The sequence below is a fragment of the Clarias gariepinus genome, chromosome 16 (assembly GCF_024256425.1).
Source record: "Clarias gariepinus isolate MV-2021 ecotype Netherlands chromosome 16, CGAR_prim_01v2, whole genome shotgun sequence".
In the NCBI taxonomy this organism is placed as follows: Eukaryota; Metazoa; Chordata; class Actinopteri; order Siluriformes; family Clariidae; genus Clarias; species Clarias gariepinus.
Genome location: NC_071115.1, coordinates 13,398,090 through 13,448,594, shown reverse-complemented (window position 1 = coordinate 13,448,594; position 50,505 = coordinate 13,398,090). Strand labels below are relative to the sequence as shown.

The 50,505-nt window shown below is 40.2% G+C and overlaps 1 protein-coding gene across 1 annotated transcript; it reads right to left on the bottom strand.

The window, feature by feature from the left end:
• Positions 1–1,171: 1,171 nt before the first annotated feature.
• rapgefl1 (Rap guanine nucleotide exchange factor (GEF)-like 1) lies at positions 1,172–49,437 on the bottom strand. Its single transcript, XM_053515386.1, has 15 exons — positions 48,348–49,437; positions 24,682–24,760; positions 20,760–20,910; positions 20,356–20,453; positions 17,143–17,255; positions 16,536–16,703; positions 16,058–16,155; positions 15,454–15,576; positions 15,146–15,324; positions 14,861–14,951; positions 14,349–14,399; positions 12,621–12,708; positions 9,783–9,847; positions 9,600–9,654; positions 1,172–2,901 (listed from the first exon to the last, which is right to left on the bottom strand). The coding sequence occupies exons 1-15, from the start codon at positions 48,739–48,741 to the stop codon at positions 2,777–2,779; spliced, it is 1,878 nt and encodes a 625-aa protein (XP_053371361.1). The 5' UTR covers positions 48,742–49,437; the 3' UTR covers positions 1,172–2,776.
• Positions 49,438–50,505: the final 1,068 nt, after the last annotated feature.

The window sequence follows — 50,505 nt, the reverse complement described above, 5'->3', positions numbered from 1 at the left end:
TTTACTGTCATTAACAATAAATGCAAAAAAACTGTGTTGAATAACATGAAGAGATGAGAGGGTTTTTTTGTAGTATTATTATTTTGTATGAAGTCACTTGAACAAGTGAAATGGTGGTGTAGTGGTTAGCACTGTCGCCTTGCACCTCCAGGGTCTGGGTTCGAATCCCGTCTCTGTGTGCATGGAGGTTGCATGTTCTCCCTGTGCTTGGTGGGTTTTCATCTGGGTATTCCGGTTTCCTCCCCCAAAAACCGGCAGGTTAGGCAAATTGGTGTTTCCAAAATTGCCCATAGTGTGTGTGTACCCTGTGATGGATTGGCACCCTGTCCAGGGTGTACCCCGCTTCATGCCCTACTGTAAGTCTCGCCCCCATCCACCAGTGAGTGATGAGTAAGTGAAGTCGTTTGCTTGCGAAGGCTAGCAGCGTTCTATTTTGGGGAAAATTTACACATCAGTGAGTCATTGCTGCCACTAATTAAGCGATCTTGGCCTTAAAATCTTTATAAACCTGTTGATATTGTGTTATTCAAATCAGAACCTGTGATGTGTAGGAAAATTTATTTCAGCAAATAATATTGTTTTTATTAAAAGTTATAAAATAGCATGAAATCCAAAACGCATGGCTGTGTGCATAGAGTTTGCATGTTCTCCCCATGCTTGCTAGGTTTCCTCCCACAGTCCAAAAACATGCAGATTAGGTTAATAAGTGTTCCAAAATTGCCCGTAGTGTGTGAATAAGTGTGTTTGAGTGTGTGCATACATGCTCTGAGACTGACTGACACCCAGTTTGACACTGATTGTCCTGCCTCCTGCCCAAAGTATCCTGGTATAGGCTGGAGAGTCACCCTGTACTGGATTAGCAGTATAGATGAATAAAAAAATGAAATCTATAACCACTGCTAAAAGGTACAGTATGTCTAAAAAACACACACAGGTTGACTCATGAGGTCATCAGAAGAGGCTTTATTTAGGATTTGAGGGGTGGATGGGTGGAGGCAGAGCAGCGCCTCCTCCTGGCCCGCCTTTCTCTTGCCTCACATGACACGTCTGAGTTTCAGAGGAGCGCACTGTAAACACGGACTTCTGTACAAAAAACAAAACCAAAAAAAAAAATAATAATAATAAAATAAAATAAAACACCCAGAGATTGTAGATTACCCGCTTTAAAAAAAAAAAACTATAAAAATCCAACTGAAGCAAACACATGCTGTACAATTCCAGTAAATCGCAAAAAATATAAAACAAACGACCAAAAAAAAAAATCAAAAATACAACTGAAGATAGTCAACAAAACTATAAACAAAACTATAAACAAAACTTTAATATATATACACATCATCTACTACAGCTAGGAACCAAATAAAAACTGCAATTCATCATGAACATTAGACTCTCGATCTGTTTTTAAAATGTACACGTATCTTTTTTTTTAACCTCCTCAGATATACAAAACAAATATTCTCATTGAACATCCATCTTATTTCTCATACATAAAATAGAGTCTTCATATTTATTTCGCTATTTACATCGACGTTATGTACACGGAGGCTTTTCAGACAGGCCTCTGCGAAAAAAACAAAGGTTCTCAGCAGGAAGGAAATCCTGAGAGACTCTCGCGCCCGAGACGAGTAAAAGCAGCCAGCAGCGGTTAGACGTTTTCCCTGCGGCCCGTCTGAGAGCAGGTTTGCTTTTATAGCTTATGATGGCTCCTTTAGGATTTGGCAAGAGATGATGAAGTGTGATTGAGGGCTGATTAATGGCCACGGTGTCGAACACACAATGGGGGAGTGCAAAAGGAGAATCGGGTGAGAGCTTCATTCGTTAATCAAGCTATGAATTCCTGCTTTTGCGAGAAAGTAGGAGAACCCAGGCGAATTGTACTGCAAGAGAAGCGAAGAAAACCGATATAAATACAAACATATTGAAAAATTGAACACTTCCGGCTGGATAACAACCTTAGCATTGTCTATATGGAGATGATGTTCTGACGTGCTCGCCATGATGAGACCCGGGACCGGAGCGTCCCGATAAAAAAAAAACCACAGCGAAGCTTTCAACGCAGAGACGTTCGACTCTCGTAGGCGTCGTCTCCGTGTTACGGTATGCATGCTGAAGGCTTTACCGATCGAAGGAGCTGGTCTTGGCGGCTCATGGTAGCGAAGGTGTGTGTTTAACACAGAGCTGAGTTAGTAAGTGCCAAGTGCCTTTAGTTGGCTTGCGTAGGAGGAAAGGGAGGACGAAGCGGAGACGTCAAAGTCCATGAGATCGGATTGTCTCATGATTTAGTGGGGGATTGTTTTGTTTTTGTTTGTTTTTTGTTTTAGTGTGAGGTAAAAGAGGTGAATAGAAGTCTGTACGCATCCAGAGGAAATGTAGTGTGATCCCATCACATAGGCTTCAGTTCCACTGACGGCAGTGCAAACTACACACAGCTCACAGGAAATAAAATAAAAACATTGCAATATATATATATATTTATATATATTTAGAGAAAATCTGAATGGACCGATGAAAGGATTCCACGGATTGAAGAAAACAATAATACAAATCAAATAAAAACAGGAGGTGTTGCAGAAATGTTGTGTGTGAATGAATAAGCGTGCTGTATAACATTTAACTCTGTCCCGAAGTCCAGACTCGAGAAAGCAGGAGTTCCTGCTGTGTATCCTGACAGACTTCACTACTCTTCCAGCAGTCCAGCTGAGATGGAGAAGCAGAAAGGTTTGTTATAAAGAGGGAGGGGTCTGAATGGCAGGGTGGGAGATGATAAGCCCTGTTACATATCTTTGGGCTCGAGCTTGCAGGACATTTCAAAAAGCAGGTTCTGATTGTCGATGACCTGCAACTGGCGCACGTACGCCTTGGTCTGGAGGTGCGAGGGAGATGGCTCGGCTTCCATCGCTGTCAGGAGAGAGAGAGAGAGAGAGAGAGAGAGAGAGAGAGAACGGTAAGTCAGATAAAAATGAGAAATTACATGTAAATAATGCATTTCAATTTTAATTACTTATAACATTTTGTGTTTGAGTGCATCTGAAAATTAAAGAGGCAAAAATTTTCGACGAAAAAAAAATGAAACCACAGGAGATGAAGATTGTGGTAATTAAATGAAGCAGGAAAAATCATTATGTTATTAAATTTTATGTTTCATGCTCACTGGTGTGTATTCAGTACAAAAATGCTTTTTACATGTATTTCCATGACACATAGAGAAGCCATTCTTACATTAAACCACAAACATATTTAATCAATGCCAGGATTTGTGAGTTTACACTCACTCACTCAGCAGGTATACCACTTTATCCTGTATTCAGGGTCACAGGGACTTAGGGCACGAGGCCGGGGTACACCCTGGTCAGGGTGCCAATCCATTGCAGGGCACACACACAAATTATGTATCTGCACTAGGTACAGTTTACTGCATGTTCTCAAACAGAAATATAAAAAAACCTTGACATTTATTTCCAAACCCTAACCTGGCCTAAGTTTGGTTTTGATTCGGACATCGCCGTTACGACAGCGGTGCTCTGAGCTACAATGTTGGTTGTCATGAGCTTATTAATTGGAAAATACCAATCCATCATTACTTGAATGCCACAGCCTCTCACCCTGTGTATCCCTTCATGGACACAATTTTACGCATCAGCCAATGGCTACTTCCAGCACGACAATGCACGATGTCACAGAGCAAAATCATATCATGCTGGTCTCAGTTACCAGAGCTCTATTCACTTTTGGAAGGTTGTAGAACAGGAGATTCGCTGTATAAAAGTGCAACTGAAAAATCTGCAGTCAGTGCATGATGCAATCTTGTCAACATGGACCAGGATCTTAAAGGAATGTTTCTAACATCTTGTGGACTCCATGCCATGAGAAGCTTGAGGCTGCTTGAGTCAAGCCCTAGCCAGTATTAGTGAAGTGTTCCTAATAAAGTGTTCAGTGAGTGAATGTGAAAATAATGCATAAGGCATAATGCAACATTCGGCCAAAATATAAAAATGCACAAATAACATTTTAAAAAATAATATTCTAATCAGTCTAAAAGTAATCCTACATGTACACCCGACTGAGCCTGACCCCAGAACACTGACAGAGGAGATAACTAGTAACCAGAATATTAGATAATTAGACTGAGATCATCAGCAGTGACAATACGTCATTCTGAACTAATGCGTCTTCAACTGTACACAATACTCGATCTCACCACAAGGTGGCCCCATTGATATAAAATCTCTTCTCCCCTTGCACCAACACTCACAGGTCCATTTGACTGCAGGAGTTCAGCATCCGTTGCTAAGACACACGTAGAGAAAGAGCAAGTAGGAGAAAAAGAGAGAGAGAGAGAGAGAGAGAGAGAATGTGTTGTGGCACAGAGGAAAGGAGAGCTATGAATAGCTTTGCGTTGTCCTTTCTGCTCTCCAAAAAACTCCTGCAATTCCCCTGTTCAGTCACAGCCAGAGTTTTAGTCTTCTGTTTTACACTGATCCAGGACCAGTGTTCCTCAAACAGATCCTAACCAAAAATAAATAAATAAACGAGAGAGAGAGACAGAAGCTCTCGTGCTTCTTCGTTTTGGACAGCAAGTGCGCATTAGATGTGATTATGGTGCTGTTATCTCCATCTGACTCACGTTTGAAAGTTCAAACCCACTGAGAATGATGTGGAACTCAGATGTGCTGCAGTTTGCTTGAAATGCCAGTGGCCATGATGGCAGGCTTTGACCACAGTAACCGATGCCCTTTGACATCCTTGAATAAATGAATAATGTCATCAAAGGGGGGCGGAAAATGTCAGTACAGTTACGTTAACATGCCGTTTCGATCTCAGAGAACGGCTACAAACGCACTGCTCTGCACGGTCCCTGCTTCCCTCGGGGTGCATCACAGTCTCACAGTTATTTAGCATATTCTAATGCTTATGGTCTTTAATGCAATTAAAACACCGAGGCCAAATTTCATCCATTATCCATCCATACCACCTAATCTGTGTTGGATCATGCGGACATACCTGTATCTCAGGCCACACCCTGGATGAGGTGCCAGACCACTGTAGGGCACAAGCATAGACACCCCCCAGGACACACACAGTCATATGAGCAGTTTGAAAACACTAGTCAGCCTACATTGCATGCTTTTGGCTTCAAATGGAAATCTGGAGTACCTGGAGGAAACACTCCAAACATATACAGCTTCAAACCCAACAGCATTAAGAACTAAGCCACGGTCTTCTTCTTCTTTGTCTTTCGGCTGTTCCCTTTCAGGGGTCGCCACAGCGAATCATCTGCCTCCATCTAACCCTATCCTCTGCATCCTCTTATCTTACACCAACTACAGTAACTTCATGTCCTCCCTCACTGTATCCATAAATCTCCTCTTTGGTCTTCCTCTAGACCTCCTGCCTGGCAGTTTAAACCTCAGCATCCTTCTACCGATATATTCACCATCTCTCCTCTGAACATGTCCAAACCACCTCAATCTGGCCTCTCTGACTTTATCTCCAAAACATCTAACATGGGTTGTCCCTCTGATGAACTCATTCTTCATCCTATCTATACTTGTCACTCCCAAAGAGAACCTCAACATCTTCAGCTCTGCTACCTCCAACTCTGCCTCCTGTCTTTTCTTCAGTGCCACTGGCTCTAAGCCGTAGAGCATCACTGGTCTCACCACTGTCCTGTACACCTTTCCTTTCATTCTCGCTGATACTCTTTTATCGCACAACACACCTGAAACTTTTCTCCACCCATTCCAACCTGTCGTACCCGCCTCTTCACCTCCTTTCCACACTCTCCGTTGCTCTGGATCGTTGACCCTAAGTACTTAAAGTCCTGCACCTTCTTTACCTCTGCTCCCTGTATCCTCACCGTTCCTCTTGAGTTCCTCTCATTTACACAAATGTATTCTGTCTTACTGCGGCTAACCTTCATTCCTCTGCTTTCCAGAGCATACCTCCACCTCTCCAAATTTTCTTCCACCTGTTCCCTGCTCTCGCTACAAAGCACAAAGTCATCTGCAAACATCATAGTCCATGGAGACTCCTGTCTAACCTCATCTGTCATCCTGTCCATCACCAGAGCAAACAAAAAGGGGCTTAAAGCCGATCCTTGATGCAGACCCACCTCCACCTTGAACTCTTCTGTCACACCTACAGCACATCTAAGAACTAAGCCACGGTGCCACCTTCATATTTTATACTACAAATTTTTCACTCCACTTTGGACTCCTGTGGTCCACATTCAATCAATTCAGTTTTTTTGAGTACATAACTTTTGACGTGATAAATAAATATTGTCAAGCATCTTTTTAATATTATGCATTAACATGTTGTGCCATTATTTTCGACTGAACACAAAATGGTACATTTAACAGCTATTTAGTTTAAGTTTAAATGCAATCGATATACTGTATGTCTCAAAATAATTGCAATGTTTTCTTTTTTTTTTATTAAATCCTGCAGCCCTGTTTATTATCTACACCCAGTAGGATGCTTGTAGTTATATCAAACAATGGGTACCAAACCACATTGCTGATCATCACTAACATATTAGCTATTTTTGGCTGAGTTAGATTTTTAGCTTAGTGTGCCAACTTTCCACTTTAGAAGTTTAATGTGATATACAGTACACAGACAGTCAATTTTTTTTGCCTCAATATTCAAGTATTTATGAGTTGCAGCAGAAATACTGAGAGCACGAAAGAACCGGCCATGAGGAGAACTAACATGATGCGTGTACACTAACATGTAAGGTAATACTTCTTTACTTCTAGGTAATATAAGACTAATAATATGAAATGTATTAAGAGAGAGAACAAACAGTCTTGATTTCTACACCAGACTGTAAGCGACTGTCTGACTAATTCAGCGGCAATCCCCTTAACGTAAACCAATAAGTGTAATCCACTCAAGGGGATGAAGTGGGGAAAGCACTCCGATGATTAGGCTACAAGAACATGCTTCAGTCAGAGAGACAAGATTCTGATAAATGTCAGATACATTCCGCTTCCCAGACAAAGGTGAAATAGTCTTTACAGGAAAAATAAATAAATAAATAAAATGTACATATTTACAAATGGATTAATAAAGTACTATATTTCAACTGTTCGGGGAAAAAAGATTTTGGCATGAAAAAAAAGCATGTTATATAAAATAAATATTTACACATACTATAATGAGAAACTGATCCAGTTCAGTACAAAACAAGCAGTAAGTCTTTATCATATGCTGTTTACTACCACACTGGACCTATTTACTTCTCTGCCAGACTCATACTGGTGTGTTTCATTAAACCGAGCAGATGCAATAACTGTAATCCACAATTATGATTTGCGAACATTTCATTGTACGCCTCTGATTAACTGACTGTGTGACTTAGAACGTTACACTGGTGTAAACTCTAAACAAACCACCCCGAACGAACGAAATCATCTCGGACATCTGAATCAGACGTGTGATTTTGAAATATGTGATCTTTTCATTCGGAACACTTATTATTATATAAGATTATAAGATTATTATTATTATATAAGATTATTATTATTATATAAGATTATAAATTAAAGATATTTAAATAAATAAATAATTTTTTTTGTTCCTTTTTTTCAATGTTGATTTTTTTTACATACATTTTAAATTATAAATAATACATTCAGAATTCAGAATCTTTTGCACGGTATCACTACAGCTATTGTCATACACATTGTGTATCATAGAACTCTATTTGAGAATCCGCTACCTTATACCACAGCTCCTTTTTTTTAATTTAAAACATGATATAAACATACAGTAACTTGTCTGTGCTGATGCTGGAGTGTCATTACTCTGTAATTTATTACTACAGAAAGGATAGTCGATGAACTATTCTAGACATGATAATATGACCACTTGAACATCCTCGTTGTTACAGAAGAAGGTCTACCCCTTCAGATGCTTGAGAGACTTCAGACAGCCCTCCAGGGTGTTCAGGAATTTCTACTCCTGCATCATAGAGAGCATCCTGACGGCAAACATCCTGACCTGGTTCGGAACCAGCACGATGCAGGACAGACGAGCTCTACAAGAGGGTTGTGCGATCAGCTGAGCGTATCATCTGCACTGAGCTCCCTGACCTGCACTCAATCTACAGCGAGTGGTGCTGGACCAAGGCCAGGAAGATAGTAGAGGACCTCAGCCAGCGGCCTGTTCTCTCTGTTGCGGTCAGGAAAGCGATTCCGCTCCCTGAAGGCCAACACAGAGAGACTGAAGAGGAGGAGCGAGTTTTCCCGGAGTCGATAAGGTCTCTCAACCAAAACACCACACAGGACTAATACTATTTTTGAACATGCAAAATTATGACATTGTCTCTTTGCACTCATCCTGGACATTCATGGACACCTGTACATTTATGCACACTTACATATTTATATTTCATTTCTTGGATCACTGCACAAAAGTCACGTTAATAAGACACTTTTATGCATATTTGGTCAGTTTTTTTATTTACACTTAAGTTTCTATATTTTCTATACTGTACAGAATATTTTTATTTTTATCCTAGCTAAATTTAATTTCTATTGTATTTCTTTTTCATTCATATTAATTTTCTATTAATAAGCTTTTATTTTTAAGGTCACGGGCGGTCGTATAAGCATTTCACTGCATATCGTACTGTGTATAACTGTGTATGTGACAAATAACATTTCAATTCAAATTTAAAATGAATCAGGACCTTCTGACCAATCAGAATGCAGAATTGAACTGCTTAATAGTAAAGAGGTGACAGTAAAAATTGACAGACTTTTAACCAAGGATGTGTTAAAGTTTATATTCTACTTGTGCATAAAAAAATTAAACCACATCATTAATACATTTTGTTCCCTTTTGTGTCGCGTAATCTTGTTTATCTGCTTCATTTGTGACCGGAAATAAAGCCCAGCTCTGTTGAGTAAAAGGAAATACTGACTGGGTGTGGAGCTATAAAGTGTGATTAGACCATATCAAGCTGAATTCGGCTGTGCTTTAGCAGCAAGCCACGAGTTTCAACATTATTGCCCGAGGTGATGTCATGGTTGCCATGGCGCCTTGGCTATTGTTTGTCTGATTGGTTTGATTTTAAATGAAAATATGCGAGCGGGAAGCGAAGGTGCTGGGAGCCACACAGCTGCTGCGCACACACACGCACTGGGGCTTTCAGGCTTATCAGGGAGGGGCCGCGTATTACTGAAACCCTACAGTAACGTTACACAATAAACTGTCAATTGTTTTGAGATCAGGATCTCACACACAGACAAACCAGACACGTGCACTAAAACAACTGCTTCTATTATGTCAGATGTATGTAATATGGGTGGGTGTGCTTGTGCATGTGTGTGTGTGTGTGTGCTTGCTGTTTTGCTGGCCCTCAGGGCTGTGCTGTTCTAAACAGATGGGATGTGGCAGGGTGGAGCGAAGCTCCCCCAAAACTAATCCACTCAGACAGGTGTGTGTCCGAGCATGTGTGCTTGTTGTGGGTGGAGCTGCATTCTGCTTTTTACAGTAATCTTTTTTGACAGGTTGGTTTCTGTTTCAGAAAGTGTGTGTGTATGTACTGTAATGTGTGTGTGTGTGTGAGAGAGAGAGAGACCTACCTAGCTGAGTACTCCTGTACCGCCTGATGCTCCTCACCATTTCTGCAACTTTATGCTGAAAAAAAAGAAAAAAAAAGAAAAACAGATCAATTTAGAACAAAATTCCTGAAAATAGCCATGAAACATGACTCACTACACATCTCCCGGCAATCCAACAGCGTGGTCACATGCATTGTCACTCACCATCTTTTCGAAATTAACCAATTCCCCATGGAACGTCTTACAGCTCTCATGTAGGAAAGTCAGATCTAAAGAGAAAAATGGACAAAGAGACACAATTAAAGCATGCTTTCACAATGGCAGCTCAGCGGTGCTTAGACAGGCGCCTGCTCTCCTACAGAGTATCAGCATGGTGTGCACACATCAGATGAAAAAGTAAAGACACACGACATGCCACGCTCGACTCTGTCTCTTCAGCTTGGCTGTATTACTTTGCGGAGGTGGGAAAAAAAGAAAAAAAAAAACGAAGGCCAGATGAACGCGCTCAGACACGCCAACGCATACCACCAGGAGTGAATATCTGAATACAGGTGATTCATTAAACAGAGGGATACAGAGACAGACAGAGGGGTTGTTTAGGTCATCCTCGGATAACCTCATCACCCTGGACGGCTTCTAGAGTCTGGAGCTGGTAAACAGGCATTAAAAATGCAACGCTGATGCATAACATAACCTCCGCAAGCTCCCGAAGGGCCAGAATATCTGGAACAGCCACTAATAATTTATCGGCTGAATAGACTGAAGTGAGAAAAGTGAAAGGTAACAAAATATTTTCAGTGTGATTGTCTGGGATCACAATGACTTACTGGGAACTACTAAATGATATTAATTAACATAAACAGGTTGGTGTTTTGAGCTATTGTCACGATGATCTACAAGTCTTTTAACACTGTTAGGAAATGAATACGTACACAGATAAAAACGTTTGTTTCCTTCTTTTCATATCGGATCCTATTATCTTTCATCAAGCCTAGAAGTGACAATTTTAAAGTAATTTCTGATTTCATTTTATTGGTCAGTACCAGGGTGGACTATTTCAGAGAGACAGCCGTGTTCCTTTATTCCACTAACAGAATTAAAAAAACAGTGTAAAGAAAAAAGCAACACATCAACGGCATGCTGGCCTGCTCAACCTGGGCCTTCTGACAGAAAATTTCACACTGTTTAAAGATCTTCTTATCCTATGCTTATGTGAGTAAGAAACAACGTACTAAAAATATATAATGGGCATTTAAGTCAAACCGTGATTTTAGAAAAACAGCAGAGTAAAAACTACCTTTATATCTCCAAATCACCCCCTGCTACACTAATGCACTGTTTCACTAGTGGTTAGATCATCCACCGTCAAGTCTTCTTTGAAACCTTTGCACCATTTAAATGCTTTACTGCAGCTAAGAGTCTCATCACGAGACTACTGTATGCTTGAAGTCTTCTGTGCATGTCGATCAGTTTTTATCTTAATTTATTAGAAATTTCTTAATTGTCTTAAATTACGAGCTAAACCTTAGTGGCTCAAAAATCTAATAAACTATTATCTTTACACAGTGCGTTTGTGTCTGTTTAAACCATTACCACCACTAGATTTACATTTGGATTAATATTTACTGTGTCGGGTTATAAATCACAGCACTGAGCCTCTCTATATAATGTCTATCTTTGCTGAAGACCTGCGCAAATCCATCGTATCCTCCTGCATTACAAAAAAAATATATCAATACATGTAATGTCTATTTCACACATGTATCTGCCTGTACCCCTGAAGTCTGTCTATAACATTAACCTGGAGTTTAATCACGCTTTCGATTGGGAAGGCAATCGTTGGAATAATTCCTGGCAACAGTCAGAAATCAATTGCTACTGATTATAATTACTTATGAATTAATTATTATAAAAAATAATAAGGGACAACTTTTTTTTGTATTGTTCTGATGTTTAAATAGACTAGGAAAGCAAATTGTTTATAATTCATAATTTTAATTATTCCCTTCTCTAGGTCATCATTAGCAAATTGATATTGAATCATTAAGACTCTAAATACTGTATCATGTAGAAGTGGTTTGCAATCCTAATTTAGGAGTGGTAGCGTAAACGTGTGAATGAAGTGTGAATTCAGAGTTAAAACAAAAAAGAAAAGTTCAGAGAACTGATCGAGATGGCTCACGTGTGAACAAATTCATTACAGCAAGAATTTGATTGTCAAAAAATTAGACCAAAAGGGAATCTCCAGCACTCTCTTGGTGGAAATAAAATGAGTGGCATGTGAAAAAAAAAAAATCCCTTTTTAAGAGCGACAAGACTAAAAACTCAGACGCAACTTGGAGACTTAAAGGCAGACTAAGACTTATAAGGTTACTTGAAAGTAACAATAACATGGTGAAGGAAAGCGACATCCAAACAATAATATTTAGATAATAACAGATGCAAGAATGATTTTAACTACTGTTATGTCTGTGCCGCTTCTGTCATATTACAGTCTGATGGTAAAGTTGAGCTGACAGGGTTGTGGAGGAGAGTCAGAAGGAGCTACAGGGGAGGTGAAACGAGTAAGAGACGGAGCAGCGGTCAGACTGGACACAGAAGAGGAATAAGCAGGAAGGGTGCTGCTCAGCGTATGAGCTCCTAGAGCTGTGACTGCTGAGTATTCCAGATTTTCCAGAAGTAAAAAAATATGTGTGTTAGAAAGCAAACAGGGACTGTGCATACTGTATGCTGTATATGTGTGTAGCACTAGTAAGAGCCGGTCTTAGGCCCAGCAGGGAGTGTGCTCTGAGTCAGGTTTGCACAGTGCATGGAGAAATTAAAGGTGTTAATTAGCCTTGCTTGGGTCCTTGGGTTGCTTTTTAATCAGGCAGTAGCAGGGCTGCCTCAGCAGGACTGAGCTTTAAATAAGCACATCTGGACAACAGCTGTTTATGCATTATGTGGATAGATAATGAGTTTCTGCGGTGCACACCATGTAGAGTAGTGTTTATGAGGTGTAGATGCAGATGTGTGAGATGTGCGTACAGATGTGCATCTCACCTTTGAGCAGTAGTGGGGTGAAGGGGATGAGTGGAGCCCTCAGACTGGCTAATAGGTCCCTGTATGACTTGTGGTTCCTGGAAGGATCCTGAAAAACACACAGACACACACCAAGTTTATAAAGTGAGCTTGAAGTCTAACCTAACGTTTTGTGAATTCAATACGCTACATAGAGTAACTATTACCCTATTACCACTTCTGCTATATAAATACTATAAAAATCTACATTTAAATCTTTTAGATATAGGTGCATTTTAGTCGACGCCTATGAACCAATAAACCTTAACAAAGACATTTGTTGCTTGATGAAAACAAGGAGGAAATGCATGTCATATTTTGTTTCCAGATGTGCATGATAGTCTTGGAAAACCAGTCGGCTGTTGCTGTGGCTGGATTCAAACACTGGCCACGTTTCCTTCTGTTTGTGAGAAACTTTGACTTCTTAAGTTTAAGAAACGTTCTACCAAAATTAGGCAGGTTTTTAAACGTTTAAATCTGTCCACTGAATATTCATCCTGATTGCCTATATTTGCACAAATTCATCTTATTTTTTTTTATATATTTATGCATTTTTCTGTATTATACTATATTATGTTTTTCTCTTAGTCATTTCTGTGGAAGCATAGATCATCTCTCACATGTGTACATTTTTTTGTTACTATCCTTGCTACTGGATGTTGATGATGAACATTTCATTTAGGATCAATGAAGTAAGTATGTATGTATGTATGTATGTATGTATGTAGGTATGAATGTATGTATGTATCTATCTATCTATCTATTGGGCATCTATCTGCAAATACCATGATTTGTTAAGAGCCACTTTATCAAAACCTTGTTTACATATCTAAATCATCGCTAATTGAATATCTTTTTTATCATACAGTGATGAAAAACATGCTTTGATCAGGTTGATAAACAGTTATGTGCCTTAGGGAAACAGGAACAAGCATAATCCATTCAGTTTGTACTCGGATACAGATTGTGAAAATGCCGGAGATGCTCCTGCACTGCAGTCAAAAGGGAATTTTCTTTTCTTTTTCATTTTCAAAACCAGGCAATGTTAAGATACACTTACTGTATAAGGGCAGAAATCTGTGAGACCATCATACGCATGTGACCCTTCCCTCAGTCTATTGGCTTTAATTTGGAGGCACACAATTGCATAGAATGTGTTTGTACTGTATGCTGTAGCATTACAGTTTCCCTTCAGTGGAATTCAGGCAGCCAAATCTTTTCTAGCATTACAATACCCCTGCACACAGCGAGGTCCGTAAAGACACGGTCCGACGAGTTTGGTGTTAAGGAACTCGAGTGGTGTGCACAGAGCCCTGAGCTTAACCACCTTTAGGATGAACTGAAACATCGGTTTCTAAGCCTTGTACGATATCAGTGCCTACTTTCACATTTACCTTGTTGAATGTATACACGTAAATTCCTAAACAAGCTCTTGTGGAAACTCTGTATTATTACCCATTACTTTGGAACGGGATGTCCAACTAGATCATATACTGTACAGTAGGTGTAACAGTCAGGTGTCTACATACTTTTGTCCAAATATTGGCGCTCCTTTGGTTTAAAGCGCTGACTACACAGAAATATATAGGCGATAAATACTGAGAGGGAATTATGCAAGTGTAATTAAGGCACTAAAATATAAAAGCATTTTAAAAGACTTACTATGGTATGACGGATTAAGTGAGGTATGTAAGTAATATGATGGCTCACCGCAATGCTCTCAAACTGCTGGAACTGCTTCCTGAACTTTCCAGGCAAGCCCTGTGGAACAAGCACAAAGAACATGGATGTTTCATAAACACTCGTCCCTTCCAACCAGGAGCTATACTACAGCGAATGGAAAAGGTTGAAGTGAAGGATTAATTAAAAGGTCACTGCATTGAAATTGCAAGGTGTGTTTGAGAATTGTTTTCTTAAAAAAAAAAAGAAAAAAAGTGCTGCTTAGTCAGTTCAGTTGCCATGACTACAGCTAACAGGCCTGGGCCAGGAATAACACTTGGCGCTTGGCAAATGAAAGGAGGCAAAAAAAAACAAAAAAAACCCACAGTGTACGTACAAGGGTGTCTGACTGTAATTGTGTGCTTGCATCTGTCTAGTCCAGCAAGTAAGAGAGGGAGAGAGAAAGTGTATCCGTGCCAGTGAGAAAGAGGGAAACTCAGTGAGAAAGTGAGGATCAGAAACAGAACAAAAATGGAGGAAGGGAATGGAAAGGTGATGCTCACCTCCCAGGTAAGGCGCAGACGGCTAACTGCAGGGTTGTCCAGCCCCAGAACTACAGCGAGGAACGACAGCAGGTCCTGCTGCTGCTTACACCTGAAACAAACCCAGCCAGACTGTTAGGACATGCTCAGAAAACCTGAAATCCAATAACAATTATTAGATAATTAGGTGATAATTAAACAAGTACTACTGGCTAATTCCTATGGCTTTTCTTTTTCTTTCTGGAATGAGCCTCTAATAACAAGTCAGACACAAGCGCATACACAAGCATGCACCAGTTTACTCACAGAGCTGCAATCTTGATAAACTTGCGCAACAGCTGCACCCTCTTAGGCAGCGACTGGCACTGCAGGATTTCAGTAGCAACCCAGTGCTGCACTTCGCTGCACCGCTGCAGTACCAGCTCGAGGTTGAGAGGGCGCCATCGAGCCTCCTCTCCATGGAACACATAACACACAAACTCCACCTGTTTAAACACAAAACCCTGGTTTGGCACATGCAGTGATTTTTTATTTATTTATATATATAGTATTAACACAGAAGGGTGAGGCAGCTGTAGAAAACTAGAAATGTGTGTATGTGAGCTTTGTCTGACCTCATGCACACAGCTGAAAAGCTCCCAGTCAAACACAACCAGCTGGTTGGCGACTTCCTCTGCACTCATGTCATGCAGTTTGCTGTCACCCGGGGACCAGTGGATCTCCTCAGGCAGGGGCATCTAATGTACACACACACACACAAACACAGACACACACTGTGAGCACTCTCCACACGTACTGTAGTGAATGAAACACGTGTTCTGGCTCTAAGCTTATCTGATTCTTGTCAACCAAGCAATAGCTCACGGTTAGATTTGTAGAATCACAGCACACCCTGTTCATATGGAAACAAAATGTATTGCGATATTGACTTGGTAAAACTGAACAGTTGAAATCTGTGAAATCTCTTTCTCTCCCATCTCCTAATAAAGAGGATGGTGTGTATACAAAAAGGAAAAAAGAAAATGAACTACCGCGTTAACACTGATGCAGTGCGGCTCAACAGTAAAAGTTAAACCGCAAAGCAAACATGGCTAACGCGAAGTCAAATACGGCAATTAGCACAGCGTCAGCTGCATAATTAATTAAAGCCTGCTGGTATTTACTCATTCGGATTTATTCTGTTTTCGCATGCAGGTGACTCAGTGCAATGTTTCTCACCAGGCTCTCGAGCTCGGAGGGTTCGCAAGCGAACAGGTGCGTGTTGACGCCCAGAGTGGTGAAGACAGCCTCGTCACTGGGACGGAACACGGCCTTCTCTGCGTAAGGAGACAGCAGCACAGATTGCGGCAGGGTGTTAAGGTTACACATGTGAACCCAACCTACACTGATAAGCACACCCAAATGTCAACACATATCGCACACAGCGCACTGCCCGCAGTGCCGCCACATTGATGTCAGCCATGTTCCTGTTTGTCACTTACAGGTCACATTCATAGGGGTTTCTTACAATCATCTGTTTACTAGTAAATTACATGTGTTTGTTTACTCTTTATGACTTTTTATTACCTGGATGTAGAAAAATAAATGACGTTTTGTTCTGCTTTTTATTATAAGCTTTTTATACTTGTTTCTTAACAATTTCTTATTCCGTAGATCCAAATGAATATGAACTTTTAAGCTGTTTTATGACACTTACCTCCAGATGAAGTGACAGCCACTAGGATAAGGTTGCCTGGTTGAGTCGGTTGTTCCTCACTGTACTGGAGCTTTTCTCGCACCAGAGCCAAAATCTCTCCGACGCGGCAGGACAGACGGCTGCGGATGGTCACGTACGAGTGGTCGGGTGTGTACACCCTACAAAAAACTAAAGAAGCAAAGAAAAGAAATGCATTTCCCACACTATTTTATTTGCATGTTTTAAGTTCTAAGTTTTCACTACTAAAAGGTAAAAAGCTCAAAAGTAACTGTTTCTTGATCAATATATTGGTTAGCTGTCTGCTTCCTGGTCTGGTCATACATCTTCACTACAAATAGGCCTCAGAGGGCCAGGGAGGTCAGCAGCTATTTCCTCTTTAGAATTGCTTATTGACTAATTGCTTAGTAAGTCTGGAAAGCACTTGGCTTGAATCACGTCTCAGATAACGTCAGACTAACTAATGAAGTTCTACAATTATTTAAAACAATAAAAGAATAGTGTAACCCCATGACCTCACTTCTCCCATTAGCAAAAAGCTGGAGTAACTGTTTTTTCAGTCATTTTGAGCCGTAAATGTCATACTGTTAATTAAACAGTCTGAACTCACTTTCGTCTGAACCGCGGAAAGCCTCACGCGGCTGCAGGCAGGCGTCGATGCGTCTGAAGTGGCGGAAGAGCGGACGCACCTGCTTCTTCCGACTCTCCTTGTCTTCCTCTGCCCTACAAACAGAGAATGAAGAGAATGTCAGTAAAACCTAATATAAAGAAATTGAACAGAATTTTATCAGTAACAGAGTCTTGCCAGGGAGCACAAAAACATCAGCATTCTGTGCACTATTTATATCAAAAGTGTAACCCGCGGCTCGTTTGCTAATTGGAAAGACATTGACACGACTGATCATCTCCTCCCTCCAGCATTCTTTGCCTATGAAGTATGACCCAATCCCATCAGTGTTGAAAAGCATCGGTTCCCCCGGGAAGCTTTATTAAATCTCTACACTCTCAGAACGCAATAAGGACACTGCACTGAGCTCAAATTTCCTTTATGCAACTATCCTCCAGGAATTAAACTACACAACACATTTAACATAACCTAGTGGTTTAGGTGTCATGTAGCCAGCTGACTCACAACTCACCACAATTAACAGCTGAACAAAAAAAAAAAAAAAAAAGAGTGTATGCATTAAGAAAAACATATCCTGATACAGTTTGGCAATAAAGGCTGATGAAAAAGTTTCTGATCAGCCTTTATTGCTAAACTGAGTAAAAGGTCATAAAAATGTAAATTTTTAATGCAAACACTAGGAAGCTTGTGCACTCAGTACAGAACCGGTTATATATGAGCCTGATATGCCGATCACCAGTCATGGCCGATCAAGCTGAAAGACTGCAAATTCTAGCCAATCAACTGGTGCATCTCTTTTATAAAAAAAATTTATAGAACTTTGGTGCTAAAGTTTTTCCATGCATTTTTTGTTAGTTCAAGTTGTTAATTAATTTTTTAAAAAGATGTGACTTATACTGTATATAACTGTGTTATACTGTTCTATAATTTCCCATTATTGAAAATCACTATGCTTAACCAAAAAAACAAACTACATCTTTTATAGTTAGCGATTTTCTTATTTTAATCAACATAACTTGGTAATATAAAATAGTTTCTTTCCCCTGGCCCAGGACCACTGCACCATGAAAACAATATTCTCGGCCTAGTACTTTGCCTAATTAAAATCCATATTTAAAATCGACATTTATTATTGCCAGTAATCTCTAAGTTTCCTGCATTAATAAACAAATACTCAAAAAAAAAACTGAAATAAACACTATAGGAGGGCTGCATTTAACAGTTTTTTTTTTTTTTAATCGGCTAATCTATCCTTTATTTTTCCTGCCAGTTGGTTTAACGATTATTTTGTCATGGTTAAGCTATCGAAAATCTTTTAATCTTTTATTTAAGCATTTTCTCATAAAAATTTATTTTACAAAAAAAAAAAAAAAAAAAAAAAAACATCGGATCCAAAAAACCCACAAAATAAATTCAATGACATTTTACTATATAAATCAAGGAATATTATCAACTGCATTCCTCTCAGAAATGCTCATGTTACGTAGTTAATTTACTTAGTTCACCATCTATCTAGGACGGAACCACCTTTATCTTTAACTATCTTGCTTCGTCTCTATGCACATAGACAAATTGGCGTTGCCAGACTGGCCGTTTTGCGCTGGAGAATCTTCTTTTAAGTTCTCTCCGAAATGTAGCTGGTAAGAGCGCAACGACTCCCAGGCACTGACATCCACCTGCACTCAGACTAAACTCACTCTAATACACACTTAGGCTGCTGCCCTGTCGATTTGAGGTCAGAGATAACCGGAGTGTTTTCTTTTGAGATGTTCATGCTGTGTGTGAGCCATTTCACTTTGACAGAGCACCATTTTATTAGGGTTACCACACTCCAGACAAATCGGGTTGAGAAGTCTCATATTCCGCCACTCGCCGACAAAAAAAGTGGATGAAAGTAAACATTGTGATGCATCAAAACCCTCTGCAGAAGTCAACGGGTTTACATAATCGACGGAATTACATCAACATGTTGCCACAGCATTTTAAACTAAAACACACTGAATCTCTTATAAGAGAAGAGTCCTTCACTGGTCATGTTTAATAATGACTCAAGATAATAATCTAAATTGCTAATCGTTTCTCTCTGTATGCTTCTCCTGATGTCTTTGGAAGATATATAACTATGGTTTTTGTCTGGTGTGTATCCATATAGACTTGACAATGGACATCTGTCCTTGTCGGAACTGGATACTGCAGTTGCCGTATCAACATTTCTTTTCTATTAATGTATTCATAATGAATAATCATAATGCATTTATTCTGCATATTATATCACACAAGGACAGACAAACCCCGAAGTTAAGCATATTTTGGATATAGTTTTAGAAATTGGATATTGGATATTTTGGAGACTTTTCACATGGTTCTAAAAACAGCTCTGCTCCCTGCACTCTTTCACACTTTTTTTCACAAAACGTGCTTTACTTTTCTCACAAAAGTAAAGCACTTTTTGTAATTTACTTTTGTGAGCTGCACAGAACCACAATGCAATAAGTTAGCACATGGGATTGACAGACCGAGCAGTACACTTAAGGTGAAAAAAGATTATTTGTTATTTATTGGTATACTTTTTAATTTATTGTGTTTTGGTTGGTGGTGCTAATTTGTTTGCATGCGTTTATCCAGACAGAAATTTCTTAAAAACTAATTGGGTTCAAGTTTGATAATGGAAAAGAAAGATGGACAGATGAAGGAATGGATAGTTGGATGGATATATAAAAGGATGGATGTCCCTAATTATAAATAAGCAATCTGCCAATAGTAAATGAATATAAAAATTTTCAATTGTTAACTCAAATAAAAAGTGAGGGGCTTTAAAGGCTTCATTAAGTGGTAAAGGGATTTAAGATCACATAAGGAACCCATCAGTAACCAGATCCAACCCCATTGCCAATTAGCATCTTCACAGAACCATGGCCGTGTGGTTTATAACAGGCTACAGTACGTCTCCTGTTAGTATTTAACAGCTTGCTACTGTATAATAATAAAACGAGCCAGACATGCGGGGGGTCACGTCAGATCTTTTTGTAATTTCCTTTCGAACCTTCTGTGGAAGTTTAAAGCTGGATTTGGGGTTTAGGCACAAAATGTGGATTTGGATTTTAATCAAAACCATGTTGTGTTGTTCCTCATTGTGGTAACGACATCCTGTACAATTGACTCTGCACAGAAAAGCTCAACAGTGAATTGACTTACGGGTTGTGAAGGATCTCAGTCCAGCGCTGAAGCTTCAGAACGTCCTCCACTAGCTCGGGGAAACGGCTGAGCTCTTGCACGGCACAAAGGTACAGGTCCTATATCAAAAGGACATAAGAGTGAGAGAGTACCCCAGGAGAGCCACCATGAGTTTTGAGGCTGTCTTTTCCTCGAGAGAAACAAAAATGATCTGTGTGTTGGTTGGAGGAAGAACTGTTTGCTGGAGGAAAGATCAACCAAAACAATTATGACCTCAGATACACGGTGCTGAGTCAGTTTTGTTGCCATGGAGACTCTGATAGACTCCTGCAAGGAATAACACTTCAATAACCCTCTGGAGTGTTTTCGTCTCGAATGTGAGAGTGGATATGGGTGTGAGTGTGTGTGATTGCTGAAATTTTTACCTTAGGAAAGCTGTTGGACCTGTCCCCCTCCTCCTGTAGCAGCTCTCTGTATGTGTCCAGGTAGCGGAAGGCCACACTCAGCACAGCCTGCTTCCTTTCTGCTCCATCCCAGGTGGGCCAGCCTTCACCCTGCTTGGGTTCAGCTCCAAATCTGAGCACAACGTCAAGGAGACATCGCAACCTGTGTGCTGTAGCTGCCGTGTGCTAAAGGACCTCTCGGATGAACAGGAATCCGAAATTCACAAAGACGCACAAACACACGTACATAAACACTGCAATCTATCTTTTATCATTTAATTGTGAGAGACTTAAAACGTATGTTTTATGAAAACTGAATTATTCTTCTTTGTAATTCAGCTGTTCCCTTTCAGGGGTCTCCACAGCAAATCATCTGCCTCCACCTAACCCTCTCCGCTGCTTCCTCTTCTCTCACCTCAACTAACTTCATGTCCTCTCTCACTGCATCCATAAATCTCCTCTTTGGTCTTCCTCTAGACCTCCTGCCTCACAGTTGCAACCTCAGCATCCTTCTACCGATATATTCACAATCTCTCCTCTGAACATGTCCAAATGACTTTATCTCCAAAACATCTAAAATGGGTTGTCCCTCTGATGAACTCATTCTTGATCCTATCTATCCTTGTCACTCCCAAAGAGAACCTCAACATCTTCATTTTTGCTACCTCCAACTCTGCCTTCTGTCTTTTCTCCACTGTCTCTAAGCCGTAGAGCATCGCTGGTCTCACCACTGTCTTGAACACCTTTCACTCTCGCTGATTCTCTTTTATCGTACGACACATCTGACTCTTTTCTTCACCCATTGCCTGTACCCGCCTCTTCCCTCCATTCCACACTCTCCGTTGCTCTAGACTGTTGACCCTAAGTACTTAAAGTCCTGCTCCCTCTTTACCTTTCCTTCCAGTAGCCTTACCTTTCCACTCTCATTCACACACATGTATTCTGTCTTGCTACAGCTAACCTTCATTCCTCTGCTTTCCAGAGCGTTCCTCCATCTCTCTAGATTTTCCTCCACTTGTTCCCTGCTCTCGCTACAAAGCACAATGGCATCTGCAAACATCATTGTCCAGGGAGACTCCTGTCTAACCTCATCTGTCATCCTGTACATCACCATAGCAAACAAGAAGGGGCTCATAGCCGATCCTTGATGCAGACCCACCTCCACCTTATACACACCTACAGCACATCTCAAAATTATTACAATAATTCTGGAACATGACTACATTTTTGTAACTTGGACTTCCATAACTATAAGTATAGACTAATGTGTTTGTTCTAACACTTTTTTTGTTTTTGTGGTCACAACTTTATTGAACATTTAGAATTTTTACGTTTTCTGTGAGGAAACATTTTTCGTTTTTGGAAGGAGTCTCCACTTTCAGTGCTTGGTAACATTCGGAGGTTAAACCTCAAATATATTTTCTGCCAGGAGATGTTACTGAACTGCATAAATCACAGCTTTTCACTTGGGTTAAACATCCTAAAAAGACATTTTCTTGCGGTATTTAAAATATTAAACTATTATTTGTATTAATGTACTAGATTACCTTTTACTGTAGCTTCTAATAAACTAAATTTTTGTCAGTAACAATGAAGGCACTTGATACCTGCTCTTCAATAATGTGACATTAGACAGTATATAATGATATCGATAACCTGTTTTATTGCCCTGCTGTAAAGCACACGGACAAGAGTGTGATTTTTTCGTATCTCATCATCTAACAGACAGACACAAGCATGGAAAAAACACAAAGAATAGCATGTGGCCATCCAGGCAGCATAATTACAACCTCAGAGAAGTGGTGAAGGCAAAGGAACACACCCATCGCGTTTACACGCGCGCACACAAAGACAAACACACACAAGTTTCTTTTCTCATCTCGAGCAGTTTGTTATTAACAGGGCTGAACAGGAAGTGCAAACTTTTATTCGCAGACAGTCAAAACAGTCAGGCATCTTAGTCATAGAGACAAAATACTGCTTAGAGGGTCAAAAAAAAAACAAGCAGTCCTGTCTGTGCAGTTGTGAGTACGATTCAAACGTAATATATTGATTAGCGGTTTGTTTTTTTTCTCTTTCAAGCTTGCATTTAGGTCAGTCTGAAGTTGTCCTGGTTATATCTGCGGCTCTGCTCTTCAGTGCTATTTAAAGTGTGACTCCCTAACACCCTGTCCACATTTAAACTACTATTTCTGTTCGAAATGGCCAAATGGCCAAGCAGGAGCGTATGCGCAAGCTGCCTTTGATGGCAGTCCAGATATAGTAACTGTATTGATGTTCACTCCTTGCCAAAGGTCCAAACATCGCTCGGAGTTCACTGGTTCACTGGTTCTTAGTGAAGCAAACAAGCTTGGCGTTACAAAGCGCTCTATGGGCTTTCATCACTCGCTCGCTCACTCAGTTTGTGTGTGTTCGCGTGCTAAGTAAAAGACAGTGGCTCTATTTTAAAATCTAATCCAATCAGGAATGGCAAGAGGGAAGAATGCCAAGGGGTTTTCCCTTTGTCTTCAGGTTGAGCAGGAAGCAGACATGTTTCTACAACAAAAGATTTGATTAGGCCTGGATTTCCAGACCTGAAGAGGGATCTCAATGAGGTGAGATAATCAGGAGAGGGAAAGAGAGATGCACAGAGACAGAGGGAAAACTGGGTGCTGACGATGGGCATTAGGAGCAGTAAGGCATGCAGGTTTTCCGGCTTTAAGCTCGGGGAGCAGACGAGTCCCAACGGTACTTTAGCTACTGTAGTTGAGAGGACAGACAGACTCTTTAAACTGGGAATCTGGGTCATACAAGGAGATTGGGGGCAATGGATGTCCTCTATTCACATGCACAAATAACCCCAGACAACAACCACAATCAGGCATGAGCGGATGTTAAGCACCGAAAGGTTTCTTTTTTCCTAGTTTAGTTATTTTTCTCTATATAAAAGCTAAGTAATTTAACTCTGTTTAAAGTCTTTCTTTTTCGATGACCAATGTTGGTACCATCAATACCAAGACAAGAGCAATTAACTCCAATGTTACTCCAATGTTACTTTCCCTCTTGTTCCATTTATCTGAGTTTTTTTTTTTTTTTTTTTGTTTACTTCAGAATAAAAACAACACAATTCTCGATGTAATCCCTGGCTACACTGAAGCACCTACCCCAGTGTTTTTCTAGTGCTTGGATACGAAAGTTTTCTCAGTACGTCGGAGCCACTGATGGCCCAAATGGCTTAAACATGGGGAAATGGCTTAGAGCAAGGTCAGGACTGTCCTGTAATGTGCAAGTGGGATGTTTAGCCTAAATGAATAAGTTCAAGAGTTTAAATCGAAATCGCGATGTGTCAAAACAACGTGCTCCTTTATGATCGAACACGCTTTATTTACACTAATGCAGTCGCTGCTCGTGACGATTTATGTTTGTTTCTTGTGGGTGTGTAGTAGCGGTTACTGTTATCACTTGTAGGTGTGTACTGTCCACACACACTTTTATTTAGTTACAATGAGAAATGGCAGCCTACTATGCGATTTATACATACCACTTTTTCTTCTGAAATGTCTTTAACTTTGATTTACATACTAACTTTAAACAATGTAGTCTAAAACAAATATTTTGGATGTCAAAACCTTAGTAACTAGCGTGCAACCTACTAGACCTTTTTTTTGCTTTATTGGGCTCCTACAGACAACTTCTCCCTGATAATATAAATAAACAAAACGTGTTGCTACAGGTGTAAAACAAAAATACCCGAGATTGTACATAGTGTGCTTTTGCCATTAAAAAAAAAGGGGTAAAAAAAGCATGGGTGTGGAGGGGTTGATATAAAGATTTTCGAAGAGATTTTCCATTTTCTTTACTTCCATGGTTTGAAAGACATGCTCCTTGAATGCGCGTGAATGATGCGATATTGTGCGAAGGATACTGCTGAAGCAGGACCTGTTGAAACTTGTCGGATGCCAGGAAGATTGGGTGTGTCAACATGAAGTCGTCCAGGAGTATTTCTGCGGAACGAGAGAGGGGGAGAATTAGTACATTCAGAACATACTTTACAAAAGCCGTTAGCCGTGGAAACGGGAGGCTACCACTAAGAGCGTTTCAGTCAAAAAATAACATCAATCATGCGCCATGTACACAGCTCCACACAGTGCCAGACTTGCTTGACCGGTCATGAAACCCAAACATGTCTGTGTGAAATGAAGTTTTTTTTGTTTGTTTGTTTTTTTACCTTCTCAACCGTCACTACATTTTTTTTTTCTTTTTTTTTTTATATTACAGACAAAGGACGGTCGAGTAAACACGTTCATGTTCCTTTAAACGTCGCCATCATGTAGTCTCTGATATGTACAGGATAACTTAAGCGGCTCAGACGTCTTATAACTCACACTAGTTCTCAGGATCCCGATTTAAAATTCATTGATAAAAAAACAAAAAAAGGGAAACTCTAACATTCTTGATTGTAACTGGGCAGAATGATTAAAAATTGGATTTAAATTTATTTTATTGTAAATGTAAACTGGTTCAAAAGTCGTGAACAACAATCGTGTCATTATCGATTTTTGGAAGGACTCTCCAGCGTTTGTTCTAGCTTCTTAACCTTAAGTTTTCAGACACATAAAAGAGAATGGAGGGCTTCACTTTTGATATGTAACAAAATAAGCTTATTTTTGTCTTAAAGAGAGAGGGGTATAAAAAAAAACGGCGAGGGATGACAACTGCTTTCGAGTACATTCCTCTATTTAAGCGTGCGTGTCATTCTTTAACCCAGAACACTGACGCCTCATTCCACCGGCAGGATGCAAATCGGCTTATCGGACATCTTCAATCAGTATAACTGAATCGATTTTATTGCTGTGAGTCTGTTATAAGATTAGCCAACACACTGTTGGGTTCCTGTGTGTAGAGGTAGCCCCGTTCACACAGCTTGTTCAAGTCGCACTCCTATTAAACCAAAAAGGCATTGAGATAGAACGGAGGGTTGTTGATGTTGCGCCTTTATGCCACAGAAGAAAGGAGAACTGTGTAAAAGTGAGAACAGTTCTGTGATGAGCTGAGTGATATATATATATATATATATATATATATATATATATATATACACACATGTACAAAAGTCCTAGGCACCATATTATATGCTGTACCAATTTTGTTATGTACGTTTATCATGTCTGCATAATTATGTACAAAATTCAGTATTTCCATGTATAAATAAATAACATTACAGGAGAATATATCCATGGCTGTAAAGAAAAAATATATAGTACGAGACAGACCAGTTTTGAGATGGAAACAAAAAACCTAATGTACGCTCCTGGGACTTACATAAAAATAGAAAGGAGCGAGTGTGACAAAGTTACCAGAAGAACTTATATTCTCCAGCAAGCTCAGTAAAACCTAACTAAAGGTTTTTTGTTTCCATCCGAAAACTGGTCTGTCTTGTACTATATAGTAGCTCTATATATATATATAGCTAGCAAAAGTATCTCAGCACCCATTTGTAACATGTGGTTAATGCTTTGAAAGCGTTATTTATTTAGCATCGCTTTTAAAACAGAATAAAACTGAATTTTATTTAAGTAATAAAACTAATGTACGCAATAACATTAGTACAGAGATAACACTGGACAGCACAACTAAAGTGTTTTATAGTAAAACACCTTATACAACTACAATACCGTGATAAGATTTAGTAGCAGGCTACATAAAAAAAAATAATACTTAAGGTAAAACTGTAAATTGTTAAAGCCCTGAGAGTCTACTTTAATATGAGCACCACTTCTGCAGTCACGGCACAAATTAAACGATGAACACAAGCACACCTAAAAAAGGCTGAAATTTCTTTTATAAGAAAACTTAATAAAAAAAAAAAAACGCGGTACACACTAACAGACTTACACAAGCAGTAAAACACTGGAGAATGGATGTAATGTTATAAAAAAAAATTAGCTTCAGGGTGATAATGATGCTGATTATTTTCCAACAGCAGCACACCCCTATCCTAATTTAATCCTTGCATGACCTGGGGTAACCTTCTATCAGGTTCGGCACGTATCCTGTTCCCTGCCTGTACTGCTTGTTATACTTATGTGTTATTGTTCGCCATGAGCTGATCACGGTGGCTTTTTAAATGCATCTCACAAGACACAATTAAAAATCATATACGCTCAATTAGCTATTTTTTTTTTTTTCACTTCTCAAAATAAGCCATCTGTATCTAGGTTACGTCAGTCTGTATCTGCATATTAATCATTGATTAAAACAGCATGTGCTGCCACTTTAAAAATGATCCAAAAGTCTAACCTCGAAATGAACACAGCCCTAAAATAAAAAAGTAGGCCACATCCTTCACATAGTATGCAAAAAGCTCATGCAAACAACTACGAGACAAACCCCAGGCTATTACCCAAAGAGGAAAGCACAATGAAGTCGCAGAAAGACAAAACACCCGAACCCGCTGACGTCAAATAGGATAAACTACACCGGGCATTTTAGCTGATAACCTGATATCACAGCTTTCTGTTATCTGACTCGGCTGCTTCTTTTTCGTCCTTTATGGGTGCTGCTCATGTCTGTTTTACTCTGAGAGCGACTTATAACAGCCAGATCAAATCAGTGTTTACTGTCTGTGGTCAGAATAACAAGGTTGCGACCGGCTCAGGAGCGGATCTTGTAGTAGCTGCGCTAAAGGACGGGACAGATGTGTGGGAGATGTTCCTGATGGGTTGAGGCTTGTCCTGTCTCCTGTCTGGGTTGACTGGAAGTTTCTCTTATGTGACGTCAACAGACTTCAGCAGTCGTAGATGAAGGAGAAAAAATTGAGCGGTGTCAAGGAACAGGTGGCTTAAATAGACACAAAGGGTTAAAGTGTTACTGAAGAGCTGGGGACGGAGGGAAGTGGAGTGCAAGTGTGAAGCTGAAAAAGTCACCTGACTATATGTGTGTGTGTGTGTGTGTGTGTATGTGTGTGCGCGCGTGTGAAAGAGAAAGAGGGAGACAGTGGGTGATAGTAGGTATGTCAGTTGGAGCCCCGTCCACATTTTCAAAGCTGCAAATTTCCCAGAGTTGCTACGGAAACAACGCTTGAAGTGGTTGTGTGTTTATTGGGAGGGTGAGAATGAGAACGAGAAGGAAAGAAAGAAAGAACGAAAGAAAGAAAGAAAGAAAGAAAGAAAGAAAGAAAGAAAAGCAGTGAATCAAAGTGCTGTACACCACATTAAAGCAAATGTGATGCAAAGTTGCGAGGACTCACTCCAGCTCTTTAAAAACAGACTGGATGAGTGACAGGAACAGAGAAAAGACAATGCTTTACTCCGTATTGCCTTAAGTTCGCCTTGTGTGCGAGAGTGGCTTAATCTTCATCTAGCAAATAAATGCAAATAAATGCTCTAACATCATCGCTTTTGGCCTTCACAGCTAGATTGCACAGCCTCCTGTAGGCGTGCTGATAAACAGTGTCCTTGCCTTAAAAAAAAAAACACTTCCAGTCGAGCCTAGGTTTTCCTGAACCTAAGTTTGCCCACCAGTCAGACAGATCAGAAAGTGGTCCGTCTGTGTAACCATAGCAACCCTCGCAAGACACATTATTGTTTCTCCTTAGACTTATTCTGACAAATCTCTTTGGCGAAAAAAAAGAAAAAAAAAAAGGCTTTACTGTCACATATCCGAGTGCGGTACAGAGATTTATTTTTTCCGGTTATTCAAGCTCACTAGCTAAAACTTGTGAAGGTCGGGTTACGTGAAATTTCTTGCTAACAAAAGGCCTGGATAAGCATCTAATACAGCTGTATTGTGACAACAGTTACAGCACTGTGCAAAAGTCTTGATATTAGTTGAGGTACCCATGCCACGAATGCTGTGCTATTACTTTCCTATCGAATCCAACCTATGATTTTCCCAAAATTCCCATTTTTTTTCAATTCGTGACTACGTGCCCCTGTTGCTCTGAATTTTGCCCACAATCAGACAAAACATATATAGTAAATACGTTAAGACGGGTCTCCCAAACACAATGGAATGAAAATACCCAGAAAATGCCCTGTGTTTGAGTCATGAGAAGTTGAACCGAACCACTTTGAACCATCTCGCTCACTTTGGTCTGATTATAAAAAAACGAGACGCGGCACATCGTAGGGCTCAGTAAACTCCAAAATACTTCAAAAATTTAATCACTTAAATCCGTAGACTTTAATGGGGTTTGTAGAGTGGACACACACTGAAGAATACACACAGTTTTAAAAGTTGAGAAACAATCTAAGAGACAAAATTTGAGAAATTTCCTCTGATATAAGTGAGAGTAGCAGAGAAGCGCTGTTGGCTTTGAAACCTTCTCCGTGCATGTGATACAGAGATAGATTAGCTGATTTACCTGAAGGGGGGAAGGGGCGGCTGCAGCAAGTGGTTCAAGCCACATCCCCTCAACTCACACACACACACACCCTGAGCTCACTTGCAGTATATAAACTCATGTTTGTAACCCTATGAACTAAAAATGCCATTTTCAACAGGAAAAGTGGAAATAGAGTTTCTGTGAGTGTAAATTGGGGGGTCTGTCCAACTCAACCACACACACACACACACACACACACACACACACACAAAAAAATAATAATAATAATAATTATACAAGAACAATAAAAAGAATAATGAATTAGATACATTTAGTTCATTTCTCCTCATTATCCGTAACAGAAATGTTACCCTGATGATATGAATACAGCCCAGCGATATCTAAAATACAAAAATGAAACCCTTTTATGCCTCCATGTGAAAATCCTTTTCTCTGCCCCCGCACTCTTCATCTCTCTCTTTCATCCATCTCTCTCCCTCTCTCTCTCCCTCTCTCTCTCGCTTTCTGCCCACCAGTGCACATTAAAGTGCAGTTTTAAGTGTAGCAAATCTATTGCCCAGTTTGGAACAAAGCACATCTAGAACACCCACTCCTCACGACACACACACACACACACACACACACACAGGAAAACAAGAGCATACATCCATACAACTTGGGACATATAAAATGCGCATTATCAAGGCGCTTATTTGTTCGCCAGGAATTTTAATCCAAACCGTCTTACATCGAGAGCACCACTCGACCAAAAACACACATTTCATTTCTGATCACAGAAAAAAGCATCGGTTTTCATGACCAAAATATATGTTTATGAAGTTATAGATGAGAACCAGAACACCTTAGATACTTTGATTCACCTCCAACCATAATCACTAGAGCTGTCAGAGATCATACTATTTAAATATTTTAAATGTTGTTGTTAGCCTTTCAGTGGATCCTGTTGAGGATCTCTGATTTCCCCCCCCCCAAATTACAGTAGTTGTATCCAATTCCTCCCCGTCACTAGGGGGCTCCCAAATTTAGACTACAGTCAGTCAGGGAGGGCTTATTGATGTTTGCATGTTTCCTCAGAACCAGGTGACGCCAGCTGACTGTAAGTTTTTTCGAACTGCTTGCTCAGGCACCGTTGGAGGTGGAGTAACACACTCTGAGACAACGCTATCCGCCCCTTCCGCTTGTGTGAGCTCACAGACGCCCCTAATTGGCTGTAGATTGGATGTGACCAGCGATGAGAGAGCTTGGCAGTTAGCACTCTCGAGGCCCTTAGCTACAAGAGGCTACAGCATCACCAGGAATCGAACCAGCAATCTCCAGATGACATGGCCAAAACGAGGGCCCTCCTTTCTTTCATTTCTGTAATAATTTTAGCATATTATTTATTGATCAGTTGTATAGTCTTTCCAGCTTAGTTCCATAAACACAGTACAGTGAAGAGAAGGTATGAGAATGAAAAGAGAGAGAGAGAGAGAGAGAGAGAGAGAGAGCAGTGAAAAAGAGACAGAGAAAGAGAGAGAGAGAGAGAGAAGTGAAAAAGAGACAGAGAAAGAGAGAGAGAGAGAGAGAGAGAGAGAGAGAGCAGTGAAAAAGAGACAGAGAAAGAGAGAGAGAGAGAGAGAGAGAGAGAGCAGTGAAAAAGAGACAGAGAAAGAGAGAGAGAGCAGTGAAAAAGAGACAGAGAAAGAGAGAGAGAGAGAGAAGTGAAAAAGAGACAGAGAAAGAGAGAGAGAGAGAGAGAGAGAGAGAGAGAGAGAGCAGTCAGAGCAGATGCAACTAACTAGCTGAAAGAAGAAGAATGAGTTCCCTGTTACTGCTTGGATGGTAATTAATGAATTACATTTCATTATGCTTGAGTGATTAGTGAGAAGAGGCTCAGGAGCACAGTTCACACTCCTCCTTATCGGGAGCTGAAAACATCAACGTGGATCAATTTCTAATGTCTGCATTGGTGTTTCTACAAGTGCTTTTTGATTCTGCAACACACCACAGAATGTAAATATAGATTTTTTTTCGTATCATGGTTTGGAGTGTTTTTTCACTTGCAGCTCCACCCCAGTCGGTGTGCTAGATACAGTATGTACACCTTAGCAAATAAAAGCAAAGGACTGTGTATAGAAATAATGTATTTTTCTAAGCTGGCACATATCAGATTATCAAAGAAATGCATAATCAAAACCTATTTAAAAAAAAAAAAAAGCAGAGAAAGAAATAACTCATTACAAAAAATATATATACATGTATATGTAATGCAAATTGCAGAGGAAGATTGTATACAGTATAAACATTAAGTGGTGTTGTCAGTTCCAGGAGTCCGATTAAGAGGTGAGAGCTGAGTGTGGAGGTGTGAAAAAGACTGAGTGCGAGTGAGAAAGAGAGAGAGAGCGCGCGAAACAGAGAGAGAGAGAGAGAGAGAGAGAGAGAGAGAGAGAGAAAGAGAGAGAGAGAGAGAGAGAGAGAGAGCGGTGGGATGGATAGCCGCCTCCATTACAGTTAAAATGATGCAGATGATAAGTAAACATGCTGTAAATAAATAAATAAAGCCTCCATCTATCTAGGAACCTCTGTAAGACTGTAGAGCCCAATGGTGGTTAACATTGTATTTATTCCCTTTTTACGACTGCGGTAGGACCTCCGGTCAACATTCACACATTACAGGCCATTTGTGAACGCTATTCAGCCTAATCTGCATGTTTTTGGACTGTGGAAGGAAACTGGAGAACCCGGAGGAAACCCACCAGGCACGAGGAGAACATGCAATCTCCTAATTTAAGCAGAAGAAATTCTTTCATTTTCCCAGCTTTGTCAGTGGTTTCAGCTGTAAAAGATATGATAGGCTTATATTAATGCACATATTCTGAGAGATTATCTTTCATGCACTAATAACTTGGTTACAGGAGCGTGCATGATAGACAAGTCACATAACAAAGGAAAAAGAAAAAAAAAAATATCAAAAAATTCAACTAAAAGAAAAAAAAATACTCTCATTCTGATAATGGCCAAAAATTTGTGAAGACCTGACCAACCCTGTGAACACACCATGCCTTCCTCTTGCTTTTCTATTAGCCTCCATTCTTCCGGGGAGACTTCCCAGTAGATTTTAAAGTGTGGCTGTGGGGATTTATGCTCATTCAGCTAAGCTACAAGAACATTAGTGATGTCATTCACTGATGTCGGGGGAGAAACCTGGGATTCTGTCAGCATTCCAATTCATTCTAATACTGCAGAATATTTCAAGTTCTTTAACTCTAACGAAATTCAAATTCTTTCATACACTGTCATACACAGTGCGATATGCAGTGAAATGCTTGAACGTCCGTCCGTGACCTTAAAATAAAAAGGTTACAATAAAAAATACTGAATACAGCATACCGAAATGCTGAGTGGTTTTTTCTTATATAATTTCGTCACATTTATCAGTTATATCCCTAAACCAAGCCTAAAGCTGTCAATTCTTATGGTCCTCTAACTACCACTGAGAAATTCAATATTAGAAATAAAATATTCACATTCTAACTGAGTCATATACTGAGCATTGCTATTTAAAAGATCCTACATTTAAATAATTTCAATATGCACTAAGTGGAGTCATTGTTTTTCGGTGTGGCTGAATCTCGAATGTCATTCTGCTAGACATACAGTATATACGTAGGTTGAACTACGTAGGTTGAACAGTTATGTCATTCTCCACATACACTGAGCATATCTGAAGTGAATACTGAGCCATTGGGGAGCCATGTGTAGGTAGATTTAAATGAGAAAAAAAAATATGCAAGAAAAGTTATTAAAGATTTTTAAACTGCTATATTTTTCTGCAGTATAATAAAAGTATGTTTTCTGTTTGTAGATTTTAAATAAACTGGGTTTAGTCAAAATTCAATAAATTCAGGTAACTCAACCTTGAGAGATAGACTACATATCAGCAAGCGTGTTTTCTAACCGGCAGGAGTGTTTGTAGATGTGTGTGTGTGTGGGTGGTAGAGGTGGGAGAAAGGAAGGGGGATGCATTTTGAATATGCTCCAGCCGTTCTGACCCCTTCCTCAGCCTGCGGTTCAGAGGCTTCGCTGGTTTAAAATGGGATATCTCAGCACCAAGACTGAAATCCTGGCCAGCTGAAAAAGAAATTTCATAGCAACGTTTCGAGCGAACTGAATAGCGGAGGGCGAGATTATATAAATTGTGATAGACAACCGGTTACCATGGAGGCCGTATCACATCTGAACCCCCGCTGCCCACGCGCGCTCCTTTCCTTCTCGGTTCCTCACCGACGGAGCTGAAGCAGTTGGCAGTAGGCAGAAAGATGCAGAGACGGTGTGGGAGTGTGTGGTTGTGTGTGTGTGAAAATGAGAGGAAGAAAGGATAGCGAAAAAAAATTGTGAGAATGTGTTTGCCAGGTCTCTGTGCCTTCTCGAGAGCTGCCTGTTCTTGTTTTTATCGTATCTGCCTCATCTCCAGCCCTTCGGTTTGTTTACCGGGGAGGGTATTACGATCCGCCGGCAGCACACTACCTTACTTTAACAGAGCTAATGTGCAGAATCGAAGCAGACTTTTATGAACCAGGATAGAACTGAGGACTTATCAAGACAAGTTACAATGTAAAGATATTATGCTTTAAAATTTCGAGTTCATGGGACACAAACAAGTCTGATCCACGTAGGTCCCACCACGTAACACACATCACCCAAAAGATCATCACAGCAAAACAGGAGGCCCTGCAGAGCCACGCCCCATGGGGCCAGAACCACCCCGGTGGCACAATGGGAGCCCAACCCTGAGCTGATTTTAATATTATGGTTGATTATTGTATACATTTTGTACAGGTATATAATCATCGACCTTTATACTACTGTTTTGACGGAGGTTCAGTTTAGTTTTTTTTTTTTTTAATTAACTAAAGATTGTGGTGAGTATTGTATATTGTAGAAACCTCAAGTATCATGATTTGATCTTTTAAAAAATATTAGGGATTTAACCAAATTTAAACACGTTGTTGGAATTAAACAGCAAGTGCATGCAGATGTGAATAGTAGAAGAACTCAGGGTTGTTTATATTTTAGAAAACCTTTCAAAAAGGTCAACAGGGTTAGTTCGTTAGTTGAGGAGTTGGTTCAGAAGATAATTAGGCTTATGTTTTCCGCAAATTGCGACTTTGTTATCCGTGTTCGCCGGGTGTCTAAAAATAGCCTCTATTTTTTCAGCAGCTCTGTTTTTGCAGTCTTTCCATGGCATTACTACAACAACAACAACAACAACAATTACAGTACACACATTTGCGTTCAAATCTGAATATGAAAACACATGAAGACTTTGAGCAAAGCGAAGCAATACGGATCAGGCAACATCCTGATCGAACATCCACTAACACATCTTACTAAATATTAAGGCACCTTCAAGAAAGTTATAACCTCAAGCTAAAAAGATCCCTCCCTAAAATAGCGTTTTTTTTGTGTGTTTTTTTTTGGTTTAACCCAGTTGGTAGAGGCCTCTGGGGGGGATCGTGGATGTGAGCGGCGCTCTGAGCATCACACCGGTCTCATAACTGTGTGTGAGTGCTGGAAGAAATGACTTAGCACTACTGCTGTTACATAAGACAGGAACTAATACAATTGAGCAGACATAATATATACTGTATATAAAAGATATATATATAAAACAAACACACACAATTCAGGAAAAGAAAACCTTGAATAACTGGATTTATGATATAAATATATGATTATATTATCATAATAATGTTATTAATATTATATACATCTGACTATTTTTCTTTCCCTGTTTATAATAGTATATTTTTGCTTTTTTTGGTATGTATATACTTTAAATATTGACTAGAAATTCTGTTTAGCAGGTGTATCCGTGTCATAATCGGCTGTTTTGTCCTACTAATTTTATGTCACACTGTGATCGTGTCACAGGCATTCCTCCCCAATGGAACAATAGACAGAGTCATCTAGAGCAAAGAAACGGGTACATCAGGCCGAGCTCGTAGCTAATGAAACCCTGGATCAGACTGCAGAGCGTCTACACACTACAATGCACACTACACACGGATAAAACCCTGAATCAGGCTGTGACCCATCTACAGCCACAGCGCATATGACAGACATCAGGGCTCCTGAAGCTTCGAAAGCTGACCACACACTCCGTTCGCAGGTAATGGTAACCCCACACGCACCAGGATCTAGTCACCTTTGAAACATACTCGATACACATGATATTGTTACATACAGCATTTTGAGCAGCGTAAGTGATCAAAAGACATGCTGGTAAGATAATGTCTATTTCGTTTGAAAGTAGTGCTGTGTTGTTTAATAAATTATAAAAAAACGCTCAAATCTTTTACAAATATTCCTGTATTGTGAGAGCATCGCTTTCTCTTAATTTTTGGCGTTTATTGGTGGTTGGTGCTTTACCACCACCTACTGGGCTGGAGCCTGGAGTGGAGGGACGATTAGCAGGGGGGAAAAGCACTTCGTACGAGATGTGACATTTAAACATAAACTACACAGCTTCTTAACGTTCGTGAAATAACTAAGTAGTTTTTGATACTCCAAAACCTAGGAAAAGAAATATAGCTGCTTGAATTAAATCAGACACTAACCTTTAGCGCTATTGACTCGAAATAAATCAGACTGTGTAAATTTTAGTGTTTGTGACCCGAAATAAATCAGACGGTTAACTTTAGTGCTATTGAATTGAAATAAATCAACACTCTACCTATGATTCACAGCTCTATTTGGAAGACAGCACAACAACACCTCTCCTTTATTGTTCTTTAAATTAGATTCATTTGAAGGCATGGTTGTCGCATGTGTTCATCTCGACAAAGGCAATCCCATAATTCTGTCTGGTATCTACATGTAAATGTAGATGATATAGCAAAAATATCAATACATCCTACTTGTGGACAATTTCACAGTGGCCGAATAACTTGTGAACTATGAGTTCTATCATACATAAGGAATAAAACACGATGGTGTGCGCTGTTATATGAAATTACACTCACTGTGTGGTTGAATGCTCAGACTGATTAAAGCTGTGCATTATTTTCCTAACACGGAACAGTAGTTATGACTGTAATGTGAACAATAGGTTCAAATTACTGCTCTTGTTCCAATATGCTGTTATGTCTATAGTAACAGCTCATACAGCGGCCTGTGCCGTAGATGCACCACATAATATCAGATCAATAATAAAAAATGTGTTGTAAAACATATAACTATAGGGAATTTTTTTTTTTAACATACATCAGAGTCTTGCTTGCAACTGTTTCCAGAACGGTTGTCTTCAGGACTAGGGCTGCAGTCGGTTACGCCGAATATGTTGTAACTATGTTGTCTGTAACTAGAGTGTGTCAGTGCGTCACAATTTAGCCGGCCTTTAATGAAATGTAGGACTTTATCCCCAAATATCTGAACCTGATCATTTGACATGTGATACTCCTTTCGAGACCTCCCGCTCCCTCAGTCTGCCTGAGTTTGTATTAGAATGAGTTTAATCTGAATGTTTGGTGGAAATGCATGTGAGTGAAGATTTTCCAGCTCGGAGGCTAACAGCTAGCCTTTTAACGCCATTTTCCATCAAACTGGCGAATTGTAAACAGTTTGTTTATGCGCTTCTAAACTAAGTGACATGGAGGTAAAGTTTTAATTGATTGCTTCCTACATAGATTATTAGTTATTATTATATTATTTATAAGTTTATATGGTAAAATGGCACTGATTAGGGCCCAAGCACTATGACATCAGCACTATGATATATATTGTTTTTCTAAGGATTATTATTTTTATTTATATATATTATATTATTATGTAAAACACATCTAGATATCATTGAACTAAACAATTTCACTATTGTCATGGGCTTAACTTATCAGTACGGTCAGTTATTTCGGGTTGTTTTTGTAGATTCCGATTTACTCCTCCTCGGGGATTCATACGATCGCCACCAACCCTCAAGAGTATTGGAATATTATCTCAATGCAAAATTGCGAAGGGATTTTGGATATCTCAAACAGTTCAGCCAACGTGAGGCCTTAAACATATGGCAAATACGTGGATAAATACCTTCCTTAGTTATATAATATATTATGTCATAATGGTAACCTAAACAAGCTCAATATGAGTGACATCATATTAAGTGTGGTCATAATGTGATGCTTTCTTTTTTAAAAAGAATCACACTAAAACATATGCCTGAAAATTGGCTAATAATGTCCAAAAGTGAAAATATATTGAGTGACATCATATTGAGTAACATCTTAGTTTGGTGCTTTTTCCTAGGTCTTTTTTGTGCGTCTTAACATGCAAAAAAAGCATACAGGTTGTATGGTGTGCCAGGGTGGTGATTACGATTACGACTATATTTTTATTTTGTGACTTTCCGTGCTCTCACTCAGAGGCAAAAGATGTGTGCGAGGTTTTTTTAATAAAATAATTTTTTTCTATATGTAAATCTTGTCACTGTCTGCAAGTCCCACATGCCCATGGACTTGACTAAAAAACTTTAAATATGAGAAAAAAATGTTTTTGGTAAATTAAATAATTTTTTATGGGAACAAACATCAAAGCTGTGGTTATTATTTACTGGCAAGTTAATAAAATGATTAATCTTCCAAACAAAAAATGATCATTAATCTATCTGTGATAAAATAATAAAAAATAGATTAATTAGATTAATTAATACAAAAATAATGGTTAGGCGCAGCCCTATTCAGGGTAGAGGTGTTGAAGTTTTTGATTGGTGGACTGACAGGCTGAGCGTTCGAAAGAAAACCAAAGCGAGACACGGTGTGAAATAGAGAGAGTGCTGGTGACGGAATGACTGTTTCATCAGTTATAACAGGGGTGAGAACTGAAACTTACTTAGAGAAACTCCCCTAACTGCATATATGTAGACATTTTTTTCATGACCCTACCATCCCCAAATCCCCCCATCCTCCCCAACCCCACATACAATTTATGTGTCAGTGTCTAAACCAACTATAAAAATCACCGAAAAAACAAGGGCCCCTGGGTTAAGTAGAGGAACACCACCCAGCCTCATTTCCACACAGGCTTACAGAAGGCAGTCAGAACCGTCACTCTAAATCTGCTCTTTCCAACGAAACGGACATGCAACACGTTAATGCACAGGTGAATGTTGTAATATTGTATGCTGTCAGAAGCTTTAACCTGTATCGTTGACACACCGTCAGCACTAACTAACAGACACGCCCATGCAAACCAGACCACGGCTGACCAAGTGCACATTTTCACACACCTGTTCACATACTGTGGGCATGAATTTGCACTCGCAGTGATACTGTAGCTTCAAGGTTAGTATCGATCATACTTACTTAAAAAAAAAAACCCACATTGACTTTTCACTCGAATTTCACTGTTCACGGTTATCTTCACCACTCGAAATAAACTACATCTGAAAGTTTCTCAGGGTCAAAGGCAACATGTGAGAGCATCAAAATAGTAACCACACCTGATCTTAGATCATATCAAATCCTTTCTGTCTAACCAGAGTGATTAAAATCATCTGCTGTGTTAGAAGATGAAAAAAAACATACATTTATGTCGGTTATGTGTCCGACACTTTTCTCACGAGGGTCAACCCGGGACTCCCCTAATCTATTAAAGGCGGTAAAGTGGAACTGGGACTTCTGATGAAATTTATCATGTACTGTATGAAGGTGTAAAAACGATTGACATTTATAGAAGGCTTTAAGCAAAGTATAGTGATTAGACTTTTAGCCAAAGTAAAACATTTGAACATCAATGGTTCAAGTGAGGTGTATGTTCATACAGTGGTGAACGTTTATCTCACGTGAACATTCAGAAAGTGGAAAAACGTTCTGTTTTTCCAGGACAGTGCACAAACTCAGACAGCCCACCACCCTAGTTGCACGCATGATCTTGACTGGGAATTACTGCCACTTCCCGCATACAACTCTGACCTCGCTCAGAGTCATTTCTACAAGTTTGGGCCATTTAAGGAGTTCCCGATAGGCCATCATTTCAGACGTGAAGCAGGCAATCTGATCATGGCTCTGGTGTACTTAAAAACCCCTCTATTGTGATGGTATCCAAGCAATAGTGAAACGCTGGGATAAGTGCATTAGTGTAGCAGGGGGATTACATACAAGAAAATACATGTAGTTTTACTCACATAATTGTGTTCTGTTATTCTGCACAATGAAAAGTCCCGGGTTGACCTGACGCCCCTTGTACTTCTATACAACATGCAAGCAACCTTCTTATTGTAGCACATGCCCTACTTTCCTCTTTTGGTTTCCCCTGAAGACTCAAGCAAAGTGTCTTTATCTTTAGTGTTCTAATGACGAGTACTGACAAACCCTGAATGCTTCAGAATCAAAAACAACAATGCTCTTTCACTCATCAAGCCTCGATATGCATTGGGCCATCATGTTAGAGAAAAGGAACAGACGTTGTGTATAAATGAACATGTAATTTATATGAAGTCATTTTTAGATCAAAGTTGCCAACTGGTACATTTTTGGAAAGGTTAACCCATCGCAGCATTTACTGTATGTAAATAATTTATCTAAGGACATGCGACTGCTCTGTAGTGAACGCTGAGCCCATAACCTGCACCGCTGACCTCTTTCGAAAAAGTCAGTCAAGTACATTATATGAGCATTCAGGGGGAAAAAGGGTTTTATTTATTATTCATCAGCACTTCTTACAGTAAGTGATTTAAGTAACTTAACACAAGAACATCCTTGTGTGTTATCACCAGTGACTCACTGCCAGCACATCAGTCCTAACAAAAACACAATTTATGATAAGACTCGCTAATGCGCTCATCATGATCTCTTACGGCTTGACGACGCTCAACAGATCTTAAGTGGTTTCGGATGAGCTTCCAAAAATTCTAATATTCCGGTTTATTCGTAAATGTTCTTTGCACTAAATGCTTCACTCTACATAGCTGGACAAATCTTAAGCTGGTCCACAGGTCAAATAAAAGCACCAATGTGTTAGCAATTCCAGAAACTTAGCTGACTGTGATAAAAGATGCTAGCTACCGTTATATATTAGCTAATGTAGGGTTTTGTTTTTATAACTAAATAGAACTGGTAAGTATATAATGATAAAGCAGATTAATATGCTGACAGAATCAGTGAGTTATTGGTCAGTGTATGTACAGTGCATCTGGAAGGTATTCACACCGCTACACAGTATTTCTAATACGGCAATACCCTTTTTTTTTTTTTTTACTTTTTGTAACTTTTCCCTAATAGGAACCTCAACTGAATGTTCATGATAAAACATGGACTATTAAACAACGTTTACATTTTCTTCCAAACTGCACAAGGGCACAGGACTTTCTCTCGCTCAAACACATTTCAGAATGAAAGTGGTTCAGGACATTGGACAGAGTGAAACCTCATTTTAATCACAAATAAAACCCAACTGAAAAGGAGTCAACAGCTACCAACCAGGGAGAGATCACAGAGTTATCACATGCTTCCTCTTACACACGTGACGCTAGCATCTTTTTTCGAACTGTCTATGCATCATTAAGGGAAACGACTGGGTGAGCAGGTTGAATGCAAGTATGTCACCCCTCCTCCCTGAAGGCACGGCCAGTCTGCTCCACAGACTCCCAGCAACAGACGGCTGCAGCTGGATTTGAACTTGCAAGCATTTTTAGGTTGCTCTACTCGGATGTGCGTGTGCTACTGATCACACAGAATCAGCTTTATGTGAGGCTGCGATTTTATTTGAATACCTCAAAACCTGTAAGAAGATATAACAGACGATAAACGTTCGTCATAATGAATCGAATGTAAAAAAAAAAAATCACAACGCCTGAAAACCGAATGGAAGTAAATTGGTCAACTAGCCTAAGTTTTTTTGTATGATTTTGCTTTTCTCGCAATAAAGTAGCATCTGTTAGATATCTCGCCTTGTGTAAACTTCTGCACCATATTTCGTTACATAACTGTTCTTTGACGGGCAGAAAACAATATTACAAACCGGGCAGATTCCTATTAGACAATAATGAAACTCAATGCTACACAAGTGCATAGGAAAGTACTCACAAATGTCTCACAGAAGCATTCATGACGAGATACATTTAAGCATGTGTGTTTCCCTATATTTAATCTCCTTTCAATTTTTCATAGTCAGATCATTTGTATCCAGTTGTGTTTTTGTTTTTTTTCTATGGCAGATATTTGACAGCTTCTTAGTCATGGCGATGACGATGCTCTAATCACATCCCTCTTCCTCGCTCAGCCCGGAGAGGCAGCTCTACTGGGCTATAGGCTGTTATTAGGGCTGTCAGTCGAGGCACTGATCTGCAAGCTTTGGGCCATCTGTGTGTGTGTGTGTGGGTGGGTGGGTGGCAATGGGGTGGCAAAAAGAGAGCAACCACTGCTGTCACTTCAAACAGCCTTCACGTGGTGTTTTTCCGTGGTTGAGCTCCGGCTTGTCTTCGCTGCAGTTCCGTTTGTGTGTGTGTGTGTGTGTGTGTGTGTGTATATGATGGTGTGTGTGTGTGTGTGTGTGTGTGTGTGTGTGTGTGTGTGTGTGTGTGTGTGTGTGTGTGTGTGTGTGTGTGCTGAAGAGTTTAAAAGTGTCCCCTTTTTCGTTATGTTTGGTTTCCTCTTTAGGCTTTACGCTCAGCTCACCTTTCCTTTCCCTCGCTTTCTATTCGCTCTTCCTCACCCTCTCCGTGAAGAAGTGCCGGTTACCATGTGAACGAGTGCTATACCCAAAGAGAAGCCTTCCCCCCTCCCCACAAACAGGCACATCTGCAGTAGAGCATGTATACATATAACGGGATATACAGCGCTTCGAAAAAACATCTCGGATAATAAACATGAGTCAGAAATGCAGAAATACCTCCCACTAATACCTAAGCATGCATAAGTATATGCTCTAACACAACAGCAGCAGCAGGAGCAAAACATACAGCAACACGCATTTACATTGCACATGGTCGGAGCAGCAGCCCCTGAGGGCCTCCATTCCATCTCAGGTGCGTGGGTATGTAAAGAGCGAGTGGGCACAATCACTAACCAGGAGAGAGAGAGAGAGAAAGAGTGAGAAAGAGAGAATAATGTCAGAAAAAGCTCTCTGAGGGAAGGCCAATGAGTGGGCAGTCATTTCTTCCTAATCCCTCACTCTTTTCAGAAGAAAAACAGTGTTTCTCCCACGCAGGCCCATGCCACCACTTTCTCATCTACCACTAGTGTTTCTCCCTTTCTCCTGCCATCTAGAGCTCTCTAAAAGCTCCTTCAGAAGCGCCTGGGGTGTTTTCTGCTTTTTTTTCCCCGAAAGATGCCGCACGGAGAGCCTCGGTTCAACCGACAAGGCCACGGCAGAGCGGCAGTTGTACGAGTCAAGTTGCATAAAGCACAACTGAGGTCCATCAGAGGCATGTGCATTATTGATATTTTCTGATTATTAAACTGGGTTATTTTTCCCAGAATAAACATGGCTGTGCTCTAACGCTGTGAATCATGGGTAAATTCGAACTGAATTGATTCAATTTGGGTTTTTTGTCGTTGCAATTTTTTATTTAATCCTAATTAATATCACCAATGTCTTATTTGCCTCAAGCAGCTAGATTTCTTACAGGTTTTTTAAGTATTAAAAACTACTAAAGACTACTTAAAAATGCTGTGCAAAACGTGCCGTTAACAGTTTAAATGTCAGATCAAAGGACGTTATACAACGAAAAAAAAAAAAAAAAAAACAATGGCCCACTGGCCAGCATTCACATTATTTTTATTCTCCGTACTTGGGTACACTTGTGTATTTAAACTCACCAATACAGCAGGTGGCAGTATGCACCTAGTAGGTTTGGGAGCCACCATTAAAACAAACGAAAAGAGAAAAAAAAGGATGTTTAAAAGGACCTACTATGCCTAATATTATCTTGATATTTCGTTAAGAGCAGTTCTACTACTTCATCAGCTATCGCTGTGTGTTCTAGAGGATGAGATTGGTTCTGATTTCCATATCTGATTCAATCCATGCCCGAGTATCCTATACTACGCCTAAGTGAGACACCTTGGTAATGGCTCCCTAGCCCAGAACACTTCTCACTGATCAAAATGAATCAGAAGAAATATAATGATGAAATAAAATGAATAAATTAAACGATTCAAGTCTCAGAGTACAATAAAATCTTCACTTCTTAGTTTCTTTAACTGCCAACAGTATTTTCCCCCCACTAGCCTTTCTTTTTTTCTCTTGAAGTAAAAAAAAATAGTTTGTTATGTTAATTGTTATGTTAATGATGATTCCTCTGTATTGAAATTCGTCCGGGGACAAACTTCTCACCCTTACAAAGTGCTGACACCCGAGACTACTTTTAGAAATGCATCTATCCATTACATTAGTCTCCAACATTTTTGACCCCCTGAGATGGAACGATCGTTGGGGTGTTTAAGAGTATATTCATTTATATGTCACAGGATTAAAAGCTTGATTCCATCACCTGCCACACAAACACTTTAATCAGCTCGATAGGCTTCCTGTGCGCAGAACAAAAAAAAACCTGTTTCATGTTCCTTTCTTGGGTTTACCCACCAGCTCGTGGGGAAAAAATAAATAAATAAATAAATAAATAGTGAAATAATGTGCCAGGACATAGACGATGACATCATTCTAACAAACGAGCAATACTGTCACAATCACTTACAGTAAAGCTGAGCGCAATGTGCTCTATACCGTAAACACAGAACACAGAACGCTAATTAGGCATGCATTGTTGTTTGCTCTATTTTCTGAACACTTGTGTGTAGGAGTGTACACTTTAATTGCTGCTGTCAGGGACAGGCACGACGTAGAGCTCACTCTTGCACTAGTGAAGCCAACAAAATGGCTTCTATATCTGAAATCACGACAAGTTATTACAGTTCACACAGGGAATAATGTTTAATCCGTGATTGTTGTTAAAGGTAGCGTCTTTGTGTGGACAAGCCTGAAACGGAACACACCCCTTACTACACGAGAAACAGAAACTGACATATATAGTGGTGGGGGGTGGGGGTAGGGGAATAGCAGGGAAAGTCCATGTGCCAGTTTGTACTAATGTTACTGTGTGTCACTCGTTCAGCTGTCAGTTGTGCTGAGAGTTTTTCCCAAGGTTTCACTTTGAACCTGTGTCCTGACATGCTAGCCTGGGAAATACCGTGCGTTCGTGTGACATCAACATAAGGCAAAGTGTAAACACTGAGAGAGAACAATGAACTAGTCAATCTCAGTCAAGGTTCGAATCTTAGATGCTGTGCCTTGATCGACTAGCCTCAGCTCTGTTAAACGAAATTAGGCCAGAAGGTAAAAAAAAAAAGGTTTAGGAATTGCGTCTATAAAAGAAAATCAAATTTAATTAACGTGTGGTCTTTAAAGGTCCGATATTTCACCATTACGTAGTTGAACATATGTCTCAGAACTCCTACAAAGTGTGTCTGTTAATACTTTACCAGCTGAAATACCTGTACAATGTGATGAACCTCCAACTCCCTTTTTTACACTCTTGCTGCAAATGCAACTGATCTGCGAAATAGGTTTCTTATATGAGGTCACAATAGGAGAAAACTGATTTATGACAGACTTGGAAAAACCTGAACTGTGCCTTTAACGAGAGTGATGCAGCAACATTTTAGTGCTTTAATTATGTCCAGATCTCTCACTTCTTCATCTGTGGGACTCTCAAATAGATAACTTTTATGATAATACCGCTGTGTGCATTACAGCTCCTTGCAGTGTTTGCACAAACTTCACTTGATCACATCACGTTTTTAACACAAACCTCATAATATGTATATTTAATAAAGAGTTTCTCTAGAAACAGGTTTTTAAAAAATGTCATTTGAATTTTCTGGGTTTCTTTTTTTTTTTTTTTTTTTTTTTTTTTTTTACAGCTAGATGCCTATAAAGGCTTGAAAACTATTTAAAGATGTGGCAGTGGTTCGGATGTAGGCTACGTTATCTTCATGATCGAAGATCATTACAACACCCCAGTCCCTAATCCACACATCCACTGCTCCAGACAGCTAGTCAAGACTGACAGATTCAGTCTCAGGACGCATCATTATGTAGCCTAAACCAGGATTAGCAGCACTTTTTCAAATGTTCTTAAACCTCTCAAACAGACAGTACAACAAATACATAACAGACGTAAACAGACATGGGACAAACGTGCAAACGTCAGCTATTAAAATGTGATGAATACTTTAGGTAAATAAATAAATAAATTAAGGTTTTTTTTCTTGTTTTTTTTTTGTTTTTTAAAGTGTATCTTTAACATGAATTTATCAAGAAGCCAAGATTGTATTTATGAGCAATCACTTTTTCATTAACCCCTTAAAGAGCAACCCCAGTGAGAATCTAATCTTTTAGCAAATCTGCATGTTCAAATAACATCTGCATCATTGAATAATAATGTTTGATTACCTTGTAGTTTTTTTCCTTTTTCAATAAAACAGACACACTGAGAAGCAGTAGCTCAGGGTCGCAAACATCAGAGACATTTTAAGGGTTCAACCAACCTGACTCGGGTTTAATGCAGCACATAAATGATGGCACCCTGCTTTATATGTGAAAGTACAGCTAAAGGGAAAGTCTGTGCTAGAACCCTGATGCCATCTGTAGCCACAGTTTTTTGAAATGATGTCAAAATTCACGAACGAAAGTGCCAAAGCACAAAGTACATCATCACAAATGGGACAGATTCTTTGCCTTGGATGTGCAGCTGCTCTCAGTTGTATAGAAAATACTAAGCCATGCGAAACAGAGCGTAGACACTTTCACATACAAGATATAATTTTAATCTCCCAGAAATGTACAGCATGATCATGAACTCCTAGCTACAAACAATTCACTTCTTCAATCCTACAATTTATTAATTTTTATTTCATTTACTATTTGCCAAGATTTGCTGCAATATTTAGCAGTACAACAAATGGCAGGGAGACATGGAGCCAGAGTTTTACATTCCTAGCAAGTATCTTGACATGACCTGACAAACATGTCGACAGCGCATGCATAAAAGTCTAGGTCAAAGCATGCATTCAGAGGGTCACAGGGGCCTCCAGAGAATGTGCCTATTGGAAAATTCCAACACTTGATCACTCTATTTTGAGTTCCTAGTTTTGTTTTTTTCCAAGTGCAGTAAATACAAGTCTAGTTCAACAGACCATTCCAGAACATTGCTATTGTCTCAAAATACAAAAATGCACTAGTCCACAACAGAGCCATCGGGTGTTTATTTTTCTCATTTACTGTCATATCTGCATGCAAAAGAGAGTCTAATAACAAACTGTAGCAGCAGAAATTACTTATTGTTCATCTATACATGTAGCCCCTTTCCCACAGACAGGCTTGCATGCATTGCCATCATTCTCAGGGTCCCACTGTTTCCATGGTTACGTCTTCATAACACTTCACTGCACATGTGCACTTGGTGCTGCAGCAACAAAACTGACGAGGATCAGCACTCGCAAATCACTACTGACTTTTAGGTTAAAAAGCAGAGAAAGGAAATTGTGCACATATTTGGATTTGAAGTAAAGCTACGCTGGCAGACAGACAGTTTGAACTCAATAATTAAGATGTGATTTTGTTGTACATGATTCAACTCTTGCAGCCAGTAACATGAACTGGGTGTCAAAATAAAGATTGAACGTGCAAACGTCAACCATTAAAAGGTGAAAATCAGGACTTTTTTAAAGCCAATTATGTATCTTTAACATGAGTTTACCAAGAGAACAAGATTGTATTTATGAGCAATCACTTTTTCAATAACCCCCTGGACAACCCCAGTGAGAGTCTAATCTTTTAGCCCATGTTCAAATAACATCTGCATCATTGAATAAAAGTGGCTTTTTTTTTTCAGTTACACTAGTTACACAATAATACAATGCAAATAAAACAGATGCACTGAGCAGCAGCAGCTCAGTGGTGGAAACGTCGGAGACATTTGTGCGGTGATGATACATGAAGTAAAGCTTTGCTGACAGACAGATAGATTTCACAGGAACCTGGAAAGCACCTCAGAGGAATATCACCCCGCATAACAAGCGAAATTCCCTCCTCTGCCGAAGTCTAATCAGTTTGCGGACAGGAAAGACCCGGTTTAAACATAAATCTGCATGCAATCGCTGTCCAAAATGTTTACTAGGGTACTTTCTCATCCAAAACAAATATTTGGTACTCGTTCTCAGTGAAGTGACAGCTAAATTGATGATAATTAAGATGTGATTTTTACATCGCAACCTTGTTGTAAATGATTCAACTCTTGTGGTGCAGCCAGTAACATGACCTGGGTGTCAAAATAAGTAAATAACGAGCTGCATGCCATCTTGCTATCCCCTCTGTTTTGAAGCTACTCAGCAAAACGTATTCTGGATTATTAGGTTTGCAAAGGAAACCTAAAATATAAAATCAATGTTTTTGTAAAAAAAAAAAAAAAAAAGGATGAACAGATCTGATATTTAGCACTAATAATACCTCAATATCTGACTGATGTTGCCGTTATATGCTGGATCATTACGAGATTAGATTGGACAAATTTCCAGATTCCACCCACTCACAACAAAACACAGACCTTGCACGCATGCGATCAGACACCACCAGATATTTTACACAGCACCGTCACACCTCTAATGTTTCAAGTGGGCTCGCATCAGTGTTTAAGGTCAGTGCACACTGGGAGTATTGTTTTGGGAATAGAAAAAAAAGTGTAATCAGTGCATCCCTAGTAGTTTTCCATATCCATTGGGGCTTGCATGTGAACTCCAGTGTTGTTATGTAAGCTCCAGAGTAGTGTAGTGCTGCAGTGAGGAGTCCCACTTTGCCCTAAGAGCTATCAAACACACTCAGGATAAAGTCTGGGTTATTCCTGTGGTCTGTTTTGGCAAAAAAAAAAAAAAAGGGAGGGGGGTGGCACAATCTTAAAGACTGCATAATAACATAGCAACAATTAGTAGTATGTGTGTGTGTGTCATACAATGACACAATCTTGAAAATTGCACAAGAACAGAAACAATTAGTAGTGTGTGTGTGCTCACACATACACCTGTACACTTGACCTGCTTTTGATAGACTAATTGCCTGTGCCATTTTTGATCTCACGTGTGACTTGTGACAAAAACAAGCCTTGACAGGTGAGTTCAGGGAACCTGAAAATGCCGAGGGTTTTTACTATGTCACGTGCGCAGTGGTGTTGGTGGGAATGGTGGTTTATTGATCATTAGTGTGTTTCATGGCCGTACCTGTGCAGTTGCCGTAGCGCTTGCCCGCCACGCTGTCCAGCAGCGCGAGCGCCAGGTTCTCCGGCGTGTCGGCGGGAAGCGGGGTCCAGCCCGTGTCCAGGCTCGCCTCGGAGCTCTGCTCGTCACTGGACAGCGACGGGCTCCGGATGTCCGTAGCGGCGGCCGACGGCCAGCACGGTGCCTCCTCTGTCTCGGGGCTGAAGACGTCGCCGCGCGCCGGGCCGCCCTCAGGCGAGCTCTCGCGGAAGAAGGGCACGACGCGCGAGAGGCTGGCGCGCCGCCGAGCCGCGCTCGTGCCCGCCGCCGCCTTCTCTCCTCCGAAACCACCGGCCCGAGTCAGCGCGTTCGTCTGCTTCTTAAGGAACTTCTCTAGAGGCTTCATTCCAGCCGGCATTTTGATAAAGGCAGCACGTATTCAGAGCCCTGCGTCGATCCTGACTGATAACGAATACAGCGAGACGAAAAGCGCGCGCGTTTACATCGTAGCTCAGTTACAGTGAAGCAAAACAAAACCCCTCGCGAATGCTGCTCTCTCTCTCTCTCTCTCTCTCACACACACACACACACACACACACACTCCCTGTCGCGATCAGGTCATGAACACACAGCCATCAGTGGATCTGCCCGCTGATGAGTGAAGAGAGAAGTCTCAGGGCGTGCGCGTTATGACTGAGAGAGATCCAGGAGCACACGCTTGTGCAGAGGGCCAGCTGCTCCCTCCCTGTCTTGTCCTCTGCAGTCGTGCAGGTCGTGTCTATCGGAGAGGCGGCGATTCTCACTCACTGCATCCTAGCACAACACATGCCATGCTCGAAAATCAAACAAGTTCTCTGTTAAATGGAGATGAAGCGTGTAATAGAAGCACGGCGCCGTGTTCCTCTGTCAGGATGCAGAAGGGTGACAGAAGCTGCGGGTGAAGGGGCTACACTACACCGCCTTTATGAGAATCCGACCGCGCTCCTGTACTCATTCCGCCCTTCGCTTGCTCATCTCAGTCCTCCTCGATGCGAACTAAAGCACAGTGCTTCCTTTCGTGCCTACATGCAGTATACACACCCAACGGGGGTGTGTTGTGTGAATATGTGTGTGTGTGTGTGTGTGTGTGTGTGTATTGTAAAGGCGACAACAGCGCCACTCCGTTTCGTTTCGTCTCTCCGCCTCCTCCTCCTCCTCTGCAGTTGTACGGAGGAGCTTCGGTTAGCCTAGGCTCTCCCCCAACCGTCAAATCTTAGACACGTGATTAACCACGTGACCGCCAGCGCGCGGAACAGGTAAAAGACACTGCCTTGTCGACCTATATTCATAATTAGCTAATTACAATTAACCTTATATAAGGAATATTTTTTTTGTAAGTTGTGACTGAATTTGCCTCTAAACTTATAAAAATGTAGGTCTTCTCATTTTAGAGCATTGTTTTTTTATGTTTTATGGACAATTTTAATTGGGCGGGGTTATGTTTGTTAGAGGTGACGTCAGGTGCACCTAGGTACTAATTGGAGTTTGCACTGGATTAAATTAACTCCCCATTTTATCCCAATCCACCAGAAATTAAAATGGCTCCTTGTTCACAAAAAAATCTGCATCCATGATTATACACATGATATCATTATACACTGATTATCCATAACATTATGGCCACGTGCTTAATATAGATTAGGTCTCCCCCTTTGCCATCAAAACAGCAATGACGTGTGTTCTGACACCTGTCTCTCACAACCAGCATCAACCTTTTTGATTGACGTTTTGTGGGATGTTCCTGGTCTGCAGTCGTCAGGACATACAGTACCAAAAGTAATCCAAGGAAGGAAAACCGGTAAACTGGTGACAGGGTCATGGGCCACCAAGGTTTACTGATGCATACAGGGAGCGAAGACAGTCCTGTGTAGTCTGGGCCAATAGAAGTGCTAGTGTAGATCAAATTGCTGAAAATGTTGTAGATCAAATTGCTGAACAAAGTGCTGGTTGTGGTTGTTGTCTCAGAACACACCGTGCATCACTCGTATGGTGGCAAAAGGTCCCCTACCTACTCAATATTAGGCTAGGCAGGTGGTTATAATGGTATGGCTGATCATTGTATATACACAGTTTTAATGTGGGAGATTAGCTATGTGGGGTAACGTCAGGGGAATGTATATTTCCTTGTTCCGGGGTGAATTGA

What these genes read in the sequence shown, in the direction of transcription:
- rapgefl1 (XM_053515386.1), bottom strand. Translation starts at nt 48,741, where the DNA reads ATGCCGGCTGGAATGAAGCCTCTAGAGAAGTTCCTTAAGAAGCAGACG. An exon ending in GCGCTACGGCAACTGCACAG is followed by an intron (nt 24,761 to 48,347) that starts GTACGGCCATGA and finishes CTCGTTCCGCAG; the next exon opens with AAATACTCCTGGACGACTTC. An exon ending in TTTTCAGCTGTGTGCATGAG is followed by an intron (nt 15,325 to 15,453) that starts GTCAGACAAAGC and finishes GTGTTTAAACAG; the next exon opens with GTGGAGTTTGTGTGTTATGT.